At 49.9% G+C, this 70,981-nt stretch overlaps 1 long non-coding RNA gene across 1 annotated transcript; it reads left to right on the top strand.

Annotated features, from left to right (window-relative positions):
- Positions 1–36,453: 36,453 nt before the first annotated feature.
- Positions 36,454–61,358, top strand: LOC116967988. The gene is made up of 4 exons (XR_004410379.1): positions 36,454–36,476; positions 44,521–44,547; positions 58,803–58,805; positions 61,339–61,358. It is a non-coding gene; the product is annotated as an uncharacterized LOC116967988 (long non-coding RNA).
- The last annotated feature ends 9,623 nt before the right edge of the window (positions 61,359–70,981 follow it).

Raw genomic sequence — 70,981 nt, 5'->3', positions numbered from 1 at the left:
TCTAAACCACATAAACCACATAAACCTCTTTAAACCCCCTTCTAAACCCCTCTAAACCGCTCCAAACCTCACTAAACCACTAAATTAATCTAAACCACTCTACCCCTCTAAACCCCTCTAAACCACTCTAACCCCCTCCAAACCCATCTAAACACCTATAACCCCTTCTAAACACACCTAAACCCCTCCAACCCCCTCCAGATCCCTCTAAACACACGTCACCAGGTTTACTCACCTGTAAACCCCTCACCACCCCGCTAAACCCCTCTCAACCGCTCTAAACCCCTGGAAAACACCTCTAAACCGCTCTAAACACTCTTAACTGCCTGTAAATACCTGTATACCTATATAAACCACTGCAAACGCCTCTAAACAACTCTAAACACATGTAAACCCCTCGAAACCCCCTTAAAACCATCGAAACCACTCGAAATCGCTCTAAGCGCCTCAAACCCTCTAACCTCTCAAGACTAATCTGAAACACTCCAAACCCCTCTAAACGCCTCGAAACCCATTGAAATCTTTCTAAATCGCTCCAACCCCCTCAAACCACTCGAAACCACTGTGAACCCCTCTAAACCTTGCCACCCCTCTAAACCACTCTAAACCCCCTGTAATCCTCTCTAAACCCCCGGGAGAGCAGTCAAAGGCTGCTCTCACCCCAGCCACATTCGGTTTACCCTCCTCCCATCCGGAAGGCGCTACAGGTCTCTCCGTTGCCGGACCAGCAAGTTCAGGAACAGCATATTCCCTTCGGCTGTTACACTACTTAACTCTGCACTTTCGTGATTGATAGCCACTCCCCCCCCCTCACCGCCCTCCCCTCCCCCACCCAGGACACTCCTTCTCCCACAAAAAAATGCACTACTACTACTACCGCATGTACATATATATATATTTTACTATTCTATTTTCCTATCAATCAATCAACCAATCAAGCACTTTATTCATCTTCGAGGGGCAATTTAAAAGGGCGCATTACAGTAGCTTTTAAAAAAAAGAAAGGGACACAATCAACGAAGAGACAAACATTCAAAGCTACTCTCTGCACCGAACGGTCGACCGCACGAGCAGTGACCCGGCAAGGATTGGGTTGTCAGCAGCGATACAATAATACAATAATAAAGAACAAACAAAATGTAACACAGACATCTACCACAGCATTCATCACTGCGGTGGAAGGCACACAGATTTGGCCAGTCCTCCTCCATTTCCCCCCCGTGGACAGGACCAGAGTCCAGTCCAAGATCGGCTCTTCCTCACCGGAGTCCACGGCTTTAGATTGTTGTAGGCCGCAGGCCGGCGGTCAAGATTTAAAGTTCCCGCCGCAGCCAGAAGCACTGTAGACTGCAGGGCCGGAGGTCAAAGCTCCCCTCCAGTGGTGATGGTAAGTCCATGCCGGCCCCGCGGTAGAAGTTAGCCGCGGGTCGGCAGTGATGGCTTCTTCTTCCCCCGGATCCCCCACGAGGGATCCCGGGCTGTAGACGCCGCACCAGCTGGAGCTCTCCAGACCGCGGCTTCAGGCTGCGACTTCAGGCTGCCGGCTGCCCCGGGCCAGCGAAACGGAGCGCTCCTCTCCAGCGAGCCGCAGCGAGGGCTCTCCCGCTCCACAACGAGAATCCACGCTGCGCCCGCCGCTGAATCCTCGGGCACGTCTCCGGGAAAGGCCGCGCCGATCCTTGATGTTAGGCCACGGGAGAAGCGACCTGGAAAAAGTCGCCTTTCCATGGAGGAGGCGACCGAAGCGGTTTCCCCCTTACCCCCCCCCCCCCCACACCACCCCCACACAAGACACACAGAAAACATTAAATGCACACTTTAAAACATACAAAAAAATTAAAACAAGTTGAAAAACTGAAGCACTGCTGACATGACTGCTGCCAGAACAGCGCCCCCGGAGATCGCCTTTCTGGGTGAGATGATAACTGCATTTCGTTTTCTCTGTCCTGTATACTGCACAATGACAATAAAGATTGAATCTAAATCTGAAACGCTTCTAAACCTCTGTAAACCCCTGTAAACTCCTGTAAACCCCTCCAAACGCCTCTAAACACCTGTAGGTTTCTGGGGATTTACATTATTTTAGCGGGGTTTACATGTGTTTTGAGTGGTTCAGTGTGGATTAGAGGGGTTAGAGGAGTTTAGATGGGTTCCTAGGGGGTTAGAGGTGTTCAGAATTATTTAGAGGGGTTTAGAGGGGTGTACATGAGTTTTTATGGGCTTAGAGGGTTTTAGAGGGATTTAATAACAATAATAATAATAATTCATTTTATTTATGGGCGCCTTTCAAGAGTCTCAAGGACACCTTACAAAAATTTAGCAGGTAGAGGAAAAACATGTAAGGGGAATGAAATAAATAGTCGAGACATGACTAGTACACAAAGTAAACACAGAATTCAATACAAAACACAATTATAAGGCAATTAATGCACAGATGAAAAGGGAGGAGGACGTGGGACTAAGGATAGGCAGAGGTGAAGAGCTGGGTCTTGAGGCGGGACTGGTAGATGGTGAGGGACACGGAATAGTGGATCAGTTTGGGGAGGGAGTTCCTGAGCCTGGGAGTTGCCCTGGAGAAGGCCCTGTCCCCTAAACTGCGGAGGTTGGACTTGTGGACGGAGAGGAGACCGGCTGATGTGGATCTAAGGGACCGTGAGGGTTGGTAGGGTGAGAGGAGGTCAGTGGGATATTGGGGGGGGGGGGGGCTGATGCTGGAGGGCTTTGTAAGTGAGGATCATGATTTTGTAGGCGATCCGGTGGGAGATGTGAAACCAGTGAAGTTGTTTGAGGACTGGAGTGATGTGATGCCAGGATTTGGTGTGGGTGATGAGTCAGGCGGCCGCTTTCTGGGCCAGTTGGAGTCGGTTGATGTAGGTGGAGCTGATGCCAAGGAGAAGTGATTTGCAATAGTCCAGTCGGGAGGAGATGAAGGCATGGATGTGTCTTTCAGCAGCGGGGGGTGTGAGAGAGGGTCTGAGTGTGGCGATGTTGCTGAGATGAAAGAAGGAGGTTTTAATGACATGGCGGATGTGAGGCTCAATGGAGAGAGTGGAATCAAAGACCACGCCAAGGTTGCGGGCCTGGAGAGATGGGGAGACAGTGGTGCCGTCGATGGTGAGAGTGGGGTTATTGATTTTGCTGAGTGTGGCTTTGGAGCCTATGAGGAGGAATTATGTCTTATCGCTGTTGATTTTGAGGAAATTATGTTGCATCCAGGTATTTATAGCTGACAAACAGGAGTTGATATGGGAGAGGGGGATTGTGGGGGATTTGGGGCTAAGGTAGATCTGGGTGTCATCAGCGTAACAGTGGAAGTCCAGGTTGAAGTGGCGGGGTATCCGACCAAGGGGGAGGATGCAGATGATGAAGAGGAGGGGGCCGAGTACGGAGCCTTAGGGAACGCCTTGGGTGACTGTGGCTGTAGCAGAGGTGTGGTTGTGAAGAGAGATGAAGTGGGATATGCTGGAAAGTTAGCAACGGAGCCAGCTGAGTGCAGAGCCTTCAATGCCGAGGTCTTTGAGTCTGGTGAGCAGGATGTTATGGTTCACTGTATCGAAGGCAGCGCTCAGTTCGAGGAGGATGAAGATGTTAAGGGAACCAGTGTCAGCAGAGGTGAGGAGGTCGTTGAGGACTTTGAGGAGAGCAGTTTATGTGCTATGGAGGGGCGAATACCAGATTGGATAGGTTCAAGTAAGTTATACACAAGGAGGTGGGAATAAAGTTGCGACGCAACGATACGCTCCAGAGTTTTTGAAAGAAAGGGGAGGTTTGAGATTGGGCGGTAGTTAATGAGAGAGGAAGGATCAATACCAGGATTCTCTAAGATTGGTGTAACAGCAGCAGTTTTGAAAGCGGAGGGGACAATTCCTTGGGACAATGAGCAGTTGAAGAGATTAGTGAGGTTGGGGCAAAAAACGGGGAGGCAGGACTTCAACAGGAGAGTGGGGAGAGCATCGAGGGAGCAGGTGGTGTCACAGTCTGCCCTCTCCTCATTCTCATCCACTTCACCTCACAGCACTTTTCCACCGGCCCCTCCTTCTCCTCACCTGCCTGCCTGCCACACCCCTCTCATCAGACAATTCTCCTCACCTGTTGCACTCAGTTGCCTCTGATCACCAATTATCCCGGTATATAGACTCTCCTCACCGTTCACAAAGTGCCAGATTGTTCTCAGCATTCATGCAAGACTCTCCAGCGACTTCTCGACTTCCTGCCTGGCTTCGACTCTCCTTTCGTCTGTCCCTCGTTGGTGTGTTTGCATCGTGTGTTGGCTCTCCTGGTTACCGGACTTTCCGCTACCCCGACTACGTCTCCTGCCTGCCCCTCTTCGGAACCCTCGCTCAATCCTGAGCCTCTGTGTGAGTACGGTGTACCCATTCCTGTGTTACTACTCTGTGTTACAGTTTCGTAGTAAAGTTATTTACCAACTATACATGCCTGATTCTGTGCTGCTATTGGGTTCAAGCTATATCCGTTACAGGTGGTGTGTTTCGAAGAGCAGATGAGTTTGGAGATTGCAATAGGAGTGACCAGCTCATACTGGGAGATGAAGCAGTGTGGAGGAGGGGTAAGGAGGTCAGTGGAGACGTTGAAAGGAGGGGCCTTGGTAGGTGGTTGAGTAGATGCTAGGGAGTCGGGTACAGGGGATAAAGATTGATAGATGGTGCTAATCATATCAGCGAAAAAGTGGCGGAATGGGTTGCAGAGATTCGGAGTAGAGGTAGGGAGAGTGTTGGCTTGAGGCTTGAGAAGGTTGCCCACGGGTTTGAGGGGTTTAGCGGGATGTTCAGGGGTTTCAACGTATTTAGATGGGGTTCGAGTCGTTTAGATTGGTTTCGAGTGGTTATCGTGGGGATTGGTGGGGTTTGTGGGGGTTCGAGGGATTAGAGGGGTTTAGAGTGGTTTGGATGGGTTTTATGGGGTTTAGATGGGTCTGTAGGTGTTCAGAGGGTTTCAGGGAGGTTTACAGGGGTGTTTAGAGTGTTTAGAGTGGTTTGGAGGGGTTTAGATTGGTTTAGAGGGGTTTAGATGGGGTTAGAGATGGGTAGAGTCGTTCAGAGGGGTTCAGCGGGGAATATATGGGTTGAGAGCCGTTCAGAGGAGTTTAGTGGGGTTTGGAGGGGTGTAGCGTTCAGAGGAGTTCAGGGGGGATGTAGAGTGGTTTGGAGGGGATGGATGGATTTAGAGGTGTTTAGAGGTGGTCAGATCGGTCAAAATGGTTCAGAAGGGTTTAGAGGGGCGCCTGCGAAAATTGCGAGACTGGGGAGAAACGTACGAGCCTGCTACGAAAAGTGCGAAAATTGCGAGCGTTGCGCAAAAATGTGCGAGCCTGGTGCGAAAAGTACGAGCCGTCTGCAAAAACTGCCTGTCTCGTCCAAAAAGTGCGAGCTTGTGCGCAAAGTACGAGCCTGGTGCTGAATGGGTTTGATGGTGTTTAGATGGTTTAGAGGGGTTTAGAGGGGATTAGACGGGGTCATAGATGATTAGAGATGTGTCGGGGTGTTTAGAGGGGTTTAGAGGTGTTTTGAAATGTGTATAGGTGTTTAAACGGTTTCAGAGTGGTTCTGATGGGTTTAGAGGGATTTACAGTGGATCCGAGGGGTTCCCAGTGGTTCAGGGTGGTTCAGAAGGGTTTAGAGGTGTTTAAATGGGGTCGAGAGTGGTTTAGAGTCGTTCAGACGGGGTTAGAGGGTTTAGTAGCGGATTACGGGTGTGTTCAGTGGTTTAGAGGGGTTTGGAGGTGTTCAGAGTGGTTCAGGGATGTTTACACGGGTTTAGAGAGGTTTAGAGTGGTTTGGAGTGCGTTTATAGTGGTTCAGAGGGGTTCAGAATTGTTCAGAGGTTTCAGAGGTGTTTAGAGGGGTTGAGAGTGTCTCACGAAAGTTTTGAGAGGTTTAGAGGGGTTCACAGGGGTTTACAGGGGTTCCGAGAGTGTTAGGGTGTTTTTCAGCGCTTCAGATGGGTTTAGATGGATTTAGAGGGGTTTGGAAGGGTTTACAGTGGGTCAGAGGGGTTCAGAAGTGTTCAGATGAATTTCGTGGGGTTCAGAGGGGTTTAGAGGAATTAATTTGTGTCAGAGGTGTTCAGAAGCGTTTAGAGCGGTTTAGATTAGTTTAGAGGGGTTTAGATGGGGTTAGATTGTGTTAGAGTGGTTCAGAATGGTTCAGAGGGGAATATATGGGTTTGGAGCCGTCCAGAGAAATTCAGAGGATTTTAATGGGGTTTGGAGGGGTGTAGTGGTCAGAGGAGTTCAGGCGGATGTAGTTTGGTTTAGAGGGGCTTGGTGGGGTTTAGAGGTGGTCAGAGGGGGTTCAGAATTGTTCAGAGATGTTTGGAGGGGCGCCTGCGATAATTGCGAGACTGGAGAGAAAAGTACGAGCCTGCTGCGAAAACGGCGAAAATTGCAAGCGTTGCGCAAAAATATGCGAGCCTGGTACGAAAAGTACGAGCCTGCTGGGAAAGCTGCGAATCTCGTCTGCAAACCACGAGCCGCGCGCACAAGCTGTCTGGTGCAAAAAGAGCAAGCCTCAGTAAATGGGGAATTAGGGGTGGGCACTCATAAATGGGGAATTAGGGCAGGGCACTCATAAATGGGGAATTAGGGGAGGGCACTCATAAATGGGGAATTAGGGAGCGCAGCATTAAATGGTGAATTTGGGGAGGACACCAATAAATGGGGATTTAGGGGATGCCACCAGTAAATCGGAAATTAGGGGAGAGTAAACCGTGGCACAGCTGCCACACGTTCAGAGACCCGTGTTCAATTCCGCGCGGTTTGTACGTTCTGCCCGTGACAGCGTGGATTTTCTCCAGAGATGCAGCCTGTCCCGCTGGTTATATCTATGTGTCTCAGCTAAAGCTATCCAGCTCGGAGACACAACGGTAGAGTTGCTGCCTTATAGCGCCAGAGTCGCGGGTTCAATCCCCACCAAGGGTGCTGTATGTATGGAGTTTGTACGCCCTCCCCCTGACCGCATGGATTTTCTCCGACATCTTCCGTTTCCTCCCAATCTCCAAAGTAGCATAGGTTTATAGATATACAGGTTTAAATGTAATTTGTCCCCAGTGCGTGTAGGACATCGATAATGTGTGGGGATCGCTTGTCAGTGCGGACTCGCACTGATCCTTTTCGATACAGTTTACTCCAGAGAAGCTGTCTGTCACGCTGGGTTACTCCAGCATTGTGTGTCTATCTTCGGTTGAAACCAGTATCTGAAGCTCCATCCTGTGCGAAGCTGTTCTTAAGTCTGGACATTTGAGATGTTTAGAGGGGTATAGACGGGGTTATATGAGTTTTGAGGGGGTTTAGCGGGGTTTAAAGGGGTTTAGGTTTAGAGGGGGTTAGATGGTATATAGGGGTTTTTAGGGCTTTAGAGCGGTTTCGAAGGGGTTAGAGGGGTTTCAAGGGGTTTAGAGGGTTTTAGAGGGTATAGGGGGGCTTAGAGAGGTTTAGAGTTGTTTATACGGGTTTAGATGGGCTTAGAGATGTTTAGAGGGATTGAGAGGGGCTCAGAGGCGCTAAGAAGGGCTTAGAGTGTTTAAGAGGTCTTTAGTGGGGTTTCGAATGATTAAGACGGGTTTAGAGTGGTTTCGAAAGGTTCGAGTGGTTTCGAGCGGGTTAGATAGATCGAGGGGTAGAGGCTTGTTTCGAGGGGTTAGAGGGGTTTAGAAAGGTTTAGAGGGCATTCGAGATGTTTAGATGGGATCAGAGGGGTTTCGAGTGGTTTAGATTAGTTTTGAGGGGTTTAGAGGGCTTGAGGCGCTTAGAGCGATTTCGAGTAGTTTAGGGGGTTTTACTGGGTTTTAGAGGAGATTACATGTGTTTAGTGTCGTTTAGAGGCGTTTACAGGGGGTTTACAGAGGTTTACAGGGATTTACAGGCACTTAATGGTGTTGGTAATCACCAAAGTGCAGAGTTAATTAGTGTAACAGCCGTAGGGAAGAAGCTGTTCCTGAAGTTGCTGGTTCGGCAACGGAGAGACCTGACTGCTCTCCCTGGTGTTTAGAGGGGTTTACATGGGGTTTAGAGTGGTTTAGAGAGGAGGCAATGTTTAGAGGGGTTCACAGTGGTTTCGAGTGATTTTGATGAGGTTGGAGGGGTTTAGAAAGGTTTCGAGCGGTTTCGAGGCGCTTAGAGGGGTTTGTGTTTGTTCAGATTAGTTTTAAGTGGTTAGAGGGTTTGAGGCGCTTAGAGCGATTTCAAGTGGTTTCGAGGGTTTGTAACGGGGTTTCGAGGGGTTTACATGTGTTTAGAGTTGTTTGTAGGCGTTTACAGGGGTTTACATACGTGTACAGGTATTTACAGTCAGTTCAGGGAATTAGAGCGGTTTAGATGGGGTTAGAGGCGATTTCCAGTTTTTTAGAGCGGTTTAGCGGGGTTTAGCGGGGTGGTGAGGGGTTTACAGACGAGTAGAGCGGGTGATGGGTGTTCAGAGGGGTTAGAGGTGTTTAGACGAGTTTGGAGGGGGTTAGAGGGGTTTAGAGGGTTTAGAGCGGTTTAGAGGCGTAGAGTGGTTTCAGGGGATTAGAGCGGTTTCCAGGGGGTTAGACGATTTAGAGGTGTTTATAGGGGTTTAGATGTGTTTTCAGAAGTTTAAAGGGGTCAGAGTGGATTGGAGGGATTGAGATGTGTGTGGAGGGTTTTAGAGTGGATTACAGGGGTTTACAGAGATTTGGATGTGTTTACATGGGCGTAGAGGGGTTTACAGGGGGTTACAGGGGTTTAACGGGGTTTACAGGGGGATTTAGAGGGGTGTGTAGTGGTTTACAGTCTAGAGGCGTTTTGAGGGGTTTCGAGGGTTTTACAGGAGTTTACAGGGGTTTACAGAGGTTTAGATGCGTTTCAGATGCATTCTTTATTGTCATTGTGCAGTTTACAGTACAGAGACAACGAAATGCACTTAGCATCTCACCCAAAAGAGCGAACATAAAATAATGGTACAGTATATATACTGATAGTAGTGAACGTTCAATCACCAAGGAGCAGTGTTAAGTAGTGTAACAGCCGCAGGGAAGAAGCTGTTCCTGAACCTGCTGGTCCGTCAACGGCGAGAGCTGTAGCACCTCCCGGATGGATGGAGGGTAACAGACAGTAGCTGGGTTGAGAGCAGTCATTGACTGCTCTCCGGGGGTTTAGCTGGGTTAGAGGGGTTTACATGGGTTTCGAGTGGATTAGAGGGATGGCAAGATTTAGAGGGGTTTACAGTGGTTTAGAATGTTTTAGAGTGGTTTTCAGGACTGTAGACGTGTTTAGAGCGGTTTACAGTGGATTAAAGAGCGTTGGAGGCGTCTACATGGTTTTAGATGGGTTTACAGGGGGTCTACAGAGGTTAATAGGTGTTTACAGGGGCTTCACAGGGATGTACAGGCAGCTAGGGGTGATTAGAGGGGATTCGAAGCTGGTTAGAGGTGTTTTCCTGGGGCTTAGGGAGGTTTAGATGGGGTTAGCGGGGTGGAGAGGGATTTACAGCGGATTAGAGAGAGTGAGAGCGGTATAGACAGGGTTACAGGGGGTTGGAGGGGTTTAGATTTGTTTAGAAGGGGTTAGAGGTGTTTAGATTGGTTTAGAGCTGTTTAGAGGGAGTTAGAGGGGTTTGGAGGGGTTTAGAGTGGTAGAGCGGTTTCGAGTAATTTAGAGTGGTTTGGAGGGGTTTACAGGGGTTTAGAGGGGTTAGGGAGGTCTGGATGTTCTCAGGGGGGTTTAGATGTGTTTAGAGGAATTTAGAGGGGTTTCGAATGGTTTAGAGTTGTTTAGAGGGTTTTACAGGGGTTTAGATGAGTTGACAGAGGCTTCGAGGGCTTCAGAGGGATTTACAGGGGTTTTGAGGAGTTTCAATATTTTTAGGGAAGTTAAGTGATTATCAGGGGATTAGATCGATTTACAGGAGGTTAGAGTGATTTAGAGGTGTTTAAAGCGGTTTAGATGTGTTTACAGAAGTTTAATGGGGTTTATAGTGGATTGGAGTGATTTAGATGAGTTTTGAGTGGCTTAGAGTGGATTACAGGGGTTTACAGTGGTTTACAGAGATTTGGATGTGTTTTCAGGTGTGTGGACGGATTGAGATGGGTTTTGCAGGGGTTCAAAGGGGTTTACAGGATGGTTAGAGGGGTCTGCAGTGGGATACAGGGGTTTAGAGGCCTGTTGAGGTGTATGCAGGTGTTTACAGGAGTGTACAGGGGTTTACAGATGTTTAGAGGCGTGTTAGATTCAGATTCAATCATTATAGTCATTGTGCAGTGTACAGTACAGAGACAACGACATGCGGTTAGCATCTCACCCAGAAAAGCGAACATAGAATAATGGAACAATTATATATAGAGAGAGCCACCCCCCTCCTCCCTCTCTTCATCAATGGAGAGGTGGTTGAGAGGGTCACCTCCTTTAAGTTCCTCGGGACCACCATACATCAATCCCTATCATGGGAGCTCAACACCAGTCTCATAATCAGTAAGTGCCACCAGCGACTCTACTTCCTGCGGCAGCTCAAAAAATAGTAAGATTAAACGAGAACTTACCAGTTTGAAGTTTGATCCTTATTTTATGAGGAGGAACGTTGAGGGACTAGGTGAAGAACCCGCTTACGGCGCATGCGTGTCATTCTTCAAAGCAGCGGTGTGGAATCACAGATAACTATAATGACTAAACATAGTAAGATTAGACAACAGATACCAGTTCAGACTATGATCAAGGGTGAGAGCGGAGGGCACGTAGTCCCTCAACGTTCCTCCTCATAAAATAAGGATCAAACTTCAAACTGGTAAGTTCTCGTTTAATCTTACTATTTTACTTCGGAGTCACGTGAGTGACTACGTGAAGATTTTAAAGCTCTGTGATTTCATGCCGTGGAACGAGTCCATGCATCACATCTGCCTTGATTTTTGGGAGAGTAGAGTTAACAACATTAGACATCAATACGATATTGAAATCCAACAGTAAAATTATGAACACCAATTATTGCCCCTATTTATGGGTCTATTATATTACAGAACTTAAATTTGTTTCTGTACATGTTTCACGTTCAATGACTGGTTTGTTATAAAGTCGTTGGAAAATTCCTCCGTTGGCCATCCTGCTGTCTTGAGGATTTGGTCCACTGGTACGTCCAACTTCATAGCTGCTAATGTAGCTGCAGCCCTGGTGGAGTGAGGTTTGAAATGCTAGTTCCCACTCCAGCCTATTTAGGACTTGTTTTAGCCATCCAGAGATGGTCTGGACTGTCACTGTTTTAAATGGCTGTTAGTAGCTGATTAAAGTGACATTCCTCCCCTCTGATGATCTTAGTATACTTCAAGTATGATAGTAAGTCTGTTATAATACAGAGACGACCATCTGTAGGGTAGACCCTGAATTCTGTTTTTTAGGCCTGCTGACCCCTGTCTGTTCTGTATGACTATTACACTGATGTAAACCATAAATTCCATATTAATTAATCATGTTGTCCAACCTTGTTTTCTGTGGTGACTGGACCCTTGTGGCGTGACCAGGACCATCAGCATGACTGTTTTCATAGTCAGTTCCCATAGTACAGAGCTGTAGCTGGAGCCAGTTTCTTAACATGGTCAGTACAATGCTCACATCCCATATTTGGGAGTACCTGGTTCTTGGGGCTAATTTAAAAAATGCCCCTCATGAGTTTGTTTACCAGGGTTTGTCCCAACAGAATGCCGCTCTGTACCTTCATTCCAGCATCTGCAGTTCCCCTTTGAACACCTTCAACAGGTATAATGACAGAGCACCTCTGGCGCAGTTGATGGCACTATGACTGAGCCTCTCATCGTAATGGAGGCTTGCCAGGAATTCCAGAACAGACGGGATGTTCATAGATCTGTGGGTGATGATTGTTGTTGTGACAGTACTTCCCATTACTAGATGATACCAAGTACTGATGTTTAGGTGGACTGTCTGTGACCCGCTGAAATAATTCCGCATTCGGTCCGTCAGTCCCAGGTGTAGAAGAGGTGCTTCCAACTCTAAATAAATAGGTTAATATATAATAGTGACGGGTAACTCCCCTTGTTGCGGGAAGACCCAGTAAGTTAGGTCTATGATGGATGGTGCTGTATGGTTCTGACCCATGTTGATATCACCAGTACCTCTGGTTGCGTAGGGCAATCAGGTATTATCAAAATTCGAGACGTGAAGTCTATAGTTTCATCCTAAATAACCGACTGATGAGGCAAAAGGGAGGGATGCATAAATGATCCCCCAATCAGCGAAGATACATCTGAACCACTGCCCCAGGTTCTGGCTCCCAAGAACATAATTTGATAACTGGTAAGAGCATGGATGTGAATAGGTCGTTATCTGGTGTTCCATACCAGCTGTTCCAGCAATACATATTTTATCCAACATCCATACAGAGTTTTTAGACTTAGCGTGACCTGTTGTCTGCCACTAAATTCAGTTTTCCTGGTAGTTGGAAGCTGATATCCAATCTCTATCTGGATACGCTATTAATCCAGATTAATAGAGACAGTGACTCTAAGACTATTGCCTGCATCACAGAGTGGAGGTACCCGGTGAACTCACCGCGGCGGATGCCAGCCCGTGTCCATTGTGTGCTGCTAGTATTACATGTATGGCTGCAGGCAACAACATCTCGTTCAGACCGAAAGGTCTGATTGACAAGAAGGATTCAATTCAATTCAATTCACAAATATTGTTGGCCAGATAGTCACATGGTGTCGATATGTTTCTACCCATATGGTTGACATATGCTACCCCGGTGGTGTTGTCAATTTGTAGATTAACATACTGGTGATATAACCCAAAACAATTTGACTTAAAGCCATGACTAGCTCTCACTTCCCCAGGTATATATGCCCAACGTTAGTAGTGATGCCTCCTGAGCATTCCATCTCCCCCACAGCTGGAGATGGAATTAGTAGCATCCCAATCCAAGGCCCATCAGTATGTGGTTCCATAGACGGATAACTGTGTTTGGTTGTTTCATAAATCGGTCAGAATGACCCCCACATAATTTCTTGAGTGACGCGTGTAGCGCTCTGTACTATGATTATGTAAAGGTCCGATATCATGTGGTTGTCACACAGCCCCTAATGCCAATTATTCTACTACCAGTCTGATGGCTGGTTTAGTTCCCTGGAAGCCTCCATAAAGGCTGTACCCTTTCTTACGGCAACGTTACTGCCATGTGAAGTGTGTTAACGGTGGATCGCAGACGATCTGTTATGTTAAATACATCTGTGGGCACCTTCAATGAGTCCTATATAGCAAGCGTATTTTAATACCATGCTTGCCATGTAGTACCCTAGGATAAATCCCTTAGTTGCACCAAAGGTTCCCATTTGTAATGAATATAAAGTACGAAGTATTCAAATTAGTCAATCTAAGATCAAGTGGCAACCACCTCTAAATTATGAGAAGGATATTTAGGACACGAATCCCTGTGATTCGTGTGGATGTCCTCCATAAGTCCTATAATATATGGGCACTGTAGTTCAGTATGCGCTTTTGTTGTTTCTTTCCCTGTAAGCATGAACATTCAGTTCGGTACATGCTGAACTGGAGGGTAATGGAATGAAGAATTCTAAGGTATACCCCTGTACTTCTGAATGTTAAGTGTCGGTAGAATAATTATATGCATACAGATAGATCTGTTATCCCCTACCAACCTCCCTGGTTCCTATTAGTAGGTTAGTTACTATTTCGGCATCCTCCGTGGTCGTTGAGGTGCCGGTGTCTGATGAGGGTAGCACATTTCTCAGGAAGTAGTTTTTAAGACGTTCCTTAATGTGTCCCAGAGTTCCCTCGATGTGAAGATCTTTCCCTGTTAAGATAAGATGCCTCCAAATTTTAATATTGGAGGTTGGGAGGTTCCAGGTTTTCATCTGTTAGGACTTAGAACATTCTTTCGTTTCAATTCCCTGCCCTTCCATGTTTAGGTTGATACTGGGAACATTCAGGTTTTGCAGTTCCCTGATGGTAAGTGTTTTCCCATAGGGTTTCCGCACCCTAAGTGTACTAGGGGTATGTTCTGCTCCCCTGTTCAAGTGGAGCCCAAACTTGACCCCCTATACTCCCCTCTGATGAGGGAGAACACTGTGCAGCCCTACAAGAGGTACTACTGTAGGACTTACTAGCTGCCCCTCTGTGACTAGTCTCCATCTCGTGGAGATGCCACTTACATGCTCCAACAGCCGATCCAGCTGGTCCCGATGCTCTCGGGCACCCTACCGGCTCCAATGCACATGATCACTGGCCATCGCGGCTGCTCCTGAAGCCGTTACTCCTGAGGCTGCTCCTGCTGCAGTTCCTGCAGCCACTCCACCCGGCTCCAATGCTCACGGGCAATGGCCGTCACGGCTGCTCCTGAAGCTGCTCCTGTTCCAGCTCCTGCAGCCAGCCCAGGATTGAATCTCGGTGTTCCCCTCTGATGAGTGAGAAACTCCGTGCCGCCCCACAAGGAGTACTGCTGTGGGGCTTATTAGTTGCCCACTGTGGCTTTGCCACTTTGGAGTATTTCCACTCTGCAGCCCCACAAGGGGTACTGCTCCTGCAGCCGGTCCAACCGGCTCCAATGCTCTCGGGCACTGGCCGCTCCCGGCTGCTCTTTTCCTGCATGCTGCAGCCGCTACAACCGACCTCGGTGCTCACGGGCACCGGCCGCTCACGGCTGCTTGTCATGCTGCAGCCGCTCCAACCGACCCCGGTGCTCACGGGCACTGGTCGCTCGCGGCTGCTTAATTTCTCCTGCAGCTGGTCCAACCGGCTCCAATGCTATCGGGCACTGGCCGCTCCCGGCTGCTCTTTATCCTGCATGCTGCAGCCGCTACAACCGACCTCGGTGCTCACGGGCACCGGCCGTCACGGCTGCTGGTCATGCTGCAGCCGCTCCAACCGACCTCGGTGCTCACGGGCACTGGTCGCTCGCGGCTGCTTGCCATCTCCTCCAGCCGCTCAAACCGACCCCCATGCACACGGGCACTGGTCGCTCTCGGCTGCTCCTCTCCCGACCGGCCGGGGCCGGCGCGGGAGCGAAGTCGGGAGCGAAATCGGGCACAGCTGTTCCCATTACGGGAGATCAGCGTGCCGTTTGCTGCTGTTGCTGCCGGCTGCCCGCAATTTTGCAGGTTCTCCCCCGCCAGCTTTCTCGCTCCTTCCAGCGCCTCGGACCCATGTATAGGTCCGTGGGGCTGTAGTCCGAGTCGTCGGAAATGACTGCTCCAGACATGGTCCACCGCTGTCGGCGTGCTCCTGGAGCTGAAGTCGGCTCCGGCTCTCGTTTTAAGGGAGATAGCAGTGCCCCGGCCGTTGCTGGCTGCCTGCAGTTCTGCAGACTCTCCCCAGCCAGTTCTCATCAGCCTTCTGTAGAAAGAAAAAAGGTAAGTAAAAGAAATGACGTTCCCTCACCTTACTGTTGCAGGTTCAACCCCTGCCGTTTGGGAGGAACGTCCTTCATCCAGCAATGACGAGTTCGAATGCGTGTAGCGTAATGGCACGCATGCGTCGTAAGCGGGTTCTTCACGTAGTCACTCACGTGACTCCGAAGTAAAATTCAGGGTCAGTCGACCAGCCATGACCCACTTCTATAGGTCTACCATAGAAAGCATACTCACATTCTCTATGCTTGTCTGGTATGGTCACACAACCTCGCAGGATAAGATTCGGCTGGATAGAATAGAGCGCCGAGCTTCTAAGATCATCGGTAGCAGCAGACGTCCCTCAGTGACATCACTTTACTCAACAAGACTCACCAGAAAGGCCAAAAAAATCATAGCAGACCACTTTCACCCGGCACATTACCTCTTTAATCTCCTCCCATCAGGAAGGAGATATAGAAGCATTAAAAGTAAAACATTTCGCTTCAGAGGCAGCACCTAACTCCAAGCCATCAGATATTTGAATTTGCACTAATCACTTTGCACTTTCTTTTGCACTTGCACTTATGCTTAACATGACGCTGCTGGGTACTGTCCTTCCTGTATATATTGTTCTTCGTACGGTATTGTCTGTATTGTTTATTGTGGTGTATGTGGTGGTTGTGGTGGTTGTATTGTACTGTATTGTATCTGTCTGAGAGCGAACCAAGACACATTCCTATCAACTTGTTGACATGGCAATAAACTTCTTGAATCTTGAATCTTGAATCTATATATATCAATATTACTAAAAAAGTCTGTTCTTGACCGGTTTTAGCTTCCTGTGCGGCGGTTTCCGAGAGTACGTCGCCACCTTCGGCCGTCTTTTTTGCCCACCTCGCTCAGAGCCCCCCTCCGCCGCATGTTTGCCGAGGATTTTTCCGGTCGATGAAAATTTGACAGAGATATTAATGTTTTTACAACATTCCCCATTCTTTCTGCTGCCCCTTCTGGAGAGAGGGGGAGGGACTATAAAAACCAGGAAGTGGTGTGCCTTAATCAGTCTCTGCAAGTGGTGTGCCTAAATCTGTCTCTGCAAGTGGTGTGCCTCAATCAGAGCTTTGAATTACACTGACAAATGTCTACAGCGCTGTGAGTACCCTTAATTTGGTTTGAAAATGAAAATATGGTTAGAGGTAAAAAAAGCACTGCCTGCAAATGGTTGATGGGTTTTGGGTTGAAGTAAAAAGGCACTCTCTCTCCCCACCCCCTCCCTCTCCTCTTCCCATTCCCTCTCCTCTTCCCCCTCCCTCTCCTCTCCCCCCCCCCTCCTTCTCCTCTCCCCCCTCTCCTCTCCACCTCTCCTCTCCCCCTCTCCTCTCCGCCCTCTCCTCTCCCCCCTCTCCCCTCCCCACCTCCACCCTCCACCCTCCCCCCTCTCCTCTCCCCCCTCTCCTCTCCTCTCCCCCTCTCCTTTCCTCACCCCTTCCTCTCCTCTCCCCCTCCCTCTCCACTACCCCCTCCATCTCCTCTCGCCCCCTCCCTCTCCTTACCCCCTCCCACTCCTCTCCCCCTCCCTCTCCCCCCTCACCTGATCTCCTCCTCTCTTCATCCCCCTCTTCTCTCCCCTCTCCTCACCCCCCTTTCCTCCGCCCCCTTTCCTCCACCCCCTCTCCTCCCCCCCTCTCCTCCCCCCCTCTCCGCTCCCCCCCTCCTCTCCTCCTCTCCTCCCCCTTCCTCCCCCCCACCTCCCCCCACCTCCCCCTCCTCCCCACCTCTCCAACCCCCCTCTCCTCCCCCTCTCCTCGACCCCTCCCTCCTCGCCTCCCCTCTCTCCTCGCCACTCTCTCCTCTACCCACCCTCTCCTCTTCCCACCACTCCCCCCTCTCCTCTCCGCTCCTCTCCCCCTCTCCGCTGCCCCTCTACCCTTTCCCCCTATCCTCCACCTCCTCTCCTCCACCCCCCTCTCCACCCCCCCTACATCCATCCCCCTACATCCCCACCTCTCCTCCCCCCCTCTTCAACCCCTCTCCTCCCCCCCTCTCCTCTCTCCCCTCACCTCGTCTCCCCTCCTCTCTCCTCCTCTCCTCGCCCCCCTCTCTCCTCGCCCCCCTCTCTCCTCGCCCCCTCTCCTCTCCCCCTCTCCCCTACCCCCCTCTCATCTCTCTCTCCCCTCTCCCCCCTCTCCTCTCCCCCTTCTCCTCTCCCCCTTCTCCTCTCCCCCTTCTCCTCTCCCCCTTCTCCTCTTCCCCTTCTCCTCTCCCCCCTCTCCTCACCCCCTTCTCTCCCCCCTCTCCTCTCCCCCCTCACCTCTCCCCCCTCTCCTCTCCCACCTCTCCTCTCCCCCCTGCCTCACCCTTCTCACTCCCTCTCCTCCCTCTCTCCCCCTCCTCCCTCTGCCCCTCCTCTCCCACTCTCACTCTCCCCTCTCCTCTCCCCCTCTCCTCTCCCCCTCCTCGTCCCCTCTCCTCTCCCTCTCCCTGCCCCTCTCCTCTCCCCCTCGTCTCTCCCCCTCTCCTCTCGCCCCCTCTCGCTCTCCCCCTCTCCTCTTCCCCCTCAACACATCAGCCCCCTCTCCGTCTCCTCTCTCGCCCCCTCCCTCTCCTCTCCCTCCTCCCTCTCCTCTCCCTCCTCCCTCTCCTCTCCCCCTCCCTCTAGTCTCACCCCTCACCCCTCCCACTCCTCTCTTCCCCTCCCACTCCACCCCTCTCATCCTCTCCTCTCTCCCCCTCTCCTCTACCCCATCTCCTCGCCTCTATCTCCTCTCCCCTCTCCTTTCCCCCCTCTCCTCTTCCCCCTCTCCTCTCCCCCCTCTCCTCTCCCCCCTCTCCTCCCCCCTCTCCTCCCCCCTCCCCCCCCCTCTCCTCCACCCTCTCCTCCACCCCTCTCCTCCGCCCCTCTCCTCCCCCACTCTCCCCCTCTCCTCCCCCTCTCCTCCCCCCCTCCCCTCCCCCCCTCTCCTCCCCCTCTCCACTACCCCTCTCCTCTCCTCTCCCGCTTTCCTCTCCCCTCTCCTCTCCACTCTCCTCTCTCCCACCTCTCCTCTCCCCTCTCCCTCTCCCCCTCTCCTCTCCCCCTCTCCTCTCCCCTCCCTTCTCCCCCCCTCTTCACCCCCCTCTTCTCCCCCCCTCTCCCCCCCCCATCTTCTCCCCCCCTCTTCTCCCCCCCTCTCCTCTCCCCCCTCTCTCCCCCCCTCTTCCCCCCCCCTCTTCTCCCCCCCTCTTCTCCCCCTCTTCTCCCCCCCTCTTCTCCCCCCCTCTTCTCCCCCTCTCTTCTCCCCCTCTCTTCTCCCCCTCTCTCCTCCCCCTCTCTTCTCCCCCTCTCCCCCTCCCCCTCTCTTCTCCCCCTCTCCCCCACCCCCTTTTCTTCTCCCCCTCTTCTCCCCCTCTTCTCCCCCCTCTTCTCCCCCCCTCTTCTCCCCCCCTATCCCCCCCTCTTCTCCCCCCTCTTCTCCCCCCTTCTCCCCCCCTCTTCCCCCCTCTTCCCCCCCTTCCCCCCCCCTCTTCTCCCCCCCCTACCCCACTCTTCTCCCCCCATCTTCTCCCCCCATCGTCTCCCCCCTCTTCTCCCCCCCTCTTCTCCCCCCTCTTCTCCCCCCTCTTCTCCCCCCCTCGTTCTCCCCCACTCTTCTCCCCCCCTCTTCTCCCCCCCTCTTCCCCCCCTCTTCTCCCCCCCTCTTCTCCCCCCCTCTTCTCCCCCCTCTTCTCCCCCCTACTCCTCCCCCCCTCCTCCCCCCTCCTCCCCCCTCTCACCCCTCTATTGCCCCCCCCTCTCCCCCTCTCCTCGCCAACCTCTCCTCCCCCCTCTCCTCCTCCCCCGATCTCCCACCCACCCCCTCTCCTCCTCCCCCCTTCCTCCAATCCCCCCTCCCCTCCAATCCACCCCTCTCCTCTTCCCCCTCTCCTCCCCCGCTCCTACCACCTCTCCTCGCACCCTCCTGCCCCCTCCATCCCCTCCCCCACCGTCCCTCCCCTAAACCCCCTTCCCCTACACACACCCCTGCCCCCTCCCTGCTCCCCACCTCTCCCCTACCCCTCATCTCATCCGCCTCTTAGCATTGCCCTCTCTCCCCCCCTCTCTCCCCCGCTCTCTCGCCCCCTCTCGCCCCCCTGTCCCCCCCCCTCTCCCCCCCTCTCTCCTCCCCCCTCTCGCCCCTCTATTAGCGTGAGAGCGGGAGGTGGGGTAGTTAGTGTGTGATGCTGCATGCCGCCTCACACCCACCCCCCCACAACCGCACGTTGGGGGAACAGACCCAATGGGTTTGCACTTGGTCTAGTATATCTATATTACTAAAACTCTGTTCTTGACCGGTTTTGGCTATCTGTGCTGCGATTTCCGAGAGAACGCCGCCACCTACGGCCTTCATTTTTGGCCACCTCGCTCAGAGCCGCCCTCCGCCGTATGTGTGCCGAGGATTTTTCCCGTCGATGATATATGACAAAGATATTAATGATTTTACAAAATTCTCAATTCACTCTGCTGCCCCCGCTGGCAGCAGGGGGTAGGGACTAAAACAACAGGAAGTGGTGTGCCTCAATCAGTCTCTGCAAGTGGTGTGCCTCAATCTGTCTCTGCAAGTGGTGTGCCTCAATCAGAGCTCTGAATGACACTGACAAATGTCTACAGCACTGCGAGTACCCTTATTTGGTTTTAAAATGAAAATATGGTTAGAGGTAAAAAAGCACTGCCTGCAAATGGTTGTTTGGGTTTGGGTTGAAGTAAAAAGGCACCCCCCCTCCCTCTGCTCTCCCCCCCCTTTCCTCCTCTCCCCTCCCCTCTCCTCCTCTCCCCCTTCTCCTCCTCTCCCCCCTCCCCTCCCCTCCTCACTTCCCCCCCTCCCCTCACCTCCTCTCACCCTCTCCTCTCCCCCCTCTCCTCTCCCCCTCCCCTCTCCCCCTCTACTCTCCCCCCTCTCTCCTCCCCTCTACTCCTCCCCCTCTCCTCCTCCTCCCTCACCTCACCCCCTCTCGCCCCCCCCTCTCCTCCCCTCTCGCCCCCCCCTCTCCTCTTCCTCCCCCCTTCTCCTCTCCCTCTCCCCCACCTCTATCTCCTCTCCCCCGTCTCACTCCTCTCCCCCCGTCCCTCTCCTCTCCCCCTCCCTCGCCTCTTCCCCTTCCCTCTCCCCCCCTCCCTCTCCTCACCCCTTTTCTTCTCGTCCCCTCTCCTCTCCCCTCTCCATTCTCCCCCTTTCTCCTCACACCCTTCTCCTCTCCTCACCTCCTCCCTCTTCTCTCCCCCTCCCTCTCCTCTCGCCCCCTTCCCCCCCCTCTCCCTCCTCTCACCCCCCTCTCTCCCCCTCACCTCCTATACTCCTCTCCTCTTCACCCCTCTCCTCTCCCCCTCTCCTCACCCCTCCCTCTCCCCCCCTCCTCCCCCCTCTCCCCCCCTCTCTCCCCCCCCTCTCCACCCCTCATCCCCCCTCTCCACCCCTCTCCTCTCTCCTCTCCCCTCTCCGCCAACCCTCTCCTCTCCCTCTCTACTCTCCCCCTCTCCCATCTCCATCTCCTCTCCCCCTGTCCTCCCCCCATCCTCTCCTGCCCTCTCCTCCCCTCCTCTCCTCGCCCCCCCCGTCCTCCCCCCCTCTCCTCCCACCCCCTCTCCTCTCCCTCCCTCTCTACCCCCCCTCTCCTCTCCCCCCTCCTCTTCCCCCCTCTCCCCCTTACACCCCTCTCCTCGCCCCCCCCATCTCCTCTCCCCCCTCTCCTCTCCCCCTTATCCTCTCCCCCCCTCCTCTACCCCTCTCCTCTCCACCCCTCTCTAGCAAAACCAGGAAGTGGTGTGCCTCAATCAGTCTTTGCAAGTGGTGTGCCTCAATCAGTCTCTGCAAGTGGTGTGCATCAATCAGAGCTCTGAATGACATGACAAATGTCTACAGCACTGTGAGTACCCTTAATTTGGTTTGAAAATGAAAATATGGTTAAAGGAAAAAAAGCACGGCCTGCAAATGGTTGTTTGGGTTGAAGTAAAAAGGCACTCCCCCCCCCTCACTCTCCTCTCCCCTCCCACTCTCCTCCTCTCCCCTCTCCTCTCATCCTCTACCCCCTCTCATCCTCTACCCCCTCTCTTCCTCTCCCCCCTCCTCCTCTCCCCCACCCGCCCCTCTCCTCCTCCCCTCCTCTCCCCCCTCTCCTCCTCTCCCCCTCCTCTACCCCCTCTCCTCCTCTCCCCCCTCTCCTCTCCCCCTCTCCTCTCCCCCTCTCCTCCTCCCCTCTCATCCTCCCCTCTCCTCCTCCCCCTCTCCTCCCCTCTCCTCCCCTCTCCTCCCCTCTCCTCCCCACTCCTCCCCTCTTCTCCCCCCCTCTCCTCTCCCCCTCGCCTCTCCCTCCCGCTCTCCTCTCCCTCTCCCTCCTCTGCTCTCCCTCTCTCCCCTCTCCTCTTCTCACCCCCTCTTATCTCCTCACCTCCCTCTCCTCTCCCTCTCCCCCTCTCCTCTCCCGCCCCCCTCTTATCTCCTCACCTCCCACTCCTCTCCCTCTCCCCCATCTCCTCTCCCGCCCCCCTCTCCACCCCTCCTCCCCCTCCCTCTCCCCCCTCCTCTCCCGGCCCCTCCCTCCCCCCTCCCCCTCCTCCTCTCTCTCCTCTCCCTCCTCTCTCTCCCCACTCGCCCTCTCCTCCGCCCTCTCCTCTCTCTCTCTCTCTCCAGCTCTCTCTCTCTCTCTCTCTCTCTCTCTCGCTCTCGCTCTCTCTCTCTCTCTCGCTCTCGCTCTCGCTCTCGCTCTCGCTCTCGCTCTCGTTCTCGCTCTCGCTCTCGCTCTCTCATCTTTGGCCACCTTGCTGAGAGCCCCCTCAGCAGAACGTGTGCCGAGGACTTTTCCCGTCGATGAAAAATGACAGATATATCAATGATTTTACAAAATTCCCCATTCTCTCTGCTGCCCCAGGAAGTGGGGTGCCTCAATCAGTGTCTGCGACATGGAGGTCTGAGCTCTGAATGACTGAACAAATGTCTACACAGCTGTGAGTAATTGCCCTTAATTTGGTTTAAAAATGAAAATATGTTTATGGTTAGTTTGAGGGGAGAAAAGTACTGCCTGCAAATGGTTGTTTCGGTTGAGTAAAAAGGCATTCTCTCTCTCTCTCTCTCTCTCTCTACCTATCCCTCTTTCTTTCTCTCTCTCTCTCCCCCCCTGTCTCTGTCCCTTTCTCTCTCTCTCTCTCTCCCCTCCTCTCTCCCCCTCTCCTTTCTGCCCCCTCACCTCTTTCCCCCATCTCCTCTCTCGCCACCCCCTCCCCTCCTTCCCTCTCCGCCTCCTCTCCTATCCCCCTCTCCTCTCTCCCCCCTCTCCTCCCTCGCCCCCCCTCTCCTCCCTCCCCATCCCACACCTCCCCCCCTCCCCCTCTCCTCTCCTCCCCCTCTCCTCTCCTCCCCCCTCCTCTCCTACCCCGCTGCGTCTCCCCCACTCCGTCTCCCCTCCTCCCTCCCTCTTCGAATCCTCTCCCCACTCTCCTCTCCCCCTCTCCCTCTCCCCCTCTCCTCTCCCCCCTCTCCTCTCCCCCCTCTCCTCTCCCCCCTCTCCTCTCCTCGCCAATCCTCGCCACTCCTCTCTCCCCTCTCCTCTCTCCCCTCTCCTCTCTCCCCTCGCCTCTCTCCCTCTCCTCTCTACCTTTCCTCTCTCCCTCTCCTCTCTCCTCTCTTCCTCTCCTCTCTCCCTCTCCTCTCTCCCTCTCACGTAAAGCATGTAAGCCCATCTAAACCCATCGAATCCCCCTCCAAATCTGGCTAAATTCCCTGTAAACCGCTAAACACATCCAAACCCCCTCTAAACACATGTAAACCCCAGTAAACCCATGTAAACCCCTCTAAAATCATGTAAACACATCAGGACACCTGAAAACCCGTATAAACCTCTCCAGACCTGTCTATCCTATAGTAACTGCTGAAAACCCGTGTAAACTCACCTACACCCCCTGTAAAACCATCCAAACCACTCTAACCCCCCTGTAAACCGCTGAAAACCCCTCTAAACCTCTGTAAACCCCATGTAAATAACAGTAAACGCAACTAAACAACTGTAAACCCCTCCAAACATATCAAAGCCCCTCAAAACACCTCGACACATCTCTAACCACCTCTAAACCCATCTAAACACATCCAACCCATATGAACAACTCCAGACCCCTCTAAACACATCTAAATCCCCGCAACCAACTGTAAATACCTTTAAACCCCTCTCAGCATCTCTAAACCACTGTAAATCAATCTAAACCCCTCAAACACCTGTAAGCCCTTGTAAACCCCTCTAAACCCCTCTAATCTCCTGTAAATACAAGTAAACACCTGTAAACTCCTGTAAACCCATGTAAGTGCCTCTAAGCCCATGTCAACTCCCTCCAACCCCCTGTCAGACAGAGACCCGTCCAAACCACTCCGACCCCCTCTAAAAACCGCTAAAATATCTGAACACTCCTGAACCAATCTAAATCCCTCGAAACCTGTCTAAAGACATCTAAATCGCTCTAAACCGCTCTCAACCCCTCTAAACCCTTTAAACCACCCTGAACCACTGTAAACCTCACCGAACAACTCATACCTACTCCAAACCCCTCATAACCATCTGGACCACTCGAAACCCCTCGACACCCGTTGAAACCACTCTAAACGCATCGACACCCCTCGAACCCGATCTAAACCGCATCAAACCCCTCTAAACACCCTGTAAACTCCTCTACACACATAAAACCCAGCCTGAAACCCTCCAAATACGTCTAACCACATATAAACACATCTGAACCCCTCTGGGCCCCTCTAACCCACTCTGAACACCACTTAACCCCACTAAACCCCTCCAAACCTTTGCAAACACCTCTAAACTCCTCGGAACATCTATGAGCCCTTCTGGACCGCTGTAACCGACCTTTAGACCCCTCTAATTCACCCTGAACTGATCTGAACGTCTCTAAACCGCTCCAAACCGCTCTAATCCCCTCTAAACCCGTCCGAACCCGTCCAACCCACATTGGACCCCTCTGAAAACATCTAAACTATCTGAGCACACCTGAACCAACCTAAATCCTTCGAAACCTAACGACCTCTAAAACCCTTCATCCCCCTCTGAACCCCTCTGACACTCTTTAAACGCCTCTGACGCCCCGCTATATTCATTCAAACCCCTCAAAACAACTAAACCTCTATAAACCAATCTGAACCGCTCTAAAACCCTCCTAACCCCTCTAAACCCCTCCGCACCATGCTGAACACAGCTGAACATCTCTAAACCGCTCTGAACTTCATTGGACGCCTTTAACCACTGTAAACCCATCTGCACATCTCTCACCTCTCTAATACCCTTTAAACCCCTCTAAACACATCCACGCATTTCTTAATGAAGTCTGTAATGACTGTGGCGTATTCGTTCAAGTCCGTTGCCGAGTCTTTGAACATTTCCCAGTCTACAGATTCCAAACAGTCCTGGAGTTGTTCCTCTGCCCCCCTCCCCCCTCGCCAGCTCTGTACTGTCCTCACCTCTGGGGGTGCGCTCTTTAATTGTTGCCTGTATGTAGGAAGAAGCAGCACCGCGGTATGGTCTGATTTTCCGAAATGAGGGCGAGGGATAGAGCGATAGGCATTATTGATGGTGGTGTACCAGTGGTCGAGTGTGTTAGGTCCTCTGTTGCAGCAGGAGACATGGTGGTGGAAGTTGGGGAGTGATTTCTTTAGATTTGCCTTATTGAAGTCCCCAGCAATGGTGGTAAATGCCTCGGGGTAAGACGTCTGGTGTTTGTTGACCACGGCGTGCAGCTCCTCCAGTGCCAGATGGACGTCTTCCTGGGGTGGGATGTTGACCGCGGCCAGGATGATGGAGTTGAATCCCCTTGGAATGTAGAAGGTACGGCACTTCACCGCCAGATGTTCGAGGTGTGGAGAGCAGGAGTTGGACAGGACTGCCACGTCTGAGCACCACGCAGAATTGACCATGAGGCAGACGCCCCATCCTCTCCCTTTCCCAGATGCCAGTGTACGATCCATGCGGTGGATGGAGAACCCTTCAGGCTGGACCGCTGAGTCTGGGGAGCAGGGGGTGAGCCATGTCTCTGTAAAACTGAACACATAGCATTCCCTCAGCTCCCTTTGATAAAACAGCCTTGCCCTTAAGTCATCCACTTTGTTTTCAAGTGACTGTACATTGGCCAGTAGGATTGTAGGTAGAGGGGGCCGAAGTGTTTCCCAATCAGAAACCTTGGATGAACTTTGAGATCCGCACTCTCCTGAAGACCAGACATCGGGCATTCATGTCAGATGAAACAGTGGCCTACAAGAAGTCCAGATACGACCTTGGTAAAGCCATCAAAAAGGCTAAAAGCGACTTCTCCTCCAAGCTGGAGGATGAGACAGATGTTCGGCAGCTGTGGCGGGGCCTGAATGCAATCACCTCCTACAAGGCCAAACCAGGGGTCAGCTCGAATGTCGGCGAAACATTACTCCCTCACGAGCTCAATGCGTTTTACGCACACTTTGATAGGGAGAATACTGATGTGCCTTCCCGAACCCCCATTCGATGTGATGGTATCTCAGTGTCAGTCACAGAGGCCGACGTCAGGAAATCATTCAGAGTGGTGAACCCCCGAAAAGCATCTGGACCTGATTGTATACCGAGTCGTGTTCTAAAAATTTGTGCGGACCAACCGGCTGGAGTTTTTACGGACATTTTCAACCTGTCACTACTGAGGTCTGAGGTTCCCACCTGCTTCAAAAGGGCATCAATTATTCCAGTGCCCAAGAAGAGTAAGGTGACGTGCGTCAATGGCTACTGACCCGTTGCACTAACGCCTGTGGAGATGAAGTGCTTCAAGATGTTGATCATGGCGAAAATCAACTCCTAACTAAACAAAAACCTTGACCCACTGCAGTTTGCTTACCGCCACAACAGATCAACGGTGGATGCGATCTCGCTGGTGCTCCATCCATTCTGGATCACTTGGACAACAAAAAGTCATATGTTCATTGATTAGAGCTCGGCATTCAATACTGTCATCCACTCCAAGCTGGTTACCAAACTCGCAGAACTGGGTCTCTGCGCATCCCTCTGCAATTGGATCCTCGATTTCCTCTTCCACAGACCATAGTCTGTTCGTATTGGTGGAAATGTGTCAGACTCGATAACAATCAGCACGGGAGCACCTCAAGGCTGCGTGTTCAGCCCCCTGCTCTACTCCCTCTATACTCATGACTGCGTAGCCGGTCATAGTGCGAACTCCATCATCAAGTTCGCTGACGACACCACTGTCGTGGGACGTATCACTGATGGGGATGAGTCCGAGTATAGAAGAGAGATTGAGCAACTGTCCATATGGTGCCGGCACAATAACCTGGCCCTCAACACCAGCAAAACCAAGGAACTGATTGTGGACTTTGGAAGAAGTAGGATGGGGACCCACAGTCCCATTTATTTCAACGGGTCAATGGTTGAAAGGGTCAAGAGCTTCACATTCCTGGGCGTGCAGATCTCTGAAGATATTTCCTGGACCGAGAACCCTGATGCAATTATCAAGAAAGCACATCAGCTCCTCTACTTCCTGAGAAGCTTACGGAGAGTCGTTTTGTCAAGGAGGACTCTCTATAACTTCTACAGGTGCACATTAGAGAGCATGCTGACTGGTTGCATCGTGGCTTGGTTCGGCAACTTGAGTGCCCTGGAGAGGAAGATAATACAAAAAGTAATAAACACTGCCCAGTCCATCATCGGCTCTAACCTTCCTTCCATCGAGGGGATTTATCGAAGTCGCTACCTCAAAAAGGCTGGTAGTATCATCAAAGACCCACACCATCCTGGCCACACACTCATCTCCCTGCTACCTTCAGGTAGACGGTAGAGGAGTCTGAAGACCGCAACGACCAGGTTCAGGAATAGCTACTTCCCCACAGCCATCAGGCTATGAAACCGGACTCGGATAAAACACGGAACATTAATAACCCATTATCTGTCATTTTGCACTTAATCAATTTATTCATTCATGTGTTTTGTAATCAATGCCTATTATGTTATGTGTGCTGAAGCAAACCAAGAGTTTCATTGTCCTATCAGGGACACATGACAATAAAACTGAACTTGAACTTGAACCCAGCTGGAAACCCCTATAAACACTTCGAACCCCTCCAAATACGTCTAACCCCATATAAACCCCTGTGAACCCCTCTGGACCACTCCAACTGAGCACATATGAACCCCTCCAAACCAATATAAACCTCTCTAAACCCATCAAAACACCTCTAACCCACTCTGAACACCACTGAACCCCTCTAAACCCATCCAAACCCATCCAAACCATTCTAAACACCTCTAAACCCCTCTGAACCTCACTGAGCCCTTCTGAACCGCTGTAACCCACATTGAAACCACTCTAATTCACTATGAACTGCTCTGAACCTCTCTAAACCGCTCTAATCACTTCTAAACCCGTCCGAACCCGTCCAAACCACACTGGACCCCTTTGAAAACATCTAAACTATCTGAACACAACTGAACCAACCTAAATCCCTCAAAACCTAAAGACCTCTTAAGCCCTCCAACCCCATCTGAACCCCTCTGAAACCCTTTAAACGCCTCTTCCCCCGGTAAAATCATCCACACCGCTCAAAACAACTAAACATCTATAAACCAATCTGAACCCCTCTAAAACCCTCCTAACCCATCTAAACCCCTCCGCACCCATCTGAACACAACTGGACCTCTTTAAACCGCTCTGAACATCTCTGGACGCTTTTAAACCCTCTAAACCCACCTGCACATCTCTCACCTCTCTAATACCCTTTAAACCCCTCTAAACACATCCACGCATTTCTTAATGAAGTCTGTAATGACTGTGGCGCATTCGTTCAAGTCCGTTGCCGAGTCCTTGAACATTTCCCAGTCTATAGAATCCAAACATTACTGGAGTTGTTCCTCTGCCCCCCCCCCCCCCGACCAGCTCTGCCTGTCCTCACCTCTGGGGTGCGCTCTTTAATTGTTGCCTGTAGGTAGGAAGAAGCAGCACAGCGGTATGGTCTGATTTATCAAAATGAGGGCGAGGGATAGAGCGATAGGCATTATTGATGGTGGTGTAGCAGTGGTCGAGTGCGTTAGGTCCTCTGGTGCAGCATCGTTAGGTCCCCATCGATACGCCTCTAAACCTCTCTGAACATCTGCGAACGCCTCCAAACCTCTCTGGTGCCCTGCAACCCCCTCTAAACACAACTGAACCCACTTGAAAACCACTAACCCCTTCTAAACCCCTCCAAAACAATCGAAACCCATCTGAACCCCTCTAAACCCGTGTGAAGCCATCTAATCCCTTTAAACGACTCTAAACTCCGCTGAAACATTCTGACCGCTTCTGAACCACTCTAAAGATCAAAACCCCTCTAAACCCCTCTGATCCCTTCTAAACCCCTCCCAACCACTCTAAACCCCTCTGAACCACTCTAAACCCCTCTAAATCCCTCTCAACCCATCTGAGCACCTCTGAAACCCTGCACACCTTTCTAAATCACTCTAAATCCCTCTAAACACCGCTAACCCCCTCTGAACACCACTAAAACCATCTAAACCCTTCCAGATCCCTAAAAACCTCTAAACCCCTCTAAAGATCTCTGAACCTCAGTGAACCGCTGTAAACACATTCTAAACCGATGTAAACAACCTCTAAATCGCTCGAATTCCCTCTGAACTGCTCTGAACCCCTCTAAACCGCTCTAAACCGCTCTAATCCCCAGACAAAATCCGTCTAAACCGTTCTAAACCGCTCTGAAGCCGTCTAAACCCCTCCAAAACCCTCTAAACCCCTCTAAACCAATCTCAACACATATTAACTAATCTAAACCACTCTAAACCCCCCTAAACACCTCTCAACGTCTCAAACCGCTCTCAACTCTTCTCAGCCGCTATGAACCCCCTTTAAACCCCTCGAAACCCTCGAAAGCCCTCTAAACCTCTCTAAAAACCTCTGAACACATCTGACACCCTCTAAACCTCCTATAAACCCCTCTGAACATATCTAAACCCCCTGTAAAGCCCTCTAATCCCCATGTAAGGCCTATAAATATATCTAAACCTCTCTAAACACATCTAAACTATGTAAATTCTGTATCCCTCTGAACGGGTCTGAAACCCCCTAAATCCTTCTAACCCCGAAACCCCTCTAAACCTCTTTAAAAACTCCGAACTCCTCTAAACCTCTCGAAACCACTCTAAACCCCTCTTAAACACCTCTAATCACCTCTAAACATATCTAAACCCTTCTAAAGCACTCTAAACTCCTCTGAATCCCTCCAAACACCTGAACACCTCTAATTCCCTCAGAACACCTCTGAAACCTTCTGAACCGTTCTAAACCCCCTCTAAAAGCCTATAATTCACTCTGAACTGCTAGGAACCCCTCTAGGCCGCTCGAAACCCCCCTCTATCCCCTTTAAACCCCTCTAAACCCCCATTCAACCCATTTAACCCCCTCTAAACCAATCTCCATATAACCATATAACCATATAACAATTACAGCACGGAAACAGGCCAACTCGACCCCTCTAGTCCGTGCCGAACACATAATCTCCCCTAGTCCCATATACCTGCGCTCAGACCATAACCCTCCATTCCTTTCCCATCCATATCTCAACACATATTAACCCATCTAAACCAGTCTAAACACCCATAAACACATCAACACATCTATAAACGGCTCTCAACATCTCTAAACTCATCTGAACCCCTCTTAACCACTCTGAACCCCTCGAAACCCCTCTAATTCACACCAAACTGCTCGAAACCCCTCTGAACCCGTCTCTACCCACATACACCTCTCTAAACACCTCTAAAACCCACTAAGCCCATCAATATTCCTCTAAACCCCTCTAAACGCATCATAACCCCTCTAAACCCCTCTAAACCCTTCCAAACAACTAAACCCGTATACACCATTCTGAACCCATCTAAAATCTTTCTTAACCCCACCAAACGCCTCTAAAAACCTCCAAAACCTTGTAAACGTCTTTACACCACTAGAAACGTGCTAGAAACACCTCTAAACATAGAAACATAGAAACATAGAAATTAGGTGCAGGAGTAGGCCATTCGGCCCTTCGAGCCTGCACCGCCATTCAATATGATCATGGCTGATCATCCAACTCAGTATCCCGTACCTGCCTTCTCTCCATACCCTCGGATCCACTTAGCCACAAGGGCCACATCTAACTCCCTCTTAAAAATAACCAATGAACTGGCCTCGACTACCCTCTGTGGCAGGGAGTTCCAGAGATTCACCACTCTCTGTGTGAAAAAAAGTTCTTCTCATCTCGGTTTTAAAGGATTTCCCCCTTATCCTTAAGTTGTGACCCCTTGTCCTGGACTTCCCCAACATCGGGAGCAATCTTCCTGCATCTAGCCTGTCCAACCCCTTAAGAATTTTGTAAGTTTCTATAAGATCCCCTCTCAATCTCCTAAATTCTAGAGAGTATAAACCAAGTCTATCCAGTCTTTCTTCATAAGACAGTCCTGACATCCCAGGAATCAGTCTGGTGAACCTTCTCTGCACTCCCTCTATGGCAATAATGTCCTTCCTCAGATTTGGAGACCAAAACTGTACGCAATACTCCAGGTGTGGTCTCACCAAGACCCTGTACAACTGCAGTAGAACCTCCCTGCTCCTATACTCAAATCCTTTTGCTATGAAAGCTAACATACCATTCGCTTTCTTCACTGCCTGCTGCACCTGCATGCCCACTTTCAATGACTGGTGTACCATGACACCCAGGTCTCGCTGCATCTCCCCTTTTCCTAGTCGGCCACCATTTAGATAATAGTCTGTTTTCCTGTTTTTGCCACCAAAATGGATAACCTCACATTTATCCACATTATACTGCATCTGCCAAACATTTGCCCACTCAACCAGCTTATCCAAGTCACCTTGCAGTCTCCTAGCATCCTCCTCACAGCTAACACTGCCCCCCAGCTTAGTGTCATCCGCAAACTTGGAGATATTGCCTTCAATTCCCTCATCCAGATCATTAATATATATTGTAAATAGCTGGGGTCCCAGCACTGAGCCTTGCGGTACCCCACTAGTCACTGCCTGCCATTGTGAAAAGGACCCGTTTACTCCTATTCTTTGCTTCCTGTTTGCCAGCCAGTTCTCTATCCACATCAATACTGAACCCCCAATGCCGTGTGCTTTAAGTTTGTAAACTAATCTCTTATGTGGGACCTTGTCGAAAGCCTTCTGGAAGTCCAGATACACCACATCCACTGGTTCTCCCCTATCCACGCTACTAGTTACATCCTCGAAAAATTCTATAAGATTCGTCAGACATGATTTACCTTTTGTAAATCCATGCTGACTTTGTCCAATGATTTCACCACTTTCCAAATGTGCTGCTATCCCATCTTTAATAACTGACTCTAGCAGTTTCCCCACTACCGATGTTAGACTAACTGGTCTGTAATTCCCCGTTTTCTCTCTCCCTCCCTTCTTAAAAAGTGGGGTTACGTTTACTACCCGCCAATCCTCAGGAACTACTCCAGAATCTAAAGAGTTTTGAAAGATTATTACTAATGCATCCACTATTTCTGGAGCTACTTCCTTAAGTACTCTGGGATGCAGCCTATCTGGCCCTGGGGATTTATCGGCCTTTAATCCATTTAATTTACCCAACACCACTTCCCGGCTAACCTGGATTTCACTCAATTCCTCCAACTCCTTTGACCCGCGGTCCCCTGCTATTTCCGGCAGATTATTTATGTCTTCCTTAGTGAAGACGGAACCAAAGTAGTTATTCAATTGGTCCGCCATATCCTTTTTCCCCATGATCAACTCACCCGTTTCTGACTGCAAGGGACCTACATTTGTTTTAACTAATCTCTTTCTTTTCACATATCTATAAAAACTTTTGCAGTCAGTTTTTATGTTCCCTGCCAGTTTTCTTTCATAATCTATTTTTCCTTTCCTAATTAAGCCCCTTGTCCTCCTCTGCTGGTCTCTGAATTTCTCCCAGTCCTCCGGTATGCTGCTTTTTCTGGCTAATTTGTACGCATCATCCTTCGCTTTGATACTATCCCTGATTTCCCTTGTTATCCACGGATGCACTACCTTCCCTGATTTATTCTTTTGCCAAACTGGGATGAACAATTTTTGTAGTTCATCCATGCAGTCTTTAAATGTCTTCCATTGCATATCCACCGTCAACCCTTTTAGAATTAATTGCCAGTCAATCTTGGCCAATTCACGTCTCATACCCTCAAAGTTACCTTTCTTTAAGTTCAGAACCATTGTTTCTGAATTAACAATGTCACTCTCCATCCTAATGAAGAACTCAACCATATTATGGTCACTCTTGCCCAAGGGGGCACGTACAACAAGACTGCTAACTAACCCTTCCTCATTACTCAATACCCAGTCTAAAATAGCCTGCTCTCTCGTTGGTTCCTCTACATGTTGATTTAGATAACTATCCCGCATACATTCCAAAACATTCCTCTTCCTCAGCACCCCTGCCAATTTGATTCACCCAATCTATATGTAGATTGAAGTCACCCATTATAACGGTTTTGCCTTTGTCGCATGCATTTCTAATTTCCTGTTTTATACCATCTCCAACTTCACTACTACTGTACAGGCCACCTAACACTACTACTGTTAGGTGGCCTGTACACAACACCCACCAGCGTTTTCTGCCCCTTAGTGTTTCTATTCGAAACCCCTCTAAACACCTCTAAACCTATCTAAACTCCCATGGACATCTCTGGACACCTCTAAACCCCCCTTAAGCCTCTCCAAACCCCTCCGAACCATCTGCACTACTCTGAGCCGCTCTAAACCCCTCCAAACACATCTGAACACCTCTGAACCCTTCTAAACCTCTATAATCCACCTTACACTCCTCTAAACCCCTCTATAAATCTCTAACATATCTGAACCCGTCTAAGCACCTCTGAACCCATCTAAACACCTCTAATCACCTCGAAACCCCTATAAATCCCTCCAAACCGCTCTGAGCACCTCAGAACACCCGTATACCCCTCTAACCTCTCTAAACCCCGTTGAGCCCCTCCAAACCCATATAAACCCCTTCGAACACAACTGAACCGCTATAAACCCCTCAGAATCCCTCCAAACCCCTGCAAACGCTTCTGGACCCCTCTGAACCCACCTAAGCCCCATCTCGACCTATCCGATCCCCTCTGAATCACTCTAAACCACTCTAAGCCCCTCGAACCGCTCGAAACCCATCTAAATCCCTCGAAACCCATCTAAACACCTCTAAGCACCTCGAAACCGCTCTCGACACCTCCAACCCCATGTGAGCACCTCTGGGCACCTGTACACGCCTCTAACCCCACAAAACCCCTTCAAATCCCTCCAAACCACTCTGAACACATCCAAACCGGCCTAAACCCCTCTAAACTCCTTAGAACACAACTGGACCTATCTAAACCCCTCAGAAGCACTCTAAATCCCTTTAAACACTTCTGGACCCCAATAAACCCCTCTAAACCCGTCCAACTCTCTTTGAATCCCTCCGAACCCTTCTAAACCCATCTAAACCCCTCGGAACACCTCGAGAGCCCTCTAAACCTCTCTACGCTCCTCCGAAACCCGCTAAAACACTCTAAACCCCGCTTTAATCTCTACTAAACGTCTCTAAACTCCCCTGAAGCCCTGTAAACCCATCTGAAACCCCTATGAATATCATTAAACCCCTCTAAACCAGTCCAAACCACCAAACCCCTCGAAATCTGAATCTCTCTAAACACCTTCTAATCCCCTCTAATCCCCTCTAAACGCATCTAGACACTTCTGAACCAATCTAATCCCCTCTAAACGCATATAAACCCCTCTAAACCTCTAAACACCTGTAAACTCCTCTAAACCCAACTGAACCTTTCTGAATCTCTAAACCCATCTAGACCCGTCTAAACCCCTCTAAATTCCTCCAAACCCATAGGAACCCATCGGAAAACCTCTAAACCATTCGAAAACCCGCTGTCTGCCTCTATACGGTTCTGAAATCCTCTAAACCCTTCTAAACCATTCTAAACACATCTGAAGCCCATGTAGATGGGTTTAGGGATTCTGAAATGTTCAGTTGGGTTTAGAGGAGTTTACAGGTGTTTAGAGAGGTTTAAAGGGGGTTAGATGCGTTTAGAGGGGATTAGAGTGTTTCAGAAGTGTCTATAGCCGTTTAGAGGGGAGATGGGGGGATTAGAGGGGTCGAGAGGCCTTCAGAGTGGTTTAGAGTGGTTTAGAAGGGTTTCGAGGGTTTCAGAGCCGTTCAGAGGCAGACAGAGAATGTTCGAATGGTTTAGAGGTGTTCCGATGGGTTCCTATGGGTTTGGAGGGATTTAGAGGGGTATTGACGGGTCTAGATGGGTTTAGAGATTCAGAATGGTTCATTTGGGTTTAGAGGAATTTGGTGTTTGGAGGGGTTTAGAGGCGTTTAGAGGGGATTAGAGGGCTTTACAGGGGGTTTAGAGAGGTTCAGATATCGAGGGGTTTGGTGGTTTAGACTGGTTTAGAGAGCTTTAAGGGTGGTCATAGGGGGGTTTAGAGGGGTTTACAGGGCTTCAGCAGGGTTTAGAGGGTTTTAGAAGGTTTCGGACGCACTTAGAGAGGGTTAGAGGCTTTCGAGGTGTTCCGAATGGTTTAGAGGGGTTTAGATGGTTCAGATGAGTTCAACGAGGTTTTGAAGGGTTTAGATGAGTTTAGTGTGGTCCAGAATGGTTTAGAGGGGTTTAGAGGGCTTCTGAGGGGTTTAGAGAGGTCGGGTTATGTTCTAAGGGGTTTGCAGGGGTTTAGAGGGGCGTAGATGAGTTTAGGCAGGTTCGCATGTTTTCAGAGTGGTTTCGAGGGATTAGGAGGGGTTTTGTGGGGTTAGAGGGGTATATAGGTCTCCAGAGGTGCTCACAGGGGGTTGGAGGTGTCGAGAGGGGTTTCGAGGTGCATAGAGGTGTTTAGATTGAGTTCGATGGGGTTTAGATGGGTTTCGAGTGGTTCGAGGGGTTTAGAGAGGTTTAGAGCGGTTCAGAGGGTATCAGATAGGTTGGAATGGTGTTTAGATGGGTTCGGAGGGGTCCACAAACGTGTGCAGGGGTTTGGAGGGGTTCTGAGGGGTTTAGAGCGGTTCAGTTGTGTTCGAAGGGGTTTAGATGGGTTTGGACGGGCTCAGAGGGGTTTAGAGAGGTTAGAGGGTATACAGGTGTTCTGAGGTGCTCAGAGCGATTTGGAGGGATTTATAGGAGTTTCGATGTGATTAGAGGTGTTTAGATGGGTTCAGAGGTGCTTAGACGGGTTTAGATGGGGTTAGAGATGTATAGAGGAGTTTAGAGGAGTGTAAGGTGGATTATAGAGGTTAGAAGGGTTCAGAGGTGTTCAGATGTGTGTGCAGGGGTTTAGAGAGGCTCAGAGGAGTTCATATGGTTTAGAGCGGTTTGGAGGGGATTAAGAGGGGTTTAGAGGTGTCCAGAGATGTCAAGAGTGGTTTAGATAGGTTTAGAGGTGTTTAGAGGAGTTTCGAAAAGTTTAGAGGTGTTTCAAGTACGTTTCTAGTGGTGTAAGGAAGATGTTAGATGGATTCAGAATTGTATATAAGGGTTTAGTTGTTTGGAAGGGTTTTGAGAAGTTTAGAGGGGTTATGATGCGTTTAGATGGGTTTAGAGGAATATAGATGGGCTTAGAGGAGGTTAGAGGTGTTCAGAGAGGTGTATATGGGTACAGACGAGTTCAGAGGGTGTGGAGCGGTTTGGTGTGATTTAGAGAGATGTCGAGGGGTTCAGAGTGGTTAAGAGGGGTTCAGAGGAGTCTAGAGATGTTAAGAGCGGTTTATAGATGTTTAGAAGTGTTTAGGGGTGTTTAGACTGGTTTAGTTAGGTTGATATGTGTTGAGATTGGTTTAGGGGGGGTTAAAGGGTTTGAAGGGTATTTAGAGGGGTTTAAAGGGGATAGAGGGGCTTAGAGGGGTTTGGAGGGCTTTAGAAGACTAGAGGGCTTTGGAGGGGTTTAGAGGGGATTAAAGGGGGTTTCGAGCGGTTTAGAGGGGTGCGTAGCAGTTCAGAGGGAATTATAGGCTTTTAGAGGGAGTTTAGAGCGGTTCACAAGGTTTCAGAGGTGTTCTGAGCGGATTTGAGGTGTTCAGAGGTTTGCAGGGATTTAGAGGGGTTCAGAGGGGTTCAGAGGGGTTTAGAGTGGTTTAGAGGTGTTTAGAGATCTTTAGAGGGGATCAGAGGGGTTTAAGAGGGGTTTAGAGTGGTTTCGAAAGTTTTAGAGGAGTGCGTAGTTTTTAGAGAGGTTTAGTGGGGTTTCGCGGTTAGAAGGATTTAGGGGTTTCAGAGCCGTTCAGAGGGATACATAATGTTTTCGAGGGATTTAGAGGTGTTCCTAGTGGTTCCGATATGTTTTGGAGGGTTTTAGAGGTGTTTACAGGAGTTTAGATGTGTTTACAGCGGTTTAGATGGATGCATAGGCCTTTCAGGGGATTAGAGGGCTTTACAGGGGGTTTAGATATGTTCAGAGGGGTTTAGAGGGCTTTACAGGGGGTTTAGATATGTTCAGAGGGGTTTAGAGGGGGTTAGAGTGTTTCAAATGTGTTCATAGGTTTTGGAGGGGTTTAGAGGGCTTTCGAGGGTTTCGAGGGGTTTAAAAGGGGGTTCAGAGCAGTTCAGAAGAGTATAGAAAGGTTGAGAGCGGTTTGAGACGTTGAGAGGTGTTTAGGGGGGTTTAGAGTGGTTTAGAGGAGTTAATGTGTGTTGAGATTGGTTTAGATGGGTTTAACGGGATTTTGGAGGGTTTTGGAGGGCTTTTGGAGAGTGTTAAAGCGGTTTAGATGGGTTTAGATGGGTTTTGAGGGTTTTAGAACGGTTTAGAGCGGTTTAGAGGGGTTAAGAGGTGTTCTGATTGATTATTGATTATACCTTTAATAATCCTTTACAGGAAATTACAGTGCCACGACAGCTTCAAGACAGACATAACACCACACATTTCCTCAAATGGCTTCCATACTTAACAAGTTAAAATACAAGTTAAAATACAAGTTAAAATACAATTAATTAAAAAAAAGTGCAGTTATTTATGCGCATTATATAACCTTATAGCAGCTGGTAAACAGGATTTCCTATGTCTCTCAGTTTTGCACATTGGTGCAATCAGCCTCTGACTGAAGATGCTGCTCTTGATCACCTTCAGGGCATGGAGTGGGTGAGTGGGGTTGGTCATTATTGAACCCAGTTTGTTCAGAGTTCTGGCCTCTGCCACCTGCTGGACCGTTCGTTGCTCAGCCCCGGCCACTGAGCCGGCCTTCCTGGTTAGCTTGTCTAGTCTGTTTGTGTCCGCTATGCGGGCGCCATCTCCCCAACAGGCCACAGCAAAAAACAGAGCACTGGCCACCACTGAATGGTAGACACTGCACAGTAGGGGTTGGCAGATGTTAAATGACCCCAGCCTCCTTAAAAAATACAGTCGGCTTTGTCCCTTCCTGTACACCGCCTCCATATGACACTTCTGATGGGTTTAGAGGTGTGGTTTGGAGAGGTTCAGTGTTGTTTAGAGATATTTAGAGTTGTTTAGAGGAGTGGAGGGGTTCAGAGGTGCTCAGATGGGTTGAGAGGGGTTTGGTGGGGTTTAGGGTGTTTCCGAGTTGCTAATATGTTTTTAGAGGGGTTCAGATGGGTTCAGATGGGTTCAGAGGGTTTTAGATTGGTTTGGAGTGGTTTATAGGGTTTTAGAGGGAATCAGAGGGGTTTAGATGGCTTTACAGTGGTTTACAGGCATTCAGTTTCAGATGAGTTTAGAGGTTTTTAAAGGAAAAACACCTAAAATTAGAGGGGTTTATAGGGGTTTAGAGGGTTTCAGATGGGTTAAGACCGGTTTAGAGGGGTTTAGGGAAGTTTAAAGTGGTTCAGAGGGTTTAAGAGGGATTTAGAATGGTTTCGAGGGGTTTAGAGGAGTTCTGAGTTTTGAGAGAGGTTTAGAGGAGTTTAGGGGTTAGAGGAATTCAGAGCCGTTCAGAGGGATACATAGGGTGTTCGAGGGGTTTAGAGGTGTTGCGAGTGGTCCCGGTGGGTTTTGGGGTAATTTGGAGGTGTTTTCAGGGGTTTAGGTTCATAAGGGTTAGGTTCATAAAAGCCATCTAATCCTATCTAAAACACATCTCTAAACACATCTAAACCCCTCTAAACCCCTCTAATCCCAGATGGGATTTGTGGGGTTTAGAGGGGGTTAGATGTGTTTAGAGAGGTTTAGAGGGGTTTCGAGATATTTAGATAGGATTAGTTGGCTTTTCTATGGGATTAGATGGCTTTGCATGGGTTTATAGAGGTTCAGAGGGGTTTAGAGGGGTTTTGTGGCGTGGAGAGGTTTACAGAGGTTTCGGGTGTTCGGAGGGGATTAGAGGTGTTTAGAGGTGTTTAGAGAGGTTTAGAGGGGGTTAGAGGGTGTTAGAGAGTGTTAAAGTGGTGGTGTCGAGGGGTTTGGTGTGGATTTCATGGGTGTAGAAATGTTCAGAGGTGTTCAGAGGGGTTTAGAGGAGCTTACATGGCATCAGAGGGGTTTAGAGGCGTTCAGTGGAAGTTAGAGAGGTTTAGGGTTATTTAGGGGGTTTCATAGGCGTTCAGAGGTGTTTAGAGGGGTTTAGAGGGCTTTCGAGGATTTAAATGGGTTTCTAGTGGTGCCGAGGTGTTTCTAGGTGTTGCGTGGGCTTTAGAGGGGACTCAAGTTGTTCCAATGGGTTTAGAGAGGTGTAGAGGGGTTCCGAGGGGTTCAGAGATGTATGGAGGGATTTAGAGGGGTTCAGGTGGGTCCATAAGTGTTTACAGGGGGTTAGATGGCTTGTGAGGGGTGTTGATGTGTCCAGATGTGTTCGGAGGGGTTTCGAGTGTGTTATAGGGGCTTAGAGAGGTTTAGGGGGGTTCAGAGAGATTCAGAGGGGTTGGAGATTTAGATAGGTTTAGAGGGTGTCAGAAGTGTATACAGGTGTTCGGAGGTGCTCAGGGGGTTTGCATGGGTTTATAGGGGGTTCAGAGAAGTTTAGAGGTGTTTAATGGGATTCAGAGGTGCTTCGAGCGGTATAGACGTGGTTAGAGAGGTTTAGAGGGGTTTACGGGGGGTTATAGAGGTTTAGAGGTGTTTAAAGATGATCAGAGGTGTTCAGAGTATTTAGAGTGGATTCGAGCGGTTTGGAGCGGTTTAGATAATTTTAGACTGGGGAAGAGGTGTTCAGATGGGTTCCGTGCGGTGTAGCGGGGTTAGGAGGAGTTTAGAGGGGTTCTGAAGTGTTCAGGGGTGATTAGATGGATGTCGATGTCTTTCGATTGGTTTTGCGGGGTTCAGAGGTATTCTGAAGGGATTGAAGGGGTCTACAATATACAATACAATACACATTTATTGTCATTTGAGCCCCAGTGAGACTCAAACGAAATTTTGTTCCACAGCCATACAAACAAAAACAATGTCCTACAGACATACACACAATTAAGTTCACACAAACATCCATCACAGTGAACCCACTGTGATGGAAGGCAAAAGTCTTTTCTCTCCCCTGCTCTCCCGATGTCCAAGCCCCAGGCGGGCGGTGATAAGTCCCACGGCCATTTTAGGCCGTGCCGGGCGATTTACGGCCCCGCTCCCGGTCTAAAAGTCACAAAGTTGGAGCCCCCGGCGGGCGCTGTAATGTCCCACGGCCATGAAGCCGTGCCGGGCGATGTACTTCCCCGCTCCGGGTCGTTCCAAACCCCGCGACACGGGCTGGAGAAGTCTAGAGGGGTTTATAGTGGATTGTAGGGGTTTAGAGGTGTTCCGAAATTTTCAGGTGTGTTTAGAGGGGTTCAGGCGGATTTAGATGAGTTTAGAGGTCTTTCGAAGGGGTCAAAGGGGTGTTGTGGTGTTTAGAGTGGTTTAGAGAGATTTGGATGGCTTTAGATTGGTTCAGAGTGGTTCGGAGGATCTTCGAGGGCTTAGAGGCGTATGTTGTGTTTTGAGTGGTTCAGAGGACTTCAGCGGTGTTTGAAGGGGTTGAAGAGGTTCAGATGGGTCCGGAAGTGTTTAGAGTGCTTTAGATGGCTTTTGAGTGGTTTAGAAGAGTTAAGATGTGTTCGGAGGGGGAAGAGGGTGTTCAGAAAATCTTAGAGAGTTGTAGCGGGTGTTGAGAGAATCTTAGAGAGTTGAATCTTAGAGGGTTCAGACTGGTTCAGAAGGGTTTGTTGCGATTTACAGGGGTTTAAAGGGGGGTTAGAGGGATACACGGTGGTGCTGAGGTGCCCAGATGAGTGTTGAGGGTTCAGATGTGCTTAGAGGGGTTTACATGGGGTTAGAAAGGTTTAGAGGGATTTAGAGAGGTTCGAGGTGGTTTATAGAGGTTTAGAGGGGTTTAGAGGGTTTGAGAGGTGTTCAGAGGTGTTTAAAGGGGGTTAGAAGGGTTTAGAGGTGTTTATGAGGTGTAGATAATTTTAGACGGGTTCAGAGGGATTCCGATCGGCGAAGAGAAGTTAGGAGGAGTTTAGAGGGGTTCAGAAGTGTTCAGAGATCTTTGGAGGGGGTTAGATGGTTTCAGACGTGTCCAGAGATGTTTGAGGGGTTTAGATGGCTTTTGTTGTGTTTCGCGGGGTTTAATTGGGCTTGGATAGGCTTTAAGAGTACTTTAGAGGTTAATATAGGAGCTTAGATTGTGTTAGAGGGGAATACAGGAGTTCAGACGTGCTCATAGGGGTCTGGAGGGTTTGTAGGGGTTGAGTGGTGTTTAGAGGTGTTTAGAGGTATTCATGGTGTATAGAGGGGGCTTTAGATGTGGTTACATGGGGGGTTTAAATGTTCTTTGAAGAGGTTAGATACGTTTAGAGGGTTTTACATGTGTCCAGAATTATTTAGATGGGTTTAGACGTGTTCAGATTGGTTGTGAGGAGTTTAGAGAAGTTTCGAAGAGGTTAGGGGTGTTTGGAGGGGGTTCGAAGGGTTTAGATTGGGTTTAGAAGGGTTTGGAGGGGTTAGAGGGATTCAGACAGGACCAGAAGGGTTTAGAGGGGTTCAGATTGGTTTTGAGGGGTTTACAGGGGTTCAGATGTGTTCTAAGGGGTTTAGAAGGGTTCAGATGTGTTCTAAGGGGTTTAGAGTGGCTTGGATGGGTTTCGGCCGATTCGGAGGGGTATTGAGGGGTTTGGAGGGATTTGTAGGGATTTAGAGAATTAGAGGGGTATACAGATGTTCAGAGGTGCTCGCATGGGTTTGGAGGGTTTTATATGGGGTTCGAGTTGTTTGGAGGTGTTTACAGGGGGTTTCGAGGGGGTTGTATGAGGTTGCGGGGGCTTTAGAGGGAACATAGAGTCGTTCCGAGGGGTTATAGAGGTTTGGAGGGGTCCGAGGGTGTCAGATAAGTGTGGAGGGGTTTAGAGGGGTGCAGAGGTTCTCAGATGAGTTGTGAGGAGTTTCGATGGGGTTAGAGGGATGTTGAGGAGCATAGAGGGGTTCAGATGTGTCCAAAGTGGTCCAGAGGGGTTTAGACGTGTTTGGAGGGGGTTCGAAGAGTTTAGATGTGTTTCAAGCAGGTTTCTAGGGGTGTAGAGGCGTTTACCATGATTTCGGGGAGTTTAGAGGGGTTTGGTGGGGTTTAGAACGGTTTTAGATGAGTTCAGAAGGGTTTAGAGGTTTCGTTGTTTGGAGGAGTTTAGAGGGATTCGGATGAGTTTAGAGGGGTTTAGAGGGATTTAGATGGGCTTAGAGGGGTTTAGAGGTGTTTAGAGAGGTGTATATGGTTACAGACGGTTTCAGAAGGATTTAGAGGCATTCAAACAGTTTCATATGGGGTTAGAAGCGTTTAAAGGAGGTTAAAGGTCTTTACAGGGGATTAGACGGGTCCAGGTGGTTTTTGATTGGGTTAGAGGTGTTTAGAGGTATTCCGAGTGGTTCCGATGGGTTTTGGAGGTATTTAGAGGGGTTGACAGGGGTTTAGGTTCAGAAGGGTTCAGATGGCATTAGAGGGGTTTAGAGGGGTTTAGAGGCCTTCAAATGGGATTAGATGGCTTTACAGGGGTTTATAGAGGTTCAGAGCGGTTTAGAGGAGTTTAGAGGGGTTTGGTGGTTTGGAGTGGTTTAAATGGGTTTAGGGTGTTCGAGGGATTCAGAGAGGTGTATAGGGGGTTTACAGTGCATCAGAGGGGTTTAGAGGCGTTCGGAGATATTCAGAGGGGTTTAGATGCGTATAGATGGGGATTAAAGCAGGGTTTAGAGGGGTACAGAGGGGTTTAGGGGAGTTTGAGTTTAGATGGTTTTAGAGGTGTTCAGATGTGTTTAGAGGGGTGTAGTGGGGATTAGGGAGTTTTAGAGATGTTTAAAGAGGTTTATATGGGTACCGAAGGGTTCAGAGAGGATTAGAGGCATTCAAACAGTTTCAGATGGTTTAGAGGCGTTTAAAGGAGGTTACATGGCTTTACAGGGGTTTAGAGGGGTCCAGATGTGTTTAAATTGGTTAGTGGGGTTTCGATGGTTTTAAAGGCGTTTCGAGTGGTGTCGAGGTGTTTCTATGTGTTTCGTAGGCTTTAGAGGGGACTCGAGTGATTCCGGGGGGTTAGATAGGTTAGATTTACTAGAATGGTGCCTGGGTTTCAACAACTAAGTTACAGAGATAGGTTGAATAAGTTAGGTCTTTATTCTCTGGAGCGCAGAATGTTAAGTGGGGACCTGATAGAGGTCGTTAAAATGATGAGAGGGATAGACAGAGTTGATGTGATCAAGCTTTTCCCTTTGAGAATAGGGAAGATTCAAACAAGAGGACATGACTTCAGAATTAAGGGACACAAGTTTAGGGGTAACATGATGGGGAACTTCTTTACTCAGAGAGTGGTAGCGGTGTGGAATGAGCTTCCAGTGGAAGTGATGGCGGCAGGTTCGTTGGTATCATTTAAAAATAAATTGGATAGGCATATGGATGAGAAGGGAATGGAGGGTTATGGTATGAGTGCAGGCAGGTGGGACTAAGGGAAAAAATTGTTCGGCACGGACTTGTAGGGCCGAGATGGCCTGTTTCCGTGCTGTAATTGTTATATGGTTATATGGTTAAGAGGGTTCAGAGGGTTTCAGAGGGGTGTTGATGGATTTGGAGGGGTTCAGATGGGTCCAGAATGGTGTAGAGTGGTTTAGAGGGTGTTGCGGTGTTTAGAGGGGATCAGATGTGTTCGGCGGGTGGGTGGGGTGCTTCGAGGGGATTAGAGGGGCGTATAGACGTTTAGGTGGGTTTAGAGGGGTTCATAGTAGTTTGGAGGGGTGAAGAGGGGTTCAGAGGGGGATAGAAGGGTATACAGATGTGCAGAGATGCACAGAGGGGTTTGCAAGTGTTATAAGTGTTTCGAGGTGTTTAGAGGGACTCAGAGGTACTTAGAGGTGTTTAGATAGGGTGATAGAGTTTTAGAGGGTGTTAGAGGTGGATTATAGAGGTTTAGAGGAGTTTAAATTGGTTCCGAGGTGTTCAGCGGTGTTTTGATAGGATTAGAGGGGTTTAGAGCGGTTTAGAGTAGTTTAGATGGGCGTAGAGGGGTTCCGAGCGGTGCAGAGAGGTTATGAGGAGTTTACAGGGGTTCAATGGTGCTCAGCAGTGTTTAGATGGATTTCGAGTTGCTACGAGGGATTTCAATGGGTTCCGAGGGTTTCCGATTGGGTTTGCGGGGTTCAGATGTATTATGAGGTGTTTGAAGTGTTTAGAGGGGTTTAGAGTGGTTTAGAGTGGTTTAAAGTGGTGTAGAGTGTTTCACAGGGGTTTAGAGGAGTTCTGAGGAGTTTAGAAGCGTTGAAAGGGGTTTAGAGGGATTTAGAGGGGATTAGAGCAGTCAGGTGAGTTTGGAGGGGTTTAGGGGGATTTGGAGCGGTTTTGTGGGGTTCGGAGAGGTTCAGAGGGGTTTAGTGGAGTTCAGAGTACTTTAGAAGCGTTGAAAGGTGTTTAGAGAGGATTAGAGGTCAGATGAGTTTGGAGGGATTTAGAGGGTTTTAGAGTGGCTTAGAGGGTTTTAGAGGTGATTCGATAGTTTTACATGGGTTCAGTTCAGTGGTTTCGTGCGGTTTGGTGTCTTTTAAATAGATTTAGAGGGTCTAGAGGGGTTCAGAAGGGTTAATATGGGTTCCGAGGGATTTGGAGGGGTTTTGAGGGGTTCAGAGGGGTTCAGATGTGTTTAGAAAGGTTGAGAGCGGTTTAGAGATGTTTAGAGGTGTTTAGGGGGGTGTAGAGGGGTTTAGTGGGGTTTAGTGGGGATTAGATCGGTTTAGAGCTGTTTAGAGGGATTCAGAGCAGTTCAGTGGGAATTCGAGCGATTTAGAGGATATTTACAGCGGTTTAGAGTGTGTTTACAACGGTTCAGAGGGGTTCAAATGTGTTTAGAGGGGTTTAGAGGTGTTTAGGTATCTGGAAGGGTTTAGATGGTTTCAGTGGTCTTCAGAGGGGGTTAGAGGTGTTTAGAGGGGTTTCGAGTGATTTAGAAGGGTGTGCAGGGGTTCAGAGGTGCTCAGATGGGTTGAGAGGGATTTAGAGTGGTTTAGAGGCGTTCAGAGCGGTTTAGAGTGGTTTGGAGTGGTTTAGAGGGGATCAGAGGGGTTTAGAAGGGTTTCGAGCTTTAGAGTGATTCAGAGGCGTTCAGACTGTTTCGGAGGAGTTTAGAAGCGTTTAAAGGGGATTAGATGGCTTTACACTGGTTTAGAGGGTTTCAGATGGGTATCGATTGTTTTGGAGGGATTTAGAGGTGTTTAGTGGTGTTCAAGTGGGTTCAGATGTGTTTAGAGGGGGTTACAGGGCATCAGAGTGGTTTAGAGGCGTTCGCAGATGTTCAGAGAGGTTTAGAGGCATATCGATGGGGATTACAGTGGGGTTTAGAGAGGTTCATAGCGGTTCAGGGGAGTGAGATTGGAGGGGTTTAGAGGGTTTCAGATGCGTTTAGAGGGGTTTAGAAGGATTTAGATGGGCTAAGATGGTTTTAGAGGGGTTTAGTGGGGTTTAGATGGTGCTAGAGTGGTTTAGGCTGTTTCGAGGGTTCACAATGGTTCCGAGCGGTGTAGATGGGGTAGGAGGAGTTTAGAGGGGTTCAGAAGTGTTATGGGGTGTTTAGATGGGTTCAGAGGTGTTCAGAGCGGCTCAGATTAGTTTGGAGTGGTTTAGAGGAGTTTAGGGATTGAGAGGCATTCAGAGGGGTTCAGATTAGTTTAGAGGGGTTTAGAGGGGTGAAGATGGGTTCAGAAAGAGTTTAGAAGGGTATACAAGGGTTCATTTAGAGGGGTTTAGAGGGATTTAGATGGGCTACGATGGTTTTAGAGGGGCGCTGTCTTGTGCACGATTGCCCAGCCAGCAGCTGTACTGTCCTTTCATATTTTTCTCTTATTTTTAGTTAGTTTAGTGTTTTGTTTTAGGAGTTCTAGCTTTTTTTTTTGTTTGGGGGGGGGGGGGGGGGGGGGGGGGGGGGAAACGGGAATCTAAATTTTCAGTGTCCCTACCTGGTCGGAGATGCAGCTTTTCTCCGGGCTGCACTCTCGACCCGTCCTCGCGGCCTAACAGCGGGCCTGGAGCGGCGTTTCCTGAGGGGACCGCCCAGAACCTCGGCATCGGCGAGCGGCGGCGGCACCGGCAGCGGCGGCGGCGGCATCGGCGGCACCGGCACCGGCGGCGGCGGCATCGGCGGCGGCACCGGCATCGGCATCGGCATCGGCGGACCTGCGGGTCTGAGGACGGCGGTGCAGCGCTGGAGCGCCATTGCGGGGCGGGCGGTGCCTTGCCTGGGTCGCTGAGCTGGAACTCCGGTGAGCTGGGTCCGTTGCGGAGCTGCGGGTCTGAGGAGCGGCTGTGGGCGGCGGCGCTGAACTTTCCATCGGGAGCCTGGGATTTCTAATTGAGCTCCATTCGGAGCGGCCTTGTCGGCTCCGGAAGCCACGGTCTCGATTAAGGAGGCGGCCGTTTCCAGGGTTCCTATGCCGCTGAGAGGACTCTCCCGACGCCGGAACAAAATCACCCGGCAAGAACGGTCTGGAACATCGGGCCTCCGTAGAGGCAACTGTGGAGGCCTCAATAGGCCCGACTATGGGGGAACTGGGGTTTGGGACTGGACTTTTTGCCTTCCCTCATAATGGGAACCATTGTGGGGGGATGTTTTCATGTTAAAGCTCTTTAGTATTGTCATGTTTGTATTCTTTTTTATGTGCTGCATTGGCATAACAAATTCCACCAGCCTGTCTGTGTGGTCATTAAAAGAATCAACCAATCAATCATATGGGGCTCAAAGTGGTTTCGAGGGTTTATAGAGGTGGAGAGGTGTTTGGAGGTGTTTAGAGCGGTTCAATGGGCTTTTAAGGGGTTCAGATGGGTTCAGATGAGCTCGGACGGGTTTAGAGTGGTTTAGATGAGGGTTCGAAGGGTATATAGGTGTTCAAAGGGGTTCAGAGGTGTTTGGATGGTTTACAGGGGTGGATAGGTGTTTAGTGAATAGAGTGGTTCATGGGTGTTAGAGGGATTTGGATGGGGTTACAGAGGTTTCGAAGTGGATAGATGGATTTAGAAGGGTATAACGGATTTAGAGGGGGTTAGAAGTGTTTAGAGGGGTTCGGAGATGTTCGGAGTTTTTAGAGAGATTTAGAGGGGTTTAGGGAGGGTTTAGAGCGTTTGAAACGGGATTAGATAGGTACATAGGGGTTCCGAGCGATTTAGCGGGTTAGAGAGGTTCAGAAATGTTTGGGGGTCTTTAGGTGGGTTTATAGCGGTTTAGAGGGGTTCAAAGGTGTTTAGAGGGGTTCAGAAGTTTCCAGGGAGGTGTAGAGGGGTTCAGATGGGTTCAGATGGGGTTTAGAGGGATTTAAAGGAATGTAGAGGGGGTTAGATGGGTCCAGATGCGTTTTGAGGTGTTTAGAGGGGTTTAGAGGGGTTTGGATAGCTTTAGAGGGGATCAGTCGTTCGGAGGAGTCCATAAGTGTTTGGAGTGGTTTAGGTCAAAGGTCAAAGGTCAAAGGTTATTTATTAGTCACATACACCAAGGTGTAGTGAAATGCTTCTTGCCAGTGCAGCACATAAAGAAAGAATACAGACATAACATTAATAAGAGATTAAACATAAAGAACATCCCCCCACAATGGCTCCCACCATGAGGGAAGGCACAAAGTCCAGTCCCCAACCCCAGTTGTTTAGAGGGATTCCAAGGGGATTAGAGGTGTTCAGATGTGTTCGGAGCGGGTTAGAGGGTGGTTAGAGGGTCTTAGAGAGGTTTAGGTGGATTCAGAGGGGGTTGTAGGGATTTAGAATGCTTTAGAGGGGGATACGAGGGGTATACAGTGGTGCAGATGTGTAAAAATAGGTTCGGAGCGGTTCATAGGGGCTTGTAGGTGTGTCAAGGTGGGTAGAGGGGTTCAAAGTGGTTTTTGGGGTTGTATAGAAGTTTAGAGGAGTGTGAGGGGTTCAGAGGCGTTTAGAGGGGTTAGAGAGGTTTAGATTGTTGACGGTTGTAGAGGGGTTCAGAGGGGTGCCGATCGGTGTAGAGTAGTTAGGAGGTGTTTAGAGGGGTTCAGAAGTGTTCAGGGGTGTTTAGATGTGTTTAGAGATGTTCAGAGAGGTTCAGAGTGGTTTGGAGGGGGATAGATGGGGTTTAAAGGGTTAAAGAGGCATTCAGGGTGGTTCAGCGGTAATTACAAACGTTTAGAGAGGTTTGGAGGGGTTTGGATAGGTTCCGATGGGTTTAGAGGGGTTTAGAGTGGTTAAGAGTGGTTTCGAGGGGTGTAGGGGTGTTAAGAGGTGTCCAGATGAGTCCAGAGTAGTTTAGAGGTGTTTAGAGGGGCTTAGAGGAGTTTGAAGGGCTTTAGTGCAATTCAGATGTGTTCCGAGGGGCTTAGAGCGGTTTAGAAATGTTGAGAGGTGTTCAGATGTGCATTGAAGGGTTTCGAGCGGTTTCGAGAGGATTCGAGCGGTTTAGAGGGGTTTCAGGTTGTTTAGATGGGTTTCGATGGGTGGGGTTTGGAGAGGTTTAGAGGGAGTAAGATGGGATTAGAGGGGTTCAGAGAGGTTCAGGGGAGTTTGGAGAGGTTTAGAGTGGTTTCGAGGGGTTCAGAGATTTTCAGAGGTGTTTGGATGGGTTTAGAGGGGTTTCGAGTGATTTAGAGAGATCTGGAGTGTTTAGAGGAGTTTAGAGGGGTCTCGAGGGGTTGCGAGTTGTTCATAGATGTTTATAGGGGCTCAGAGGGGTCCAGAGACGTCTGGAGGGATTTAGAGCGATTCAGAGGGGTCCAGAGGTGATTCGAGAGGTTTAGTGGTTTAGGGATGTTTAGAGGGGTTCAGATGTGTTCGGAGGGTTTAGAGGAGTTTAAAGGGGTTAGATAGGCTTAGATGTGTTCAGAGTAGTTTGGAGGTGTTTACAGGGGTTTAGATTGTGTTAGAGGGGCATACAGCGTGTTCAGAGGGGCTAAGAGTTGTTTGGAGGGTTTATAGGGATTGAGAGGTGTTTAGAGGTGTTCAAGGGGGTTTAGAGGGGTTTAGATGGGGTTACAGGGGTTTAAAGGAGTTCACCAGCGCCTCTTCATCCTGAGGAAACTAAAGAAGGTTCATCTCTCTCCTCAGATTCTGGTGAACTTCTACCGATGCACCACCGAGAGCATCCTTACCAACTGTACACAGCTGGCAACTGCTCTGTCTCCGACCGGAAAGCACTGCAGAGTGTGGTGAAAATTGCCCAACGCATCACCGATTGTTCACTGCCCTCCATTGAGTCTGTCCAAAGCAAGCGATGCCTGCGAAGGGCGCGCAGCATCGTCAAGGGCTGCTCTCACCCCAGCCACAGACTGTTAACCCTCCTACAATCCGGGAGTCCAGGGCTCTCCGTTGCCGGGCCTGCAGGTCCAGGAACAGCTTCTTCCCTGCGGCTGTTACATTACTTAACTCTGTACCTCGGTGATTGTCAGTCACCCCCCCCCCCCAGACACTCCGTCCACCAGAAAAAAATGCACTACTACGACAGTATGTACGTAAATATATGTATTGCTCATATTATATGTTCGCACTTCTGGGGAGATGCTAACTGTATTTCGTTGTCTCTGCACTGTACACTGCACAATGACAATAACGTTTGAATCTGAATCTGAATCTGAATCTGAATCAGAGTGGTTTAAATGTGTTTTGAAGGGGTTAGATGAGTTTGAAGGTTAGATGTGTTCAGATGTGTTTAAATTTGTTTAGAGGGGGTTGGAGGTGTATAGAGAATTTTAGACAGGGTTAGAAGGGTTGAACGGGATCTAGACGTGTTCAGATGGGGTGAGGGGTATTTAGCGGTGTTTAGAAGGGTTTCTAAAGCGTTTCGAGGGATTTACATGAGTTTCGAGGCGTTTAATGGTGTTTGGAGGGGTTTCGCGGGTTTTAGATGGAGTTTGGAGGGGTGTGTAGGGGTTTAGAGGGGTTCAGACGAGTCCCGGAGGTTTCAGATGGGTTTAGAGGGGTTCAGATATGTTCAAAAGGGGTTTAGAGGGGTTTAGAGCGGTTCAGATGTGTTTATAGGGGTTCAGAAGTTGCAGGGGTGTTTAGAGGGGTTCAGATGGGTTCAGAGGGATTTAGAGGAGTTTAGATGTGTTTAGATGGGTCCAGATGGGTTTTGAGGTGTTTAGAGGGGTTTAGTGGGTTCTGGTGTCTTTTGAGTGGTTCAGAGGTGTTCGAAGGGGTTTAAATAGATTCAGGGGGGTCGTGACTTGTTTAGAGTGGTTTGGAGGGCTTTTGAGGGGTTTATTGAGCTTCAGATGTGTTCGGAGGGGGGTTAGAGCGTGTTTGGAGAGGCTTGGAGAGGTTTAGGTGGGTTCAGATGGGTTCAGAAAGGTTTGTAGGGATTTAGAGGGGTTTAGAGGGGGGTTAGATGGATATACAGTGGTGCAGAGGTGCTTAGAGGTGTTTAGAGGGGTTTGGATGTGCTTGGAGAGGTTTAGATGGGGTTAGTGGTTTAGATGGGTTTAGAGGGGTTTAGAGGAGTTTAGGTGGGATGAGAAGTGTTCAGAGGTGTGTCGAGGAGTTTAGAGGGGTTTAGACAGGTTTATAGAATTTTAGACGAGTGTAGAGGGGTTCAGAGTTGTTCGGAGACGTCTGGAGGGGGTTAGAGTGATTCAGAGGTGTCCAGATGGGGTTTCGAGTGGTTTAGATTACTTTTGTTGGATTTAGAGGGTTTCAGATGTGTTCGGAGGGGTTTAGTGGGGTTTAAAGGTGCTTAGATAGGCTTCGAAGTGTCCAGAGTAGTTTGGAGGTGATTAGAGTGGTTTAGATCGTGTTAGACAGGTATATAGGGGTTCAGAGTGGCTCAGAGGGGGTTGGAGCATTTGTAGCGGGTGACAGGTGCCAAGGGGTAGTTACAGGTGTTCATGGGAGTTTAGAAGGGGGTTTAGAATGGTTCAGAGGAGTTCAGAGGGGTTTTGACGGGATTAGATTGGTACAAAGGGGTTCCGAGCCGATTAGAAGGGTCTAGAGTGGTTTAGATGGGTTCAGATGAGTTTAGAATGGTTTAGAGGGGATCAGAGGAGTTTAGAGTAGTTCAGATGTGTTCAGGGATATTTAAATAGGTTTAAAGGCGTCCAGAGGGGTTTGGAGGTGTTCAGAGTAGTTTAGGGGAGTTTAGAGCGGTGTACAGTGTTTTAGAGGGGTGTGGAGGAGTATAGAGGAGTTCAGATGGATCCAGAGGGGTTTGAAGGGGTTTAACGTGAGTTCAATGGGGTTTAGAGGGAGTGGATAGTGTTTAGAGGAGCTTCGGGGCGGTTTCGACGGGGTTAGCTGGGGTTTAGAGGGGTTTAGAAGGGTCTGAGGGAGTTTCGAGGGGGCTGGATGCGTTTAGTGAGATTTAGAAGGAATTCGAGGGGTTCACAGTGGTGCAGAAGGGTTCGGAGGCGTTCGGATGGGTTTAGAGGAGCTTAGACTTCTCTAGAGAGGTATAGAGTGGTTTAGAGGGGTTCAGAGAGGTTCAGAGGGATTCGGAGGGAATTACTTGTGTTTAGAGGGGTACAGAGGGGTTAATCGGTGTTGGAGGGGTTTGAAGATCTTTAGACAGGTTTAGAGGGATGTATAGGGCTTCAGAGGTGTTCAGGTGGCTTAGAGGGGTTTAGAGGGATTTAGAGGCGTACAGAGTATTTTAAAGGTGCTTACAGGGATTTAGATGAGTTTACAGTGGTTTAAATGGATTTTGAGGGGCTAAGAGGGGTTTGGAGGTGTCCAGAGGAGTCCAGTGGAGATTAGAGGGTTTTCGAGGTGTTTACAGTGGTTTCAAGTGGTTTCGAGTTGTTTTGCGCGTTCAGAGGGTTTCTGATGGGTTCAGAGGGGTTTAAAGGGGTTTTGAGGGGCTTAGAGGGGTTCTGATGTGTTTAGAGGGGTTCTGAGGTGTTTAGAGGGGTTCTGAGGTGTTTAGAGGGGTTTAGGTGTTTAGATGGGTTTAGTGCTTCAGAGGGTTTCGGAGCGTTTTAGAGGGGACTAGTGACTTGGACGTGATTTTACTTCGGAGTCACGTGAGTGACTACGTGAAGAACCCGCTCAGTGCGCAGGCGCGGCATTACGCCAGCAGTGCAACAGCGGCCGCAACGGGATTTAGGCTGTCCCGTTACAGTATGAACCGGACCGTCAGGTGAGTATCCTGAGGTCGGGGTTTCTTTTACAGGGGAGCCTTTTTTCTGCTTGTGTTTTCTACAGGCAGAGAAAAAGGCTCTGGAACAAAACTGTCCCCCGTTCAAGGAGGAACGTATTCCCGTCGGGAGGGAAGGGGGGCAGCAACAGGCGGTAGGAGCGATCCGGTGTTCCGTAATTCCCCGACACCGTGCCGAGGCCAGCCCGCTAGCACCTGAGCAGCGGGCTGGATGCATAGCCACTCGAGAGGCATCCGGCAGGTGTTCCCGATTGGGACGGGACGTCTCTCCACCCGCACGGGGGGAGAGAGAGCCGCCTGAGCCGCTGGAGCGGTTCACGGAGCAGGTGCCTGCGAGACGCGCTGCTTGAGGGGCGCTCTCGCATCTACAAGGCAAAAGCTCCAGAAGAAGGCGGTAGGAACCGGGCGCTCCGCTATTCCCATCACCGCGCCAAGCCCAGTCCCGCTAGTACCTGAACTGCGTGCTGGATATCTAGCCATCCGAACAGGCATCCGGCCGGTGGCGTCCGATTCGTCGGACGGGGACATGTCTCTACCTAAAATGGAGGAGAGACAGCCGCCTGAGCTGCATCCAACAGCAATTGGAGCAGCTCCAGCGAGATGCGCAGAAAGAGCGCTCTCGCGAAAAGAAAAAACAAGTCTTTCGAAATCTGCCCCCGTCCAACTCCGCAAGAGGAGAAGGGAGGGGGGGCAGCAACAGGCGGTAGGAGCGCTATCCGGGCGTTCCGCAACCCCGACACCGAGCCGAGTCCAGCTCCGCTAATGTCTGAACAGCGGGCTGGAGGCAAAGCCAAACGGAAGAGCAACCGACCGGTGGCATCCGACTCGTCGGACGGGGACGTCTCTCCACCCAGGAGGGGGAGGGACAGCCGCCTGAGCCGCATGGAGCGGCTCTTGGAGCAGGTGCTCCAGCAAGGTGCACCCCGGGAGGGGAGCTCTTGCAGAGGGAAGTCAGGCACTCCCTCTATAGTGTCTCCTGCAATGTCCATTGCATCCTCCTTTCCAGAGGATAGCTTTGGGGACCAGGACTGGGCTGGTCCAGAACAAGGGGTTATGGCTGAAGATTTCGGGAGTATGCAGGGGGTGCAGGAGCAGGAACAGCTGCTTGGTGCAGTGGGCCGCTACGTGTCAAAACCCCGTGCAGGGGAACCGCTAGAGGCCAAACTAGCGGCAAGTACCAATCCTGAAAAACCCCGGGCATCCCCTCCATATAAGTCTGGAGAGTCAAAAGAGCACTCGTAACAACAACCGGCTCCTCTCCCTGCCCTGTAGAACGGAGCGGTTCAGGAGATCCTTCACCCCTGCAGCCATTAGATTTTATAATTCGGACCGCTAGGCTGTAGGGGGATGCATTTTGCAATTATTAATTTTTAACTGTTAATTATTGGTCTTTTTAAGTATTTATTGCTCTCAGGTAGTGTCCACATTGTATTCTATGTATTTTCTGTCTGCGTTCGTTTTGAATCTGTGGGTTTGTTGGTTGGGAGCTTCTGGACATCTGAATTTCCCTGAGGGGATCAATAAAGTATTTATTATTATTATTATTATTATTATTACCTTTCCAACAGAGCTCTGCAGGGGCAGGTGATTAATGAAGCTTTAGATACTATACGGCGCCGGAGAACTGTGAACCTCTAAAAAGTACCAGCGGTGAACAGCCAAATCTGGGTACACATTGGGGCAACCATCCGGCACCACGAGCTAAAGCTGCAGCGGATACTCCGACTATTGACAGCAGGCATCACTTCGTTTGCTCGTTCTATAAACAACACCGAGATGACCACCAATCAACAGGATACACTCGCGTTGTTGTGTAACACGCAGTTTGAAATTAATAATCTGCGGAAAGAAATCATCAAACCTGCCATCAGTCCTCGATTTGCCGGGCTGTGTAAAACACCAGCCGATAAGCCAGACAGGCTGCTCTTCGGGAAGGCAGGGTATTAAACGAGCAAACTGAAAACACACACCACCAAGTGGCAGCACCCCGCCGCATCCACCAGTAAACATCCGCCATTCAACACTGGTGAAAGCTCGGGGTCCGCTTACTTTCACCGTAAGTCTTTTTTAGACCAGGGCCCAGAGCGGACCCCATGGAAAATGCGCCAACCCCCAACAAACACGCCAAATCAGACACCTCGCAAGCCGACCAAAGGGAATCAGAGGAAATACCCGTAACCATGGAGGTAGGTGGGTCTGGTTCCTATCACCTTTTGGGAGGTGGAGGCTTAATACTAACAGGAGGTAGATTGCACCGGTTTGAAGCATAGTGGATATAAAATACAATTCGTGTCAGAAAAAACGCCGCCAGTTGAACAATGGCCCCAAAGGGTATTTCTCCCTCCGTCAAAGAGAAACGTGAGGGACAAGCTGAACTGATGAGACTTATCACACAGGGGGTCATCGAAAAGACCAAACATGAACCTTTGTATCGAATATATTCACACAAAAAAAAACAAAAACACAAAAAATAAAAAAAAATAAAAAAAAAGAAAAAAAAAGATGGTGGCTGTCGCATCATCATTGACTTAACATCACTAAACAAATTTGTTAAGTATATACATTTCAAAATGGAGACATAAGTTACTGCCAAACAACTGAATTCCAAAGGATATTCGACAAGTAGCAAGAGTAATTGGGAAAATGGTAGCAGCATTTCCGGTTACTCAATTCGGACCTTTGCACTATCAAAATATTTACAGAGAGCAAAGGTACAGGCAATAAAACGACATACAGGTCACTATGATCGTGTCATGAACTTACCCACCGAAGCAATATCAGAGCTACAGTGGTGGGCAGAAAACGTTTGTCTTAGTTTCAGCCCTATCTTTATCACTAACCCTACTTTAGTTACTGAAACAGATGCCAGTGCTCAAGGCTAGGGAGCGACTAACTCCATATCCAGCACAGGTGGTAGATGGACTAACCTAGAGTCATCATTACTACTTACAATGGGCATTAACTATCTAGAGATGTTGGGCGCCTTTTATGGTTTAAAAGCATGTGTATCTAATATGCAGCACTTGCATGTTCGGTTACAAATTGATAAATACTACGGTGATGGCTTATATTAACCATATGGGTGGCATAAAATCACTGTCATGCGACAAATTGGTCAACATGATTTGGCAATGTTGTGTCGAAAGACATATTTGGCTATCAGCTACTTACCTACCAGGTAAGCTAAACACCCATGCCATGAGAAAATTAAACGCCTGGGTTGCAAGTTTGAACAGACCTTACCTGGAACTGGGATTGTCCAAACAAACCATCACCATGTCGGCATCCCTTCGAACATCCACCAGAGGCAGTACTTAACCAGCATCAAAAAAGGGAGAAGTACTGCCAGGAAACAGGGACGACATACGCAACAGGTACAGCCACCAACATACTGGAGTTCCTGGCCTATCTACACCACGATGTAGGGATCAGCTACAGTGCCACCAACAACCAGCGCCAGGACAACAGGCGATGGGATCCCATGCACTGGTGGTAAAACTGATGAAGGGCATTTACAATATCAAGCCCTAAGCCCAGGTATACCCATATTTGGGATATCAGTGTGGTACTGACATATCTCAGGGAATGGCCACCAGCCAGATCCCCCGGCCTCGAGCAAGCTACACTAAAGACGCTCATGTTGATGGCACTTGTATCCGCTCAGAGGGTCCAGTCACTACACCTATTGCGACTGGACAACATGATCACAGCTCCAGACCAGATCTGTCGTTATCCAGCGACTGATCAAACAGAGCAGACCAGGAACACCTAATCCAGTCGTGGCTTACCCACCAGAACCACGGTTATGTGCCATGACTCACCTACTATCCTACATAGACACAACCAAAATATACGAGGGAGATGAAAAGCCTTGTGGGTCAGTCACAAAAACCTTATGGTCGGGTGACGAGCCAAACCATTGCGAGATGGCTCAAGCAGGTGCTAGAAACTGCTGGGATAAACACTAACATGTACAAATTTTATTCCACCAGGACAGCATCCATGTCGACGGCTAAAGAATGGACATGCCTATAGACCACATCCTGGCTACAGCAGGATGGTGGGGGGGAAAAGACCGTTCAGAAATTTTATAATAAGCCGTTGGCAAAACCTGGTTTATTTGCAGTAAAGATTTACGAACTGCAAATATTTAATTTAAGCCCAGGGGAACAACTTAATTCTTTGTTGTTATTGTTTAAAAAATACCATTGTGTTTTTCTACAAATAGACTCATTGGTTGATTACGATAACACTTCCTCCTTCAAGAACTTCGGCAGTGAGTGAAATGAAACTGTTGCACGGTTTGAAATCACAGAGCTTTGAAATCTTCACGTAGTCACTCACGTGACTCCGAAGTAAAATAGTAAGATTAAACGAGAATTTACCAGTTTGAAGTTTGATCTGTATTTGATGAGGAGTTACGATGAGGGATTACGTGCCCTCCGCTCCCACCCTCATTATATGGATCAAACTAATAAATGGATGTCTCCTTATCTTTACTATGTTTACTTCAAATAACTGTGTCTATCTGTGATTCCACACCGCTGCTTGGAAGTATGCCGCGCCTGCGCACTGAGCGGGTTCTTCACGTAATCCCTCATCGTAACTCCTCATAAAATACAGATCAAACTTCAAACTGGTAAGTCTCGTTTAATCTTACTATTATAGAGGTGTACGGAAGAGTTCAGAGGGGCTTGGAGCGATTTGGAGGGATTTATAGTGATTTAGGGGAGTTTCGAGTAGTTCAGAAGCTTGCAGAGCGTTTAGGAGGTTTGAGGTTTTCAGATGGGTTCAGAGAGGTTTAGAGGTGTGGATAGCGTTTTGGAGGTGTTTAGAAGTGTTTAGACGGGTTTGCAGTGGATTACAATTCCAATACAATACAATACCGTTTATTTGTCATTTGAACTACACATGAATTAGTTTTCTGCAGTCATACCAGAAAAGAACCAAGACAAACAACCAACACAATTTACACAAACATCCAGTACAGTGAATCTCCTCCTCACAGTGATTGAAGGCAAAATCTTGTCTCTCCCCTGCTCTCCATTCCTCTCCCGAAGTCAAAGTCAAAGCCCCAGGCGGACGCTTGCAAGTCCCACGGCCACTTGAAGCCGCGCCGGGTGATGTAAGGCCCCGCTCCAGGTCACTCTCAACCCCGCAATTCGAGCGGGAGAAGTCGCCGTTGCCGGTGCCCCGCAAAGCAGTCTCCCACCGGGGACCCGCGAGCTCCCGGTGTCACCTTCCACCGGAGTCGGATCGCAGCCGCGCGCCGCGCGCTACCGCAGCTATCCACGCTCCTAAACCGGCCCGCTCAGTAGGTACGCAATTCCGCCGGCTCCGTAACTTGAGCTTTCGTTCCGGTTGGAGGCCGCTCCACGGTGCTAGGCCCCAACGGCAACGTAGACCCGACAGGGAAATGTCGGGACCCGTGCAGGGAAGATATTTAAACGTTACCCCCACCCACCCCACCCCCCCGCCCCCCACACATATACAGACAAAAACCCACCACAAACTGTACACTCAACAGGACAATAAAATAAAAATAAACTGACGGACTGCAGAGGCCGCTGCGACGCCTGTCGCGCCGTCAACCCAATTAGATGAGTGAAGATGTGTTTAGTTTGGTGTAGAGTGGTTTGGATGGGTTTAGAGGGGCTCTGGTAGGTTTAGAGGGGTTAAAAGTGTTCAGAGTGGTTTAGAGGGGTGCAGAGTTATTCAGATGTGTCCGGAGGGGTTTCGATTGGTTTACATGGGTTCAGAGAGTTTCACATGAGGGTTATATAAGTTTAGAGGTGTTCAGAGGTGTTTAGAGGGGTTCAGAGACGTTTACATGCGGTTGGAGCGACGTGAAGGTGTGTAGACAGGTTTAGAGGGATTTAGAGGCGTTCATAAGTGTTCAGAGTGGTTTAGAAGTGTTTAGAGAGGTTTAGAGGGGTTCAGTGGTTTAGGGGAGTTTCGAGTGATTTTGAGGTGCTCACATGGGTTTAGTGGGTTCTAGAGGGGTTTAAAGGGGTTTAGAGGGATTTAGAGGTGTTTAGTGGCGTTTAGAGGGGGATAGAGGGTATTATAGGGGTGTAGGGATGTGCAGGTGGGTTTAGAGGGTTTTAAGGCGTCCAGATATGTTCAGAGCGGTTTAGAGGGGTACTGATGTTTTCAGATGGGTGCTGAGGGATTTAGAGGAGTTTTGCGGGTTTTATAGGGGTTCAGAGGAGTTTATAGAGGTTTAGTTGTTTTGAGGGGTTTAGATGCTTTTAGCGGGGTGTTAGAGGCGTTTAAAGGATGGCTTAAGAGGTCTTTAGGTTTCGAGGGATTTAGGTTGGTTCAGTTGTGTTCAGATAGTTCAGAGGTTTTCAGAGGGGTTCAATGTGGTTTGGACGGGGTTGGACGGGTTTAGAAGTGATCAGTGCGGTTTAGAGAGGTTCACAGCAGTTCAGGTTGAATTAGAGTGGTTTCAATGTGGGTTACAGCAGTCCCGAAGGGGACAGAGAGGTTCCGATGGGTTTAGAGGTGTTTAGAATGGTGTGGATGGGTTTAGAGGGGTTCAGTGGTGTTCAGAGTGGGTTAGAGGTGTTTTATGGGGTTGGGAGTGGTTTATATGGGTTTGGAGGGGTTAAGATGTGCTCAGATGGGGTTGGAGTTGTCCAGTGGGGTCCAAAGGTGTTCAGAGGGGTGTATATGGGGTTAGACGTATTTGGAGGGTTTCGAAGTGTTTAGAGGGGTTTCCAGCTGGGTTCAAGTTCAAGTTCAAGTTTATTGTCATGTGTCCCTGATAGGACAATGAAACTCTTGCTTTGCTTCAGCACACATAACATAATAGGCATTGACTACAAAACACATGATTGAATAAATGATTATGTGCAAAATGACAGATAATGGGTTATTAATGTTTAGACTTTTGTCCGAGCCAGGTTTCATAGCCTGATGGCTGTGAGGAAGTAGCTATTACTGAACTTGGTCGTTGCTGTTTTCAGGCTCATGTACCGTCTACCTGAAGGTAGCAGGGAGATGAGTGTGTGGCCAGGGTGGTATGGGTCTTTGATGATACTACCAGCCTTTTTGAGGTAGCGACTTCGATAAATCCCCTCGATGGAAGGAAGGTCAGAGCCGATGATGGACTGGGCAATGTTTACTACTTTTTGTAGTCTCTTCCTCTCCAGGGCACTCAAGTTACCGAACCAAGCCACGATGCAACCGGTCAGCATGCTCTCTGATGTGCACCTGTAGAAGTTATAGAGAGTCCTCCTTGACAAACCGACTCTCGGTAATCTTTTCAGGAAGTAGAGGGGCTGATGTGCTTTCTTGATAATTGCATCAGTGTTCTCGGACCAGATAATATCTTCAGAGATCTGCACACCCAGGAATGTGAAGCTCTTGACCCTTTCAACCATTGACCCGTTGATATAAATGGGACTGTGTGGGGTGATATAAATCCTACTCCTTCCAAAGTCCACAATCAGTTCCTTGGTTTTGCTGGTGTTGAGGGCCAGGTTATTGTGCTGGCACCATATGGACAGTTGCTCAATCTCTCTTCTATACTCGGACTCATCCCCATCAGTGATACGTCGCACGATAGTGGTGTCTTCGGCGAACTAGATGATGGAGTTTGCACTATGACCGGCTACGCAGTCATGAGTATAGAGGGAGTACAGCAGGGGGCTGAGCACGCACCCTTGAGGTGCTCCCGTGCTGATTGTTATCGAGGCTGACACATTTACACCAATACGAACAGACTGTGGTCTGTGGATGAAGAAATCGAGGATCCAATTGCAGAGGGATGCGCAGAGACGTTCTGATGTGTTTACAGGTTTTTAGAGCGGTTTGCATGGGTTTACTGGGGTTTACATGCGTTTAGAGGGGGTTTAGAGGTGTTCAGAGCGGTTTACAGGGAGTTTAGCCGGATGTGGAGGGGGATTCGAGGGGTTTACATGGGCTTACATGGGTTTACATGGATTTACAGATTTTTAGAGGAACTAAGCGGTTTCGAGTGGTTTAGAGGGGTATGTTGGTTTCGACACATTTGCATACGTTTAGTGGGGTTTAGAGGTGTGTACCAGGGGATTACAGCGGTGTTGAAGGGTTTACAGCGGTTTATATGAGTTTAGCCTTGTTTGGAGCGGTTTAGCGGGGTTTGGAGGGGTTTAGAGGTGTCTGGAGTTGTTTGAATGGGGTTGGTGGGTTTTAGACGGGTTTACAAGGGTTTAACGTTGTTTATAGGGGGTTGCATGAGTTTACAGGGTGATTTCGACGTGTTTAGAGGGGTATAGAGGTTTTTCGAGTGATTTCGATCCGGTATCGGGGGGCTTTGAGGGGGTTAGAGGGATGTCGATGGGTTACAGTGGTTGACAGGGGTTAAGAGGCGTTTGGAGGTGTTTAAAGTTGTTTAGAGGGGTTAAGATGTGTTATAGGACTTTAGAGGGCTTTAAAGGGTTATAGGGGGGTTTAGAGGGGTTTAGAAGTGTTTAGATGGGGTTACAAGGGTTTTCAGGGGTTTACAGGGGGTGTCGATGGGTTTATAGATGTTTAAAGGGGTTACAGATGTTTAGAGGGCTGTAGAGATATTGGGTTTGCAGGGGTTTACCGGGGTTTAAAAGGGTTTACATGTGTTTAGAGGGGTTCACAGTGGTTTACATGCGTTTAGAGGGGTTTAGAATGGTGTTAGTGGTTTAGGGAGGATTAGACGTGTTTACAGGTGTTTAGAGGCTTTTGCGGGGGTTTAGAGGGGTATGGATGGAGTTACGTGGGTTTAAAGCTGAGGAATGTTGGGGGGTTCAAGGAGGTTTGAAGGGGGGTTCAGGTGTTTTCAGGTGTGTTCAGGTGTTTACATGGGTCTACGGAGGATTACCGGTGTTGACAATGTTCACCGGCGTTTACAGAGGTTTAGAGGCGTGTGCGGGGGGTTTAGAGGGGTTTAAAGGGGTTTAGAGGGGATGGTAAGGTTTAGAGCGATTTGGAATGGTTTACAGGGGTTTAAATATGTTTTAAAGATGAGGGGATTGGTGGGGTTTAGAGGGCGTTCGAGGTATTAGAGGGGTTTAGAGTGGTTTAGATGGGTTTGATGGGATTTAGATGGGTTTGGAGGTGTTCAGAGGAGTTGAGGACAGGAGCGGATCATGGGGGGTTCCAGTGGTTCAGAGGGGTTTGGAGGTGTTCAGAGGGTTTCATGAAGTTTTATAGGGGGTTTACATGGGTTTAGAGTGGTTTGGATAAGTGCGTTTAGAGAGGTTCAGAGGGGTTCAGAAATGTTCAGAGGGTTTCAGAGGTGTTTAGAGAGGTTGAGAGTGGTTCAGAGAGGTGTCGAGAGGTTTAGAGAGGTTTACTGGGGTTCCGAGGGTTTTAGAGGATTTTCCGGGGTTCAGATGGGTTTAGAGGGGTTTGGAAGGGTTTACAGTGGGTCAGAGCGGTTCAGAAGTGTTCAGAGGGGTATAGCGGGATTCATTTGTGTTTGGAGGTGTTTAGATGCGTTTGGAGGGGTTTAGATGGGTTTAGAGTGGTTTAGATGGGATTAGAGTTAGAGGGGTTAGAGTGGTTCAGAGGGGTTCAGAGGGGAATCAATGGGTTTAGAGCCGTTCAGAAGGGTTCAGAGGAGTTTAGTGGGGTTTGGATGCGTGTAGTGTTCAGAGGAGTTCAGGGGGATATAGAGTGGTTTAGAGGGGCTTGAAGGGGTTTAGAGTTGTTTAGATGTGGTCAGACGGGTTCAAAATGGTTCAGAGGGGTTTAGATGGGCGCCCGCGATAATTGCGAGACTGGAGAGAATAGTACGAGCCTGCTACGAAAAGTGCGAAAATTGCGAGCGTTGCGCAAAAATGTGCGCGCCTGGTGCGAAAAGTACGAGCCTGCTGCGAAAGTTGCGAACCTCGTCTGCAAACCACGAGCCGGGCGCACAAGCTGCCTGGTGCAAAAATAGCAAGCCTCAGTAAATGGGGAATTAGGGGTGAGCACTCATAAATGGGTAATTAGGGGAGGGCACTCATAAATGGGGAATTAGGGAGCGCAGCATTAAATGGTGAATTTGGGGAGGACACCAATAAATGGGGATTTAGGGGATGGCACCAGTAAATCGGAATTTAGGGGAGAGTAAACAGTGGCACAGCTGCCTCACGTTCAGAGACCCGGTTCGATTCCGCACGGTTTGTACGTGACCGCGTGGATTTCTACAGAGATGCTGCCTGTCCCGGTGGTTATATTTGTGTTTCTCAGCTAAAGCTATCCAGCTCGGAAGCACAGCGGTATATTTGCTGCCTTACAGCGCCAGAGTCGCGGGTTCAATCCCGAGCAAGGGTGCTGTATGTATGGAGTTTGTACGTCCTCCGCCTGACCGCATGGATTTTCTCAGACAACTTCGGTTTCCTCCCAATCTCCAAAGTAGCATAGATTTGTAGATATACAGGTTTAAATGTAATTTGTCCCCAGTGCGTGTAGGACATCGATAATGTATGGGGATCGCTTGTCAGTGCGGACACGCACTCTTCCTTTTCGAGACACTTTTTCTCCAGAGAAGCTGTCTGTCAAGCTGGGTTACTCCAGCATTGTTTGTCTATCTTCGGTTGAAACCAGCATCTGAAGCTCCATCCTGTGCGAAGCTGTTCTTATGTCTGGACATTTTAGAGGGGGTTAGATGGGATATAGGGGTTTTGTCACATTCGACCCTCTCCTCGTTCTCATCCACTTCACCTCCCAGTACTTTTCCACCGGTCCCTCCTTCTCCTCACCTGCCTGCCTGCCACTCCCCTCTCATCAGCCCAACTCTCCCCACGTGTTGCACTCAGTTGCCTCTGATCACCAATTAACCCGGCATATAGACTCTCCTCACCGTTCACACAGTGCCAGATTGTTCTCAGCATTCATGCAAGACTCTCCAGCGATTTCCCGCCTGACTACACGGATTCGAACCTGCCTGCCCATGACCATTCCGTCCTGTCGTCTTCCCGGATATCACCTCAGCCTTCTGTCCCCGACCACGGCCTTCGTCCCGTACCTCGTGCTTTCTGTCTGCCTCACTCCTGGGCTGTTTGGTGTATCCCTGCAACGGCTCCTCGACTTCCTGACTGGCTTCGACTCTCCTTTCGTCTGTCCCTTGCTGGTTTGTTTGCATCGTGTGTTGGAGCTCCTGGTTACCGGACCTTCCGCTACGCAGACTACGTCTCCTGCCTGCCCCTCTTCGGAACCCTCGCACAATCCTGAGCCTCTGTGTGAGTACGGTGTACCCATTCCTGTGTTACTACTCTGTGTTACAGTATCGTAATAAAGTTCATTACCAATTATACCTGCCTGATTCTGTGCTGCTATTGGGTCCAAGCTATACCCGTTACAGTACAATCTGGCCAACAATGGACTCAGCGCACACAACGTCTCCGTCAAACCGCTTCGAGAGTATTGAGCACACGTTCCTGCAGCACGAAGCTATGCTCATTGCCTCCAACTCCGAGGTTCGACAGGCTGTGCCAATCCAAGGGCAAGCATTGGTTGCACTAGCCACCCAGGTCCAACAGCTGACGACCACCCTCGCCCAGGCTACACCCCATGCTTCGCCTTCGGCTCCGACAGCACCAGCTCCCGGTCCGCCAGGACCATCACCTGAGCCCCGGGTGGGAACCCCGGAGCGCTACGCTGGAGACCCGGAGGGCTGCAACCCATTCATCACGAACTGTTCCATTCTCTTCGCCCTACAGCCCTACACCTTCGCCCAGGAAGCGGAGAGAGTGGCGTTTACCATTAATCACCTGACTGGCAGAGCTCGGCTGTGGGGAAAGGCTGAATGGGAGCGACGCACGCCGGCTTGCTCCTCTTTCCAGGCCTTCGCCGCGGAGGTTCGCAAGGTGTTGGGTGAGGTTTCGATGGGTCCGGACGCTGCGGGAGGTCTGCTGGGGTTGAGCCACGGGAACCAGAGCGTCGCTGACTTCGCCATCGACTTTCGCACCAGGGCCCGTCAGAGTGATTGGAACGCGGTCAGGCGGTCCGCCAGCTATCCACCCAAGGTCTTTTTCCTCCGGAGACTGGAATACCCTCGTCGGGGCAACCGTCGAGGCAACCCGAACCCATGCAGGTGGGTCGCACCAGTCTCACCCCCGAGGAACGGGAACGTCGGCGTCGGGGGAACCTCTGTCTCTACTGTGGCCTTGCGTGAAATTACATCTCCAAGTGTCCTGTAAAAGGGCCAGACTCGCCAGTAGCGGAGGAATTACCGGTAAGTCGAACCTCTGAACTTTCCTCTGCCCGACGCCCTCCTTGTCATGCCCGTCTGCTGTTGTCTGATGGTTCTCACATCCTCGCCACCTTCATCGACTCTGGTTGTGACATTAATCTTACGGACATGGAACTAGCCCGTCAGCTAGGCATCAGTTGTGTTCCCCTGCCTAAACCTGTTCCCGCCAACGCCCTCGACGGCCATCTCCTGGGGACTGTTTCTCATCACACGGTCCCAGTGCGCATGCTCCTGTCTGGTAATCATCATGAGACCACCCGGTTCCACATCCTGCAGTCTTCCCCTCATCCTGGGTTACACCTGGCTTCGGCGATACAACCCCGACATCGACTGGAGGACGGGGGTCATCTCGGGTTGGAGCCCTTCCTGCCACCAAGTTTGCCTGAAGCAAGCCTCATCTCCTCAACCGGCCACCTGCTCCAGTTCTGCTCCAGATCTGACGGGGGTCCCAGCCGAGTACCATGACTTTGGGGAGGTTTTTAGCCAGTCTAGGGCCACCTACCTTCCGCCTCGTCGGCCCTATGACTGCGCCATAGACCTCCTGCCTGGTTCCGCTCCTCCTAGAGGTCGCTTTTACTCCCTGTCCGCCCCTGAGAGAGGCGCCATGGAGAAATACATAAACGACTCCTTTGCTGCTGGTTTCATCCATCCCTCCTCGTCTCCTGCTGGGGCTGGGTTCTTCTTCGTGGAGAAAAAGGACACATCTCTGCGTCCCTGCATAGATTACCGGGGGCTCAACGGCATCACGGTGAATAAACTCTACCCTCTCCCACACATCTCCTCTGCTTTCGAGCTCCTGGAGGGGGCCACCATCTTTTCGAAGTTGGATCTACGCAACGCCTACGACTTGGTCCGCATCAAAGAGGGAGATAAGTGGAAGACCGTCTTCAACACTCCCACGGGACATTATGAAAACCTGGTGATGCCCTTTGGTCTCACCAACGCCCCGGCCGTCTTCCAGGCTTTGGCCAATGACATTCTCAGAGACATGTTGAACAAGTACGTGTTCGTCTATATTGATGACATCTTCATCTTTTCACGGACCGAGGAGGAACACGTACACCACGTCCAGGCAGTTCTACATCGGCTCCTGGAGAACTCGCTCTTCGTTAAAGCTGAGAAGTGCGAGTTTCACTCCCCGTCAGTCTCCTTCCTAGGATATATCGTTGGCCAAGGTAACATCAAGATGGGCCCCGCCAAAGTCTCTGCTGTTACCACCTGGCCTGTTCCTGACTCCCGCAAGCAGCTCCGAAGGTTCCTGGGGTTCGCCAATTTTTACCGACGGTTCATCCGTGGCTACAGTACTTTGGCCGCACCCCTCACGGCACTCACCTCCTCCAAGGTTCCGTTCCGGTTGTCTGCCGCGGCCGAAGAAGCTTTTCAGACACTGAAGACACGGTTTCCATCAGCCCCCATCCTCCAAGTTCCGGACTCAGAGAGACTGTTCGTGTGGAGGTGGACGCCTCCGACTTGGGGTGGGAGCTGTTCTGTCCCAGCGGGCTGCAGCGGACCAGAAGCTCCATCCATGCGCCTTCTTCTCCCGACGCCTGACCCCTGCTGAGAGGAATTATGACATCGGCAACCGAGAACTGTTGACGGTTAAGTTGGCGTAGGAGGAATGGCGTCACTGGTTGGAGGGAACCGAGCAGCCTTTCTTGGTTTGGACTGACCACAAGAACCTTGAATACCTCCAGTCAGCCAAGAGGCTCAACTCTCGTCAGGCCCGCTGGTCTCTCTTCCTCACCCGCTTCAACTTCTCCCTCTCCTACCGACCTGGGTCACGCAACGTGAAGCCCTATGCCCTCTCTCGGCTGTTCTTGGCGAAGGAGGAGCCCGCCTCTGGCCCCAAGACCATCCTCCCGTCCTCGCACAGGGTTGCCTCCCTCACCTGGGAAGTGGAGGAGAAGGTTAAGGCGGCCTTGGAGAACCAGCCGGGACCCAGCGCATGCCCTCCTGATCGCCTGTTTGTGGTTTCTGCCCTGCGGTCCGATGTCCTTCAGTGGGCCCACAGCTCTCGACTCACCTGTCATCCCGCCATTCAGCGGACCAAGAAGATGGTGCTACGGAGGTTCTGGTGGGCATCGCTGGAGGAGGACACTCGGGAGTTTGTCAACGCCTGTTCCGTTTGAAACCAGCACAAGGTCTCACACCAATCTACTGCGGGTCATCTGCTTACACCTCAACCGCGAAATTAAGAAAGCAAAGTGCGCCCACGGACAGAAAATCCAGGGTTTCTTCCAGGATGATACCAACACCAGGAACATGTGGGAAGGCATCCGGGCCATAACAAACTACAAGGCTCCACAGATGTCTTGTAAGGATGACACAGACTTTCTAAATGAACTAAATAATCATTTCGACAGGTTTGAGGCACTGAACACCACTACAATGAGGAAATTAGAGCCTCAACCAGGAGAACAGACACTGTCTTTTGAAACTGCTGAAGTCCGCAAAATCCTGGAGGGTATTGACCAGCGAAAGGCAGCCGGACCGGATAACATACCGGGACGTCTGCTTAGGGGATGTGCCGACCAGCTGGCTCTGGTTCTGACAGACATTTTTAACGTCTCCCTGAACCAGGCCATTGTTCCATCATGTTTCAAGACAGCCACCATCATACCAGTTCCCAAAAAGTCTACAATAACCTGCCTGAATGATTACCGTCCTGTAGCACTCACACCAATAATAATGAAGTGCTTTGAGAGGCTTATTAAGCAGCACATGGTCTCTAAACTCCCCTCCAGTTTTGACCCATTCCAGTTTGCTTATCGCCCGAACCGCTCCACAGAAGATGCTATTTCCTCTGTAGTCCACCTGAGCCTACAACACCTGGAGGAGAGGAACACCCACGTGCGGATGCTGTTTGTTGATTTCATCTCAGCATTTAACACGATAGTCCCCCAGCATCTGGTGGGCAAACTGGCACCCCTAGGTTTCAATACCATACTATGCAACTGGATCCTGGATTTCCTTTCTGAAAGACCCCAGTCTGTGCGGGTGGGGAAGAACACCTCCTCGGTCATCACACATGAGCACCGGATCCCCTCAGGGCTGTGTCCTGAGTCCGCTGCTCTTCACATTGATGACACATGACTGTGTCGCCAGGTCCACTACTAACCATATCATCAAATACGCGGATGACACAACAGTAGTGGGCCTCATCCACAATAACGACGACCAGGCATATAGAGAGGAGGTGGAACAGCTCGTGAGCTGGTGCAGCAGGAACAACCTTCTCCTAAATGTGAACAAAACCAAGGAGATTGTCGTCGATTTCAGAAGGAAAATTCAGCCCAGTCACACTCCACTTTGCATCAACAACTCAGCAGTGGAGCAGGTGAAAAAGATCAAGTTCCTGGGGGTGCATATAACGGACACCTTAAACTGGTCCACCAACATTACATCACTGGCAAAACGAGCACAGCAGCGGTTTTACTTCCTCCGCAGGTTGCGAAGTTTACACCTCCACCCTCCCATCCTCGCCACTTTCTACAGAAGCACAATTGAGTCGGTCATGACCAGCTGCATCTCTACGTGGTGCGGCAGCTGTACAGCTGCGGACTGGAAGTGCCTTCAGAGAGTGGTGAGGACAGCGGAAAAATCATTGGGACTTCTCTTCCTTCAATCATGGACATGGGGTACAAGCGCTGTCTGATTAGAGCATAAGGGCATTACCAGAGCCCCCACACACCCACAATTCGGACTGTTTATACTGCTTAACTCTGGGAGGAGGTACCGCAGCATGAAGAGCGGGACAACCAGGTTCTGCAACAGCTTCATCCCCCAGGCCATAAGATTACTGAACAATCAACAAAACCGAGGCTAGAACTTTTAAAATATCGACACTTTAAAAAAAAAAACTTTTTATATATATTTATTTTACAGAACCATGCACATGAGGCATTTTTATGGACGCACCTAGCACTTTTACTTTTACTATTTACCTGATTGGAGAGTCAATTGAAATTTCGTTCAAGGTGCACTGTGTCTAGGTGTATATCTGAATGACAATAAAGTTTTCATTCATTCATTTCATTCATTCACTCATTCATTCATCATTCATTCATTCATTCATTCATTCATTCATTCATTCATTCATTCATTCATTCATTCATTCATTCATTCATCATTCATACATTCATTCATTCAATCATTCATTCATTCATTCATTCATTCATTCATTCATTCATTCATTCATTCATTCATTCATTCATTCATTCATTAATTCATTCATTCATTCATTCATTCATTCATGCAATCATTCACTGCCTGTACCCCTTGGAACATGGTCCCACATGTCCCTGGACTTCGTTACCGGCCTGCCCCCATCCAGTGGTCATACCACCATCCTGACCGTGGTCGATAGATTTAGCAAGATGGCTCACTTCGTGCCACTGCCCAAGCTTCCGTCAGCCAAGGAAACTGCCGAGTTCATGTTACTCCACGTCTTCAGGCTCCATGGTCCCCCACGTCGATGTGGTCTACGTCCGGGGGCCCCAGTTTGCCTCTGTGTTCTGGAGGGCGTTCTGCACGCTTGTGGGGGCCACCGTGAGTCTGACGTCCGGATTTCATCCCCAGTCCAACGGCCAAACTGAGAGGAAGAATCAGGAGATGGATACGGCGCTGCGGTGTATGGTGTCCAAGCATCCCTCCTCCTGGTCCCAGCAGTTGTTGTGGGTGGAGTACGCCCACAACACCCTGACAAGCTCGGCCACTGGGCTCTCCCCTTTCCAGTGTGCCTACGGGTTCCACCCTCCGCTGTTCCCGGCGCAGGAGAAAGAGGTTTCCTGCCCGTCCGTCCAGGCCTTCATTCGTCGCTGCCGCAGGACGCGGACGCAAGCTAGGGCGGCTCTTCTCCGCTCCGTGGACCGTTACGCCACGGCTGCCAATCGTCACCGCAACCAGGCCGCCACCTACCTCGCGGGCCAGAAGGTGTGTCTGTCGACCCGGGACCTTCCCTTGAGGGTGGAGTCCATGAAGTTGGCACCCAAGTTCATCGGACCCTTTGAGATCCAGAATGTCATCAACCCAGCGGCTGTGAGGCTCAAGTTGCCTCGTTCCATGCGGGTCCATCCTACGTTCCTGTGTCCAAAGTAAAGCCGGTCCGTGAGAGCCCCCTGGTCCCCGCAGTGTCTCATCCTCCACCTCCTCGTCTCATCGACGGAGGCCCCGCATTTACGGTGCACCGCCTCCTGCGCTCCCGCCGTCGCGGGAGGGGTCTCCAATACCTGGTCGATTGGGAGGGTTACGGTCCAGAGGAGAGGTCCTGGGTTCCTGCTCGACACATCCTGGACGCCTCCCTCATCAGGGAGTTTCACCGGCGTCATCCCGACCAGCCGTCCAAGTCCGCCACTCCTAGAGGTGTCGCCGCTCCTGAGACTCTGTCCCCTCTTCCGTCTGAGGCGCCCAGTGACGACGAGACGGAGCTTTCCTCTGATGCCATGGAGGAGGATGCGGACATGGATGTCTCGGACAAATATTGGCTCTCCTCCGGTCCCCCTCCTCCCACCGAAATCTGCGTGTGATTGAGTTTATTTTCTTTATTGTTTTTTTTTGTTTTGGGACGTCAGGAGCCGTCCCTTGAGGGGGGGGTGTTCTGTCACAGTCTGCCCTCTCCTCATTCTCATCCACTTCACCTCCCAGTACTTTTCCACCTGTCCCTCCTTCTCCTCACCTGCCTGCCTGCCAATCCCCTCTCATTAGCCCAACTCTCCTCACCTGTTGCACTCAGTTGCCTCTGATCACCAATTAACCCGGCATATAGACTCTCCTCGCCGTTCACATAGTGCCAGATTGTTCTCAGCATCCATGCAAGACTATCCAGCGATTTCCCGACCTACTACACGAATTAGAACCTGCCTGCCCCTGACCATTCCGTCCTGTCGTCTTCCCGGATATCACCTCAGCATTATGTCCCCGACCACGGCCTTCGTCCCGTACCTGCAGGTTACTATCTGCCTCACTCCTGCGCTGTTTGGTGTATCCCTGCAACGGCTCCTCGACTTTCTGCCTGGCTTCGACTCTCCTTTCGTCTGTCCCTCGCTGGTTTGTTTGCATCGTGTGTTGGATCTCCTGGTTACCGGACCTTCCGCTACCCCGACTACGTCTCCTGCCTGCCCCTCTTCGGAACCCTCGCTCAATCCTGAGCCTCTGTGTGAGTACGGTGTACCCATTCCTGCGTTACTACTCTGTGTTACAGTATCGTAATAAAGTTCATGACCAATATACCTGCCTGATTCAAGCTGCTATTGGGTCGAAGCTATACCCGTTACAGGTTTAGAGCGGTCTAGAGCGCTTTCGAAGGGTTCAGATGGGTTTTAAGGGTTTTAGAGGGTTTAGGGGGTCTTAGAGAGGTTTAGCGTTGTTTTGAGGGCTTGAGATGGGCTTAGAGATGTTTAGAGGGTTTGAGAGGGGCTCAGAGGCGCTTAGAAGGGATTAGAGTGTTTAAGAGGTCTTTAGTGGGGTTTCGAATGATTTAGACGGGTGTAGAGTGGGTTCGAAGGGTTCGAGGGGTTTCGAGTGGTTTCGAGCGGGTTAGATAGGTCGAGACTGGTTTAGAGGGGTTAGAGGGTTTTATAAATGTTTAGATGGGTTTCGAGGCGTTTAGAGGGGTTCAGAGGGGTTTCGAGTGGTTTAGATTAGTTTTGAGGGGTTTAGAGGGCTTGAGGCGCTTAGAGCGATTTCGAGTAGTTTAGAGGGTTTTTACGTGGTGTTCGAGGGGTTTACGTGTTTAGTGCTGTTTAGAGCCGTTTACAGGGGGTTTACAGGGGTTTACAGAGGTTTACATGGATTTACAGGCAGTTAAGGGTGTTTAGAGGGGTTTAAAGACGTTTAGAGGGGTGTACGTGGTTTTCAGGGGATTAGAGCGGTTTCCAGGGGGTTAGAGCGATTTAGGAGTGTTTGTAGGGG

Source organism: Amblyraja radiata, chromosome 43 (assembly GCF_010909765.2).
Source record: "Amblyraja radiata isolate CabotCenter1 chromosome 43, sAmbRad1.1.pri, whole genome shotgun sequence".
Classification (NCBI taxonomy): Eukaryota; Metazoa; Chordata; class Chondrichthyes; order Rajiformes; family Rajidae; genus Amblyraja; species Amblyraja radiata.
The sequence above is the reverse complement of the archived record's forward strand: the minus strand, read 5'-3'. Positions and strand labels throughout refer to the sequence as shown.